This window comes from Anguilla anguilla, chromosome 18 (genome assembly GCF_013347855.1).
Source record: "Anguilla anguilla isolate fAngAng1 chromosome 18, fAngAng1.pri, whole genome shotgun sequence".
In the NCBI taxonomy this organism is placed as follows: Eukaryota; Metazoa; Chordata; class Actinopteri; order Anguilliformes; family Anguillidae; genus Anguilla; species Anguilla anguilla.
Window position 1 is genome coordinate 31,038,018 of NC_049218.1, and position 72,089 is coordinate 31,110,106.

Here is a 72,089-nt window from a genome sequence, read left to right on the forward strand (position 1 = left end):
AATAGCTGATAGACCAGTTCAGTTACACACCGACATGCAGCATTCTGTTGTATACGCACACAGTTTGTGATACAGAGTAGTTATGCATTTGTACGTTTAACAAAGTGATCTCAATCTCCTGGATATGTTCTTGTAAACAGATTGGAATGTTATTTAGGAGGGTCCCACAGTGCTCTATAAACATCAAGAAAAAAAACAAATTGGAGGAGTTTACTCCTTAATATTGTAGAAAGAAAAAAAAAAAGAGTTTTAGTATTTTCCTCATCTAACACACATGTAAACACAATATTTCAGTCGCAAATAAACAGTCCCCTTGGATTCTTTGCATCAACATTTCTTTTTTCTTTGTTGCCATTTTGTATTCATTAACAACATCCATCCATCCATCATCTATACCCACTTATCCTGAGAAGGGTCGCCCAATGCATGCTGGAGCCTATCCCAGGAATACCCTGGACAGGTCGACAATCTATCGCAGGGCACACACACCATTCACTCACACACTCATACCTATGGGCAATTTAGAGTCTACAATCAGCCTACCTGCATGTCTTTGGACTGTGGGAGGAAACTGGAGTACCCGGAGGAAACCCACGCGGACACGGGGAGAACATGCAGACTCCACACAGAAAGGCCCCAAGCCGAGATTCGAACCAACAACCTTCTTGCTGTGAGCCGTCAGTGCTACCCACTGCACCACCTTCATTAACAACGTAACAATGCTAATATGCAGTCTGCCTTATGAGGCTTGCACTACAGTGCAGTGTCATAAGTCAGGTATGAATCAAGGCTAAAGGGAAATATACTTCAGGTCATCTGGCAGGATTGCCCTTCGTGTGGCATTCACATTCCGCTTCTCATCCACTGGCTCATGCAGTCAAAATACTTATGTAAAAGAGTAAAAATAGTTCAGAAAACATCCAAGATGAATGATTAACTGCACTGTTCACCGAGCCCACCAACAAATCAATCTCTGAAAACAAAACTTTAACAACAATACATCACATATACATTCATTTGCATTTTACTTTTGAGCTTAAATAACAGCCTACTGCAATCCACTACAGCACAGTTTGAATCTACTGAGCAAGTTAGCCCGTTTAATAAATAATTCTAATATCAGAAATACAAGCGTTCTCACGCATTCCATTTGTAGATACAGTCAATTTATTATAGCAGATGCAATTGAGTGTCAATCAATCATTTATGGAAGATCACCGAAAAAGCGACAGTAAGTGGAATGTAAACGTGGGTACGGCAAATGCACGGGCTGCATTTCAGGCTAAAAATATGTGACGTGCAATTCCTTACATATCTGCAAATTTACCAAATTATCTGTCTGAGCCGGGTAATAGATTTTCTCCGGATCTATTAACGGTACAGTATAGAGTCACTGTGTTTCTTCCATGAACATGAAGGCCCATATTATTATCAATGTTAAATATCAACAATATAGATTTGTCAGGTTAATGAAGGCTTTTTAAAATGCAATCCTTCTCCGAGAAGAGAGCATTGGAACTCTCCTTTATACACCTTATCCCCCTCACAAATAGCACTTTCTCAGCTGCCATTTGCTTTCATAGTCCTGCAACAATCGGCTTTATCACAGCATAGTTTTTAAACAGGGTGAATGCATTTCTTTTTTTTTTTTTTGGCAGTGTGAGATATTCTTAGCCGAACCAGCAAAGCCAACTTCACTCGGATAACAAGCTCGGTTCCTACAGCATCGCAAAGCGATCTCCTCCAAATAAACAGAGCCCTATGCGAGAGCAAATGAGCCTTGTTATTCTTAATGCTCTTGTAACATTTCTTTATCTCAGCAATGTGGCGAGGCAGTTTCCACGGAGATGGATAATGCGGTGGGGAGGGTAGAAGGAGAAGGATTGGCGAAAGTTTTTAACGAAACTCGCGTCTGACAGTTTTATGACATCCCATCAATCCGGGCTCACTCACTGAGGTTGATGGATGCGTTGCTGATGCAGCTCGCTGGTGTTGGAAGAATGATAATTTATACACTTATACGGGACATTGCAGGTGCCTTCTATAACTACGCCATTTATATCAATATAAAACAATGCCTATTGTGCAAAGCAGAAAGAGAGGAAGTATGGCAGCATTTGTAACACTTCAAAAAAAGCACACATGTAAAAAAAAAGTACACATCTGTGCACTTTCTAAAAAGTTAAGGGAAATACTTTATGGCAAGGATAAATCTGTACCGAGCGGAAAATGAAGATTTAGAGTTTCTGCATTTGGCATTTCCATTTCCCTGTTCTTGCATGTTTGTATCGAATGCGCCTGATTTTTGACTATGGGGTGGTAGTGTAGTGTAATGGGTATGGAGCTGATCTTGTAACCTGAAGGTTGCAGGTTCCTTTCCCAGGTTGGACACTGTTGTTGTACACTTGAGCGAGGTACTTAACCTGCATTGTTTCAGTATATACCCAGCTGTATAAATGGATGCAATGTAAATGCTATGTAAAAAGTTTTGTTAGTCACTCTGGATAAGAGTGTCTGCTAAATGCCTGTAATGTAATGTAAAAAATATGGTAAGAATACAAAGATTATGAAATTACACAAAGCATGCAGGGTACTGTTCAGCTGAAGTCTCAACGGTTAATCAAGAGAATGCACATTATCTCTTTTTTTAAAATATTGCCTTCAGCAGCCCAAAATAAACTATAATATAAACTAGAAATACCGCCTCGCGGTTGTATGTCTCTGCCTTTGACCACCAAAATCTAATCAGTTCATCCTTGAGTCCAAGTGGATGTTTGTGCCAAATTTGAAGAAATTTCCTCAAGGCGTTCCTGAGATATCGCGTTATCACGAGAATGGGACGGACGTGAGGTCACAGTGACCTTGACCTTTGACCTCCAAAATCTAATCAGTTCATCCTAGGGGCGACATAGCTCAGGAGGTAAGACCGATTGTCTGGCAGTCGGAGGGTTGCCGGTTCAAACCCCGCCCTGGGCATGTCGAAGTGTCCTTGAGCAAGACACCTAACCCCTAACTGCTCTGGCGAATGAGAGGCATCAATTGTAAAGCGCTTTGGATAAAAGCGCTATATAAATGCAGTCCATTTACCATTTACCATCCTTGAGTCCAAGTGGACGTGAGTGCCAAATCTGAAGAAATTCCCTCAAGGCAAAAATGTGTTTTGTATTCCCTCAAGGCAAAAACGTGTTTTGTGAGGTCACAGTGACCTTGACCTTTGACCACCAAAATCTAATCAGTTCATCCTTGAGACCAAGTGGACGTTTGTGCCGAATTTGAAGAAATTCCCTGAAAGGGGTTCCTGAGACATCGCGTTCACAAGAATCGGGATTGGTGATCGGACGGACAACCCGAAAACATAATGCCTCCGGCCACGGCTGTGCCATCGCGGAGGCATAAAGAAGTTTTTTTTTTTTTTTAGTATGGAATACAGAATAAAAATAACAAAACAGGAACTATTATAAAACCAGTCAGACGCTGATTGAAATTGCAAACTAACTCAAATTAAAATATAATTGTCATAAAACAATCAAAATGTGCTTTCCTAAGATCAGTAAATTCAAGTGAAAAAAGGACCATGCGTAAATATTTTGAGAAACCGTGATCTTAAAGCATCAGGATCTCTTCTAGTGAGAAGAAACATACGTTTTTAATGTAGTTTGCTCATAAAAAAAAATTTATATTACAACTGCGGTTTAAGCTTCTGGGCACAGTGATGGAAGCTCACGTGCACTGCAATTCAAGCTCATGTGCACTGTGATTGAAGCTCACATGCATTGTGGCTGAAGCTCATGTGCACTGCAGTTCAAGCTCACGTGTACTGCGGTTGAAGCTCACGTGCATTGTGGCTGAAGCTCACGTGCACTGCAGTTCAAGCTCACGTGCACTGTGGTTGAAGCTCACATGCACTGTGGCTGAAGCTCATGTGCACAGTGGTTGAAGCTCACGTGCACTGTGGCTGAAGCTCTCGTGCACTGTAGCTGAAGCTCATGTGCACTGTGGTTGAAGCTCACATGCACTGTAGCTGAAGCTCATGTGCACTGTGGTTGAAGCTCACGTGCACTGTGGTTGAAGCTCACGTGCACTGTGGCTGAAGCTCACGTGCACTGTGGTTAAAGCTAACAGTAAGTGTGCCACAGCTGAATCTAATATTAGTTAATTAAAGGATCAAATGTGCAAAGTATCAAAATATTGCATTCCAATATGCTGAAGTGCCAGTTGACTGTGTTGACTGTTTATGAACATTAATGATGCAGGACCTCATAGACTGGAAATGGTGTCATTTCCAATGGCTCTTTATACGTTTGTTTCATATAAATAAACAACATAAAAATATAATAGTGCTCCAGATTAGAAAGCAGAAGAAAAAAAGACACAATATTTTGTATCTCCAAGGGGTAGGCAATCGATCTAACTTTAAACCGTGACAGCACGTAAGACCAAAATGGATGTTTGCATCCAAGGGTATCCCAACCAATAAACAAGGTCTTCATTATAGGAGTATAATTAGGCCAACTGGGGCCTCAGATTCTCTGCAGAGACCAGGGCTGCAGGCTGACCCATGGAGTGTGCAGAAAAGCGGGGAGATGGGGGGGGGGGGCTTATTTTGTGTCACGCATCTCTCTCCTGGGGTTTCAGCTGTGATTGGGAGCTTTCTTCTCTCCTTGGAAAACCCAACAGCTTGAATTTCAAAAACACAACAGCCGCAAAAAAACAACATATAAAAAAGCATAAAGTGTTATTCAATATTGAGCAATATGCGCAATGATTCACAAATTAATAAATGAAAAAAAAATAAATTGAAATTGAAAAGAATATAATCTGGAGTACTACTAAGAAAACAAATGTGGGCACAGGGGTTTTCCCCCTTTCATGTATGTGCGCATCGAAAAAACATTTTTATTATTATTTATTTTACTTTTAAAAAGTAAAGTCAATAAAGGCGAGGATCAGATGAATATCTGCGGTCCCCTGACTGAAATTTATTTTGTGTTTGCTGGGACCGCTGGATTAGGAAAATTTGAACTGTAAGTAGAAGTAGATTTATGACAGTCTTCTGCATTCTGGTTGTAGGTCCAAGGTTACTAGATGCCACGCCCAGTAAATTATATGTGTTTGTTAAATATGAATTTCAAAAGTAAGGCATTATGCATTACTTTCTTCCTGGTGAAATGAAAGGTTAAAAATTAAACAAGGTACAGGGCACAAGGTCAATTTAAGTTTATCCTATTTAATGACCAAGAATGGACAAAATAAAAATAAGAACATCACAATATATGAAAATATGGGTTATTGCCCACAGTGTATATATATAGCATATATGCAAATCAAAATGAGCCTTAACTGCAACACAGATAATAAGTAATTAATATATAAAGAATTAAATGGTAAACACTACGTTAGTATAAATGGTTCTTGCATTACAATGTGAAATTTGCAGTCGCAACTGGGAAAAATATGCATTTAATTTAATTAATTCATGTCCACCTATACAGAATAATTACACATCTTTCTCAAAAATAGATTTTGAATGGGGAGCCTCTTCAATGGATATTGTTTCTTTGAGTGTTAAGCAGAAGATCTTCAAAACTTTAGCCTGACGCGTTGGTAATAAACTTAGTTTGGCCTCTACTGGACATTTAGGACAAGAAGGTACGCTCACACGACTGCTTAAACACAGTCAAAGCCCAGCCTCACCTCCTGTCTCTTTTAACACTGCGTGTCATGTTTAATGTGGAATTAAGCCCTCAAACAGTATTTTCAGGGGTCAAATAGTGTAATCCTGCACAGAAGGCACTGGTTGAATAGTTTCCAACAGACTGACTAGTATCTCCCAGGTCACATAAAAAAAGTAAAAAAAAAACAAACTACTACCACACTGTTACAATTGATGCTGATCCTTCTCTCAGCATGTGCCAATTGTTTATTCTTGTAAGCTGCAGAGGGTGTCTAAAGGCCAGTTCAGATCAATGATTCGCTACGGGACGAAGCGGTTTCAGAATGTTGCAGAGAAAATTGCAGCGGTGTGAACTGGTTAGTTGCAGAGCGTCTGAAGCCGTTGCCTGGGGTCTCAGAAGACCCACCTTGTCAAATCGCCAAGTGCAGTTTTAGAACGTTTACAATCGGACGTCTTGGAATTTTGCAAGTTGCGTCCAGTCTCGTTGGGAATCATTGATCTGAACGGGCCTTAAGTGCAATAAAATAGGGTTTTAATCAAAGTGCTGAAGTGCTTCTTGTTCTATGGCAATTAAGAGCTGTTGATGAAAAGAGCACTCAGCTCACTATCTGATGAGCATTAGTCTTGTGAATCCCTGCTGTAGGCCAAGAACAGCACAGGCGCCATGTCACTCACAGAAGAGACGCACATAACACAGGAATCTGCCTCTACAAGCTGTCTGGCCCCACTTTGGACCAGCTGTAGGGTATGGGCCCCATCGTTTGGTATCTGTTAAAGCTCTGTTCCAGTGTGCGGATGAGCCCCATGGTCTGGTACCTGTTAAGGCTCTGTTCCAGACAATGACACAACCAGACCGATGACTCTCAGCAATACCCTGATTGTGCATCCAGTAAGCGCCTGCAAGTGAAGAAGGGAACCAGAAGTGCAGTAATGCTTATACAAGCACTACTGTAGGCAACAAAGTACAGAAATCTTCTGCTTTTGTGTAGCGTGAGAAGTATATTTGAAAATATAGTTATGGAAGTCAGAGGAAGCAGAGTACTTAATTACTTTAATGGCAATAGACAGACACATTTAAATACAGTTCTAACCAGACTGCTCTGTTAACATTATTCGTACCATAGCCCATGAACCGAAAATTGACAGCGTGTGCCAAGCCAGGGACAGTGGTTCTGATTGGTTGTTTTTATAATTACACTTTTCATTCTGAACAGAGGTGGGCCGTAAGAGAGAGTGGGGTGGCAGAACACAGTTGTTATGATGCTCAGTGTGGACAAATACAAAGTGAGACATCTCAGTACTGTTTGGTGTGTTGACTTTGCCTCTCAAACAAGATAATTTTTCTCCTTCTCTTCAGGATTTCTATCGTGCGGGATACAACGGTGCAATGATCTATTGCTGTATATAAAAAAAAAAAAACTGTGTGAGTCACTCGGGTTAAGAGTGTCTGCTAAATGCCTTTAATGTAACGTAGTATTTATATTTACAGATACATACACATATATATTTACACACATGTATGCCCTGCTCTCTGCTGAACAAACTTGTGACTGTGGGGAAAAAAAACATCCAACATCTCATGGATTTGGAGTTGAGGAAGCATTACATTACATTACAGGCATTTAGCAGACGCTCTTATCCAGAGCGACTTACACAACTTTTACATAGCATTTTTTATTTATTTATTTATTTTTTTACATTGTATCCATTTATACAGCTGGATACATACTTAAGCAATGCATGTTAAGTACCTTGCTCAAGGGTACAACGGCAGTGCCCTATGCAGGAATTGAACCCTTGACCTTCAGGTTACAAGCGCAGTTCCTTACCCACTGTGCTACACTGCCGCCTACAGTAGCAGGGTGAATCCTGCCGCCATTATTCCATGCAAGCCACAGGAGCAGACAAAGGGATTTATTAACAATGTTTACACTGATTTTGGGCTTTCACTATCCTTTTAATTTCCTGTTCAGCCCTATACGCTGCAGGTACCATTCCTAAATATTAAATAAATCTACTAAAATTAGAGCAAATGGGGTGGAAATGATAACATGAATTTAAAAACATACTGTGCAATTATCACCTGCGTGAAGAGAGCATCGTTCTGACGGAAAAAAAAAAAAAACGAATCTGAGCCCGTCTCCTGGAAGAGCAAGGGCGAAAAACAATTAAAGTGCAGCAATTTGTGGAACGGCTGCCATCTGTGTCTAACTGCCCGCACGCTCGGCGTTATGTGAGGGATAAATCAGGACAAAGAGAGACGGAGAGGGGGAGAGAGGAGGGCGAGAAGGAAGAGGCGAGAGCAAGGGAAAGGGTGTCAGAGGAGAGTGAGGAACTGAGGGAGAACAGAAAGGAGAAAAGAAACATAATTCTGCTGTTACATCCTGAGAGGCAGGGTATGCCATAATAATAACAATAATAATATCATCCATTGTTATTTTGACATTTTCTTAAAATCTGGTAAAACTCTTTATAGTATTGTTCTTGATGCTATGGTTACATATTCCAATTGCTCATGAATGGTTAATTCCTTACAGAAAGCTATGTGCATTCTTTACACTCATTTGTTTGGTATTAGATACCCGATTACATATCAGACTGTGGAGCCCATCCAGAGTCAGGGGCCTGTTTCACAAAGCAGGGGGGTGTTTCAAGGGGCAGGGTTACTGAATTAGCTGGATAACTGCACTGAGTATGACCCGGAACCCTCCCAAATCTGGAACATCTGGAAAAGAGTTGTTCTGGGTTTTACTCGGCACAGTTATCCAGCTAACTGTAATCCTGCTTCGTGATTCAGACCCCTGGTTTCTAATCCCCTATTATTTATTTATTTGGTTATTTATTAATCTATCTATGTTTTTGAGTGATCGTTTTTGGTATGGTCTAACTGCATTTCATGAGACAGAGCTGTAAGGGGAAGTTTTTGTTCCTGGCACAGTGTCCTCTCTAGTTTTGCTGATTCCTGATTCCTGATTTACACATTGTCAATATCTGCTTCCGCTTTCACTCCAAGGTTTATGGCAGCCATAGGCCAATGTTCTATCAGTAGGCTTGAATATGTATAATCTTTTCTCAGAGTATGCCTGCATACTGTTACACAGCATAGGCTCGTACAGTCAGCACCAAAGTAACATTCTGGGGTCTGAATGATGTCAGAACACTGAACTCTGACGTGGTAGAACAAGTCATAAAGAGTGATGTCAATCAGGTCCACAGTGGCAACATATTCTTAAAAACAAGCACGAAACCGTCCATACCCACGGCGCACCTGTACAAAGTGCCATGAGTAAAACTTGGCTAACTATATAGTAGCTAGCTATGGCATGTCCTCACTTCTGTAATGTTATTTGTTGTCCTCTGTGTGTCCATACATCTGTATTGGTGGTATGTGTTAACTAGGCTAACTAAAGTAGGCGAAACGTTAATATGTTAGCATTAGGTAAAGTAAGGTTAGGCGACAGTTCCTACGCGCCGTGGGAAAAAAGACTGGACATCAAATATATATGAACACTTATGCAATGAAATTTGAAAATGACAGAAGTCTATGCAGTATTAATAACCCACACAGCTGGACGTCATTGCTTTATTCTACATATGAACTTAAAGTTTAATGTGTTGAGAGAGAAGAGTCTCCAAGTGCGCATGAAGAAGTGAACATCTCCTACCAAAGGTGACATCAGCCCCATGTATGAGGAAAATATAATCAGTTGGTCACGCTGTGGTCTTTAGCTTAATGAGGAAACTCGTTGTCCCGTGCAGAGCTGCAGTTTGAGTCGAGCAAACACGCAGTGGGAAATCGGTATTCCTGCAATTCACTGCATGTTGTCGTCTACAAGTACTGCACATGCAATCCAAAAACTGTTAGAGGTTTCAAATCTTGTTTTTCTAAAACATTACCTAAATATATTATGACCACAGAGCAGCTGTTTGTGTTCAAAAGAAATTAAAAAAGAAGAAGGGAAACTAAATTTCTCTGTAGAGCGATGAGCACAGGTGTGCTGATCGCTTTTGGCCGGGTCCCTAGGAGTGAGAAGATGCAATCTGAGAATGTGTGTGCTCGGAAGCTTCTGGAACTGATGGGAAAATTAACTGACAAAATCAGAGGAGAAATGAGACCGTTGATAGTGCGTGCTCCGCAGGGACCCAATCAGCTGTGCTCCTGCCTGTTTGTTCGTCCAATGAGGAGTCGCGACCGTCTTTATTGTCTCATTTCTTACGGTCCTCTCCGAGGAGCACGCAAGCTCCAAGGGCCTGGCCCGAAACAATGAATCTGAGAAGGACATCCCACAGACACGGCTACCCACATAAAAACGCTCGCTTTGACTGCAGGGGGGTTATTGAGAGCTACCTTAAAAACCAGTTCAGCTCCAAGGAATCACCTTTACATCCTTCCATACTGGGATGCTTACGTTTTTGTTGTTTTGGCTCTGTACTCGAGAACATTGGAATTGATATAAAACAATGAACACGAGGCTAATGTGCAGACAGTCAGTTTCTAGGGTATTCAGGGTATCCACGTCCATATTGGGTGATCTGTGTAGGAATTACAGACCTTTTTACACACAGTTCCCCATTTCAATGTTATATAAATGAAAGTGTGGTAGTTATGCTTAGTAATTTATTGTCACCAGGTGCTGAGTACCTTCTCTGGTGATGCTCTGCCAGGCCTGTACTGCAGCCATCTTCAGCTCCTGCTTGGCTGGTGGGGTTAAGTTTTTTATTCAGCGTGTGAAACACGTGTTAAGCTGGATTCAGACTGGGTGAATGACTTGGCCAGTCAAGAATTTTCCCGTTTTTGGCTTTGAAAAGCTCCTTTTCTGCTTTAGCAGTATGTTTGGGATCATTGCCTTGCAGTAGTATCAAGCACACCCAATGGATGCATGTGCTTGAACATGAGCAGATGTTTCTGTACACTTCTGGATTAATTCTCCTGCTGTCATCAGCGGTTATATCATCACTGAAGAAAAGTGAGCCAGCACCTATGGCAGCCATGCATGCCCAAACCATAACATAACACTATGTTTCACAGATGAGGGAGAGTGCTTTGCATCTTGGGTAGTTCCTATTGGCCTCCACACTTTGCTCACGCCATCACGCTGATACAAATAAATCTTGGTCTCATCTGTCCACAACACTTTTTCTTATGTAAATCTAACTTTGTAGAATACTGGACCAAATGAAGAAAAAATGTCTTTGTCCCAAATGTAGAGAGAGAGAGCGGGAGAGAGAGAGAGAGATCGAAAGAGTAAAAGAGAGAGAGAGCGAGAGGCAGTGGTTGAGTTGCTTGTCTGTATCTGCTCCACAGGAAGTGAGTCCCACAGTGCGAGGAACAAAAGGATGAGGATTAAAGCGCGCCAGACGAGCGAACCCTTCTGCGAAGCCGAGCGCGCGCAGAGCACGGACGCCGCCGCGGCAGGAGACGGTAAACAGAGATGTCACATGCGTGCGGCGCGAAGCCACACACGGCGACAGCCAGGGCACCAGAGCCTTCTCATCCTCCATGCCGCGTTTCCCCCCACAGCTTCACGAAGGATCGGATTACAAAATGAGTCTCTCGGCTAAAATGGTAAAAAGCTCGGCTGTAATTCACTTGAAAAGTACTCCTGCGGAACACAAAAGCTCTCCAGTCTTAAGAAATAACTGTGATTTTCAGTCATTGGAATAATGCGTACTTACTTTCAGCAAGTGAATACAAACGTCTATTCTTCATGCAAACAGAATTTCAAGTAGACACCTAGCAGAACTGACTTCTAAATAATACAGTTACATATTAAATTATTAACATCTATTAATGTTGGAGTATCCATCTCCTGTTTATGCCTATTTAAATATTGCTGAATTTACTTACAATGCAGCCATTAATGGCTTGTTGAACACATGAAAACAAAATTTCAACAACAAGATACTATCCAAAAAGATTTTTTTCTGTCTTATTTATTTATTTTTTTGATGTCTCTGATAATTTAATGCACTTGTATTGATTAAGTAAATTGTCATTTAAACACCATTTATAATGTACATACCTAATATAACTCTGACCACTGTACTGTATAGAGACGCTTTGCCACATGTATTGGCAACACAAGCAGTCACTGAAGAGAGGCAAGGCAGGAAGAACATTATGGATGTGCCTACTCTGTACACTCTATTGAGAACGTGCAGTCACATGACATGCCGCAATTCCGGACGGTAAAAAAGCAGAGTGCGGCAATATATTAAAGTGTGGGGACAGAAATGCTACTGTTGGATGTTTTAGAGAAATGAGCAGTCCTAGTTTGTATGCAGGGATTTCTAAGTAAGTAGACCATTTAGACAATGAATAAACGGCATGATATGTCACAAAAGGTTCAGTTGTTGGAGTGCAGGATCCGTATAATTTGATACGCTTCAGCCGATACGGAATTGTCAGGCAGGCAACTTCCTGACATAGCGTAGCACGACTTGTACAACTACTTGATTAATGGGCAGTCATATTTCACTGGGAAATCTCTAAAGGCATTTAAAGGTTTCAGAGCTTATAAATACTTTGTAGCCGGGATTGAGCTGTGAAAGGTGGCCAACAAGTCCTAGTTTTTGATCAGGTCCAAAGTGAGTCGTACTTTAGCTAGCTAGCTACATTTCGCTAGCCTAGGCGGGATCCATCCCCCTGAGTCACCCACTTTTCCCCTGTAACTGTTATACTATAGTTCAGTTAAGGTGATTGCAGATTGAATCATAAACAGGGTTCCACATTAAGGAGTGGCTGCTGGCCCACCGCTATGAGATTGGTTCGGGCCAGTCGATTGACATCTCACTTTCCCAATTGGACCAGTACCCTAAATAAGCATCTTATCTGGGTTGAAGTGAAAGAGTTGTTTTTACCATAGAGCATAATGGGAAACTAGACTGAAACTTGATTATTTCTTCACTGATGCGTGCTTATCAATAATGTATAATATCTTTCTGTTACATAACTGAATATACAGCCTTCCTTTCTCTACTGAAACTTACTTATTAATACCTAATGTTACAGCTTGATCATTCATTAGTATTTTTACAGAATAACATCTCAATCAGTTTGACGTACTTCTAAGATAAAACGGCTATTTACTGAAGTAACATTAAAACGATAATGGTAGCTATCCCTCTATCCAACTCATCTTTATTAATTGCTAGCAAGCTACTGAACTAAATAGATATTAGCTGATATTGCTACAGTATAGGCCAATTGTTCTATCCTCCGTTAGATGGCAAGCATCTCACCTCAAAAGTCAAAATCCCCAGGCAAAGCAGATGTCATCCATGATTTCCAACATTTTGCATCTGCAGTTGGCTGGAGGCACCACAAAACATGGAGCTTGTCCATAATTTTATGGCCGGTGATTGGCAGATTTTCATTTTTAATAAAGAACACCATGTTTTTAACCAAAACAATAGATTGGCGGTTTGACACTTTTTAATACAAATAGTCTGTAATATCCATTAAAAAGTGGTTTATTTTGGCAGCTGGGCCGGTAGAAATGTAGGCTACCTGGGGCAAGTATAACACTGCCCTAATGTCGAGCCCTGACATACTTGTAGAACTTGGAAAAGGGCAGAAGTGTGTGATTCAATGAGCTGGATCAGTGCTTACATTTAGCTAACGCTTAGCTAACAGTTAGCCCCTTCCAGCTTTCGCTAATCACAGAGAGAATGTGGCATACAACTGCTGTGTGCATTTTTGTTTTTCAACAGGATTAATGCTAACCCTGGACTACCTCACTGGGAAACAAAATTTATCATAATAACATTACATCCAAATGCAGAACACAAAATCACCACGATGCACAAGAAGTTGCATTATTAATTTGTGGCCTTTTATTATTTTCTTTACTTCATTGCTCAACACTGTCCACAACAAACCTCCCAAAAATATCATTTTATGCCACCCACAAGCAGACATAGCTTGTTCAAAAATGCCACGTGTACGCTCTCAGTACACAAAAAAAGAGAAAATAAACATGGAAATTGGATTCCCCCCTACACTCTGTGGATGTCATATGCACTGTGTAGCTACACTTTGTGGGAGTTATACTATACACGGTTTGCCTCCAGACTGTGGATTTCATACGTACTGCACAGCTACATTCCATCAGGTACATTCTGGTCAAGTACATGCTGCCTCTCCCAGTATCCATGCCTGTAAGGCCAGGTGCAGGCATGTTCAGCTGGGTGCAGTGGCACAGGGTGGCCCCTCAGGGGAAACAATTAATCCTCAATACGGCTGTAGCCATGCTAATGGCGTTCATTAGCCCTTGACAAACAGACCAGGACTAACAGTACATATATAGTTACTGTAAAACAGAAAAAGGATACAGAGGAACACTAACGGACACACATGCACACTGTTATACCCCTCCAGTCTTCCCTCTTCGCTGTCCCATTTCTATTTAGTCAGTCACAAGCCCTGGCCATCACAGCATGCACACACACACGTAGGTACTCCCAGTCAGTCTGTACCATCTTTATGAGAATAATAACCATCTCTGTAAGGACATGAAGCGCACGACATCATCTGTGCACGCGGCGTTCTTAACATTCGTCACTCAACACCGGTGTGAAGATTCCTTTCCCACCCACCAGGTGAATAAAAGCGAGTTTTTTCTCTCTCTCTCTCCCTGCCTGTTCACCCAAAGTGATATTGTCCTTTGTGTTCCCACATACTGTGCAACTCACATAAGCCTACCTCAAGTTCTCACAACTCTGTGGAACTCTAGTTCCAAGGCTTGCAGAACGCCTAAGATTACTGCTGCCAGCAACTTACCTAAACACACAGATAAAGTCACTGTACGCTGTAACCAGGTTCTGCCAGCCTAGCTTGTCTGTGGCAACTAGGCATGATCCATCCAGCATAGAAACCAGCATACACTCGGTGCTGTGTCAGCTAACCCGGCTTGCACTCCCATGCATGGAAGCCTCGATAAATTCGCCATGGACCCGACAGCGACCACCGTAGACGACAAAGTGCGTGGAATGATCTCAGTAACAGGTTGTAGTGACAGTTTATCTTAGTCTTTGCTGAGATTAAATAGAAACATTGTGTTTCTATTTGTCCTCTTGAATGAGTTGTGCTGGCGAATTACCCATAGAGTACGACCACACACATGGTGTCTCTCTCTCTCTTTTCCCTGACTATCTTTCCAACTCTAATGATTCCACACTCAGTACAGTCGGTAGTGGGCGAATAACTAGCTTGGTTGTATGTATTGCTTAAGAGCTGAAGCCCTCCGGCACCACCGGGAGCGATACTCCTTCGTAGCTTAGCCAAGTGATTCAGTCACGCCGGTTACACTATACATATTCATGCACACACCAAACGTGACCAACCCGCCATTTGCCCTTCCCCCTTTTTTCCACAAAACATACACACACACGTGCGCACACACACCCTGGCTTGATTAGTTTCTGCATGCTCTGTGTTTGTATGTTTGTTTAATAAATTATTTTATTAAACCCGTTGCCAGAATGTGAGAATTTGAGTCAAAATATCCTATCCAAGAACTATATCCTTCAGGTTATCTATGAAATCTTAATTATTTGATCATTAATATTTGTCATTTTTAATATTAAACAAAGTTCCAAATTTATGGTCAGATAATCTAGATAACCATCATTTTATGAGACTGATTTTTAATTGTGCTATGACTACATAAGTGGTGCCCAATGTGAAATATAAAAGTGTATTTCCTTACATAAGTGGTGCCCCATGTAAGGCTATAGAGTCATTTCCCCAACACATATATACAGTAAATGCAAACACGTATGGGTCTTCTGTACATACACATATGCACATACACACAAACACGTACATATCCCTTCTGTACATACACATATACACTCAAACATATACATATCCTTTCTGTACAAACACATATGTATATACATGCAAACATGTACATATGCCGTCTGTTTGGACACATTTGACCAGGCACAAATGCAAACACAGGTGCACAAACACACACACACACACCTACGTGCACGTACAGCATAAACATCAGTGCACGTGCACGTAAAACATACACATCAGTACGTGCATGCACACATGCATGCACAGACAGATAATTGCCCAAACACACATACACTCAAATTCATGCGCACGTTCACGCTGTCTGCAAGCACACAGACACACACATAGGGTATCATTTGCCAAAACGGCATGGTCAGAGCACGTCCAATTCATAGCACAATGCCTGTCATCTCCGAGCTTCCCTTTCATGCATTCCAGTCCAGCAGCTTACATAACACCTCTCTGCCAATGGGATCAGCCGGGATTGCGGCTCAGCTGACCAGATAAGGAGCTCTTTACTGTTGATGCATGAGCTCGCCAGCTGTAGGAATGTCTGACTTTCCCTCTACCAGCCTTCCGTCCCTCTACCCCCACCTCTCTCTCTCTCTCTCCCATCCCACTCCTCCTCCTCCTCTCTCTCTCTCTCGCTCTCCACCTCTTGCTCCCTCCCTCTGTCACACACAAACACAGACTGCAGCGGCAGAGGATGGAGATCTCCCGTAACTGCTCCCGTCGCCAGTGAGTGCCTGCCCTGCGCTGTGCGTGTGTGTGTGTGTGTGTGTGTGTGTGTGTGCGCTCGTGAGCGTGTGTGTGTGTGCGTGCATCTCTCCAGCCGGGACGGGAGCCAGGCACGCGCATGTGCAGGTGCACGCGTGTGTGTGCATGCGTGCGTGAGTGTGTGTGCACCTCTGCTTCTCGCTGACTCTTGAAGGGAACCTGTACCTGATTCTGGCTGGGGACTTTTGAGCCATTTTTGCTTACACCGAAGCTGGGGGGGTGGGGGTGGGGGGGCTGGGGACCTGCAGAGATGTTAGCAGCGCTGCTGTAGCCCTTCCTCATGCCTGGACCATGGAGGAGGACCCCAGCGCGAGAGCCTCTCTCCCCCTGTAAAGCACAGGACACTCACTGGGAGAACCGGGATCTCTCCCGCTCCACCCGCTCAGCCGGCAATTCGCCTTGTGAGGTGAGTCACTTTCCTTTCACCTTTTAGCTCAAAAATGAAAGAAGTTAGTTGATTTCCCCAGGGAGGTGGGGGTGAATGGGAGGGGGAAGGTTACACTTTTGGCGTTGTTTCAGATATCATCTTCTGCAGAGCGCAGAACTGCTTTGCTGGTTTTCTGGTGTGAAACATCTGCGAACGGACAGTGTTGTCATGTTTTGTTTTCGGTAAGAACCAAAAGGAAAAATCATTCACAGCAAAACTGCCCAAGCACTCTAGTGCGGAAAAATATGACAAGACAGATGTTTTCAGTCTGAAAAGCATAATTGTTCTTGCCTACTTTTATTGCCTACCAAATGCTAAACAACCTTAGACACACAGTAAATAAAGTTGATGAACAATGTAAATGTCTGTAGGACATGAACTACAAATGAAATTTTACAATTCTGTTGTAATAACACAGCTTTGTAATTCAGGACTACAATTAAAATTGCCAAGGCAGGATGATGACATTTGCATTAGTTAATTTGTTTTGTATTCAGTTTGCCCGAGTGAGTAGCAGTCTCCAGTCATCTGGAACAATGCAGAATTTCTCAGTAGCATGTCTCCAATGTGCACGCATGCGTTGGGCTGGCATATTTCAAGAACAAATTGCGGCATTGATTTTAGAGGTGGAAAAAAAAAGTATTGGAGTTTGTGAAATTACGGTCAGCCGCTGCTCGCCGTATGGAGAGCAGCATAAGGAATCAGCACGGAGGAGCAGCCAGGGTACAGGCTGCTCCGCGGCAGGGAACGCTGAGGTGTAATGAAAGATAAGCGTATCGGCGACGCGGGACAGCTGACTGGGATGCCGGCTTCAACCAAGGGGGGTAGTCATGAGCGGGGGGGACATGCGTGATACTGCCCGTGACAGAGCTACGGGGCATCGCACCACAGAGGCAGAGAGAGGGAGAGAGAGAGAGAGAGAGAAAGGAGGAGATGGATGAGAGATTAGAGAGAGAGATATATTATTATATTCCTTGTCTGCGCCCCCCACTCCCCCCACGGTCTGGGACTACTATGCCCCCCACTCCCCCCACGGTCTGGGACTACTATGCCCCCCCCCACCCATTGCCTTAGCGCTAAACTTATTTTTAGTTATGAATATATTTCCTGCTATTTTTTGATGTCTCGATCTAGGGATTCCTAACTCTCACCCATGACCTGTGTGGCTGCTCTGTAGTCCTGTAGTCATCTGTCACACTGTCCTGAGGTCAGCACCTGTATCTCAGAGGCTGTGTCCACCCCACCCCATATAAGGCTAAGGTCAGGGTTAGTGCTAGCAGGGGACATTCCACTAGAGTGTGAGTTTTGTTTTTGTTTTTTTTTGGGGGGGAGGAGGGTCCATGTTCCAGATATGTAAGCCTGCGAGCGTGTAACTGCTTCTGTGTTCTTTACCAGATGTTACCTAGCATGCGCTGTAGGGCTAATTCCCTGGAAACCGAAACCCACAGCTTGCTTGCGTGTAAACGTGACGAGCTGCGTGTCGTGATAACAGAGTCAGGTCCATAATCAGGTGGTCACATTCCTGACTCTCTGCTTGGCTAGTACCTCGTACCAGGAATTCACCTGGAATTGCTGCAGTAAATGTGCAGCTATGTATCCGAATAACATACGCAGAGACTTATGCACGTTACCCTGGGCAAAGGAGACTGCAAAGAAAATAAGCCATTATCTGCTGAGCCTGATAAAACCAGACTTCACCACAACGTAATAAAAAACGCACATCTGATGCTGACTGGCCACAGAACTGCAGTGGAGCTTCGCTACGGCTGCTACAGAACCTCAGCATCTGCAGTTGTACTGTAGACCAGGGGGCAATGCGCTTGCAACTTCGGCTTCTCATCTGTAAACCGTGCGTGCGCAGGAAAGACGCATATGCCACTGTCCCTGCGGATCTGGGATTTATAAAAACAAACGTGACGTCAAAACACGCGCATGTTTAAACGCATAAACTGTGGCCCCTGCGTACGCACGTTTCGGAGACTGTGGCCCCTGTGTACGCACGTTTCTGTGGGACCTGGCAAAGTTGTGAAATACACATAAATGTCCTAGGGGCCCATTTTCATTTAGTGTCTTTGACTTTATATCAAAGTACACAGCCTTCTAATATGTTCTATCCATTGTCAGAGGAACATCTAGGCCTAAGTAGTTTCTGTGTTTCTTGAAACGGTGCCACTGTAAGATGCGAGATAAATTTCTGTGTAATCAGACAATAAAGTATTGTCTGATTACACGTATGTATCATTTCATATCGTACTTTGAATAATGTCTCATCACGGGCTGATAACTGCCGTGACTCAATTAATCGCAACAATGATTATTAATTCCTGGGTAGGGTAGCCCAACCTTATTAAATATGGGTGGGGAAGGGGGGGCGATGCACATATGCCTATTTTGGGGGCATAGCCCCCCAATAACACCAGGAACGCAGGCATTTACGCTGCGATGCGCATGCAACGCACATCTTTGCATGTATTCTAATGTCCGCCCACTTCTTTTAAATTTCCAAAATGGTCTGGCTGCTGTGACATTCTGCCACTCTGTTTGTTTATGGCAGAACTATTACCACTAAACAATACAGCCTCTCTGACTTCTTCCTTCGTAACGAGCGTCTCCGTTTCACGCATTCTTCTTCTTCGTTTTGCGGTCTGACTTCTCCATTCTCCCCGTCTATTCGTTAGAATGACAGGCTGACTCACTTCTCTTCTTTTGTGCGTACGTAACATTTTAGCGTACAGCCTCCGCAAAATTTTAGAAACAAGGCCCCAGGTCCTTTGGCGTTTTTTGTTTTTTTACTTTTAAAATATTAAATCAGAAACCGTCTATGCCAAGAACATACTTGTTTTGAGCTGTATATAGATCCAGTAGTGTGCCCTAACAAAGCAGTAGTTGGCATAGCCTGGATTCAATCAACATTTGTCCTTAACTTGTAGTTAAATGCAAACGTTTCTTTGTCAATGCAAATACAGATTAGTAAGTACATGTTTGTCATTGTTGACACCTAAATTCATTTTTAACTGTGAAAATTAAAGACAAATGTTTGTTGAATCCAGACAGAATCACTGATGTTAATTTAAATTGTTACAAAGATTCTTGTCAACTTGCCATGGAAAGACACGAGCTTAGTCTTTAGACTAAGATGACCATATATTTGGATTTCTTTCTTAAAAGGAGGCAGGGGTGGACAGTATTATGAAGATAAAATATTTTTTTATATTATTATTTTTAGAGAACTATATTTTGTTTGTTAACAAATGGTCTGTGGAACAAGCAAAACCAAATTGGACATTTTAGGAATTCAGAAATCCCACCTGGATGGATATTTTCGGTCCCCAAAACAAGAAATGTCAGGGGAAAAAGATTTTGACCCGGTTTAGACCTCTGATCGGTTCTCCACGCATGGGCGGGACACGAACAGCCGGGGGGGGAGACGTCTCTCTCCTTAGCAACCTGCCCGTGACGTTCAGACGGCTGCCGCGCGAGGTGCGGCACGGACCCGGTCTCGTGCCTCCCGGGGCGAGAGGAACCGGGCTGGTCTATATTTAAGCGCCGCGGTTCGTGGTACGTTTCAACACCCGCCAGAGCAGCCAATGGGGCGGAGCGGCGCTGCGAGAATAAGCCGTGTCTGAGCACAATCCAGCAGGGGACGGCCTGCGGCTCCATCCCTGCTTTATGAAAGCGTTCCGGCCTGCTGGAGCTCTCCTCCTGGGCAATTCAAATGTAAGCCCCTCTCTCTCTTTGTGTCCGTGCGCCCAAGGGGGATTTGATATGCGATAGCAGGGCACTGATCTCACATCCTTCTGCCGAAAGAACAAAATCCAGTACACAAGGCCAGTGAATTGGGAGTAAAAAAAACCTTTGACATGGTCACTCGTTCGGAGACAAGGCAATAAAAGAGTATAACTGCTCCTTTGTGGTATTAAATTCCCAGTGCTGGCAACCCTGGGTGTTGCTTTGCAGTGAAAATCCTCTCTAACCGCTTCAACTAACCGTGGAACTACAGCGAAAATGCAGACCTAAATAAATAAACACGCAAACAAATAGATGAAATGGTGTTGCAGAAAGACATCATTTGTTTATCAACTCAACAGGTTAATTTTTTGTTGAAATTGGAAGACGTTGCTGCTGCAGAGCCTCGTTTGAGATTTGCTGTATCGAAACCCGGGCATAATTTTCATTTTAAAGGCGATGGACGCAATGATTCTAATGGAAACACGATGTCGGTGGAGGGAAAGAGAATCTGTTTCCGCAGCGCAGAGTAAAATGAGGCTGGAATGCAGATGCACATGTGGAATAAGATTATCCACTTTGCCCACGAAAACGAAACTTGGCAGACATGACGTGGCCTCGCTTCGCTTTCCTCACACACACAACCCACTTCAAAGCAAGAAAGATAATCTCAGATACGCAAACATGCAGATAAACAGGATTTTCAGACAAAAACTGCAGGAACATGTAAGAGAAAGACATATTTATATCGCTCCATTTTTCGGAGACCCGTGAGCTAAAAACAGCAGCATTCATTAGTGTTGGAATCTTTATTTATTTTTTTATTTAAATTGAATGAGCCCTTTGGTGACAAAAATGCAGTAATAAACAGTCCATGAAGCTTGAATAAAGTTTAAGTCCCATGAAGTGACTTTATATACCATGAGCACCATAATGTTTGAGACATTATAACATATTTTAAGACATTTTTGTTGTTGTTGTTGATTTGGCTCTGTACTCCGCAATTTTAGATTTGTAAAGTGCACATTATCAGCACTTTATCAAAGGATATACATTTTGGCTTCACCAGGTAGAAATCATAGCACATTTTATAAATAACCACTCAGAGATAACCCCCCCTCAGGTCACCTTTACTTTCGGGACATATTAATGTCACGTAAATGAAAGTAGTGATGTTTTGTACACTGTCACATATCCTTTGCATGCAATGACTGCTAGAAGTCTGTGATCCATAGACATCATCAGGTGCTGAGTATCTTCTGGTGATGCTCTGCCAGGCCTGTACTGCAACCATCTTCAGTTCTTGCTTGTTTTGGGGGCTAGTTACCATTCATTCAACCTTCATTTAAATCTCAGAGATGCATTGAGGGACAGACTCTCATTTACAATGCCTAACAACCTCACCTAAAACAAGTACAGGGAAATACATTTCAAGTTACAATCAAGTTCTGGAATTGTTTTAAATGACAGCAATGCGACGGCAATCTTTAGTGTATTTTTGTGAGATGTTCCATGTGTATAGGGCACTGAAGTAGAATTCAGATCGCCCCAGATTGGAGTTAACAGTGGGAACTCAGCCAGTCCTGAGAATGTGTATGATGACATGTGGTATTATTCCAGACCAGAAGTGAGGATAAATAAGAAGGTGGTAGCAGTCAGAGCGAGGCTTTATAAATAAAAACATACCAGTGACGGCGACATCTTTTTGACAGAGGGGACCAGCCAGCCTTATTATACAGGATACAGTGATGGGTCCTGTAGCTGTCACCTGTTATAAAACCAAGAGCAGTGTGATAGACAGCCTCTAATGGCTTAAGGGTAGTAGCAGTTGCATGCCTGAGCAATATGTCACCATAGTCTGAATCTGGTAGAAGAAACTGCTTCGAATAGCCTCGTTCTCCATGACATGGGAAAGCAAGTTTTGTGTCTTTGATTGCAGCTTCCTTGTTAAATTATCAATATGAAATATTTTGAAAGTGAGTTTGTCCTCTATCCAAATAACAAGTTATCTGTCGTGAGGGACCCTTTCAATGAGCATTCCAGTTACTGAGCAGATATGAAGGTTTTTGTAATTCAACTGGCCTAGCTCTGAAGAACAGAATGTACTTTTTAGTTTTCTGAATTCAAGACAAATTTAAGCCTAATATACTTTCTTTTTTTCTGAACAATGTTAAAAGAATGTTGCAGAGTATTAGACAGAAGACTGTAGAATCAGAACAGCAGTACAATACAGCATCTGCAAACAGATGATAATTACAGGTGTTCAGGGATGCAGCAATATTGTTGATATAAACAGTTAAAACTGGCACCAGGACCGAACCTTGGGGAACACCTTTAGTTATATGTAAAAGCTGTGATCGGATCTCACCTACCTTTCCACACTGATACCTAACAGAGAGGTGATTCTGAAAAACTAAAAAGTCATAGGAACCAAACCAATACTGGATAAGTTCTGTAACACAAGTGGATGATCAACTGTGTCAAAGGCTTTGGATTCACAGTCCACAAAGAGGGCAGTAGAGTGCTTTGTACTATCAAGAGCAGACACTATTTGCGCGAACTTGAGCAGATAAGATGCTTCTGTACGCTTCAAAATTCTTTCCACTGCTGCAATCAGCAGTTACATCATCGTTGAAAATAAGTAAGCCAGGACCTGTGGCAGCCATGCATGCCCAAACCACAACGCCCCCACCACCATTTTTCACAGATGGCAGGGGGGGTTCCTTTGGATCTTGTCCAGTTCCATCACGTTGATACAAGTGAATCTTCGTTTCATGTGTCCATAAGACCATTTTCCAGAAATATACAGGCTCATCTTAGCAAACTATAATCTGGCTATCTTGCTTTTCACGACTAACTAGTGGTTTGCATCCTGTAGTTTAGCCTCTGTAGTTCTGTTAGAGTTCTTTAAGTCTCCTACGAACTGCAGTCACTGACGCATCCACACATGCCTCGTGAAGAGACCGTGGGGGGCTATGCATAAAAATGATGTGAAGTTCTGTAACTTCTACATAGTGAAACCAAAATGTTTAAAAATACCCTTTGATAAAAGCTGAAAATCTGCACTTTAATCACATGATTTATTTTATTACAAATCTAAAATTGTGGAGTACAGAGCTAAAGCAAGAAAAAAAAAAGTCTGTTCCTGTGTCCCAAACATTGTAAAGCTCACCATATATCATTATTTACACAGGGGAAAAAATATGTATTTTGTGTAAAACACCAATTGTAACCTTTTTCATGACTCTCTCTCTGAATTCTTATTATTACTCAGACTGCACATAAAGATTCTGCTCATTCAAAATGGTATCTTCCATTCTGTGCATTATTCAAGTCTACTAATACTGAGTACATACCTAGTGCATGAAAAGATGAGCAAACTAAAAAGGCATTAGCTCTATAATAGTTATATTCTCATTAAACACGGTAACATGCATTAGCACAAATGCAGCTCATGATTTAAAGCTGCTTTGTAGTTGGCAGTGAGCGGAGTGCAGTAGTCACTGAAAAGTGTGTCTTTAACCTGGGTTGAACCCCAGTCAGATACACAAAGAACCCAGCAGTGCAAATTTCCCTGCAGAAAAAACTGCCAGTTACTCAGGAGAGAGAGAGAGGTGACCGCAGCTGCAGCAACTAAGAAAATAAGCATGGAAACCATCCAAGGAGCTCCAAATTAAAAAATGGGAAATTTCCAGTAGGATAGTGGTTTGTGAACTTGCCAGAAAGCGCAACATCAAGATAGTTGCCAGGAATGCTTAATTTAAAGAGTCTAGCTATGCAATCGGTTAATGTTTGGAAATGCGACATGCTGGGAGAATCTTGAGTGGGCCTAACGAGTGGATATCACAGGGCTGAGCCTGGGCTACGCCTGTCGCTAACGGGCTATGAACTAAACACAGCGGCTGGGCTATGCATGTCGCTAATGGGCTATGACCTAAACACAGCGGCTGGGCTATGCCTGTCACTAACGAGCTATGACCCAAACACAGCGGCTGGGCCATGCCTGTCGCTAACGGGCTATGACCCAAACACAGTGGCTGGGCTATGCCTGTCGCTAACAGGCTATGACCCAAACACAGCGGCTGGGCTATGCCTGTTGCTAACAGGCTATGACCCAAACACAGCAGCAGGGCTATGCCTGTTGCTAACGGGCTATGACCCAAACACAGTGGCTGGGCTATGCCTGTCGCTAACAGGCTATGACCCAAACACAGCGGCTGGGCTATGCCTGTTGCTAACAGGCTATGACCCAAACACAGCAGCAGGGCTATGCCTGTTGCTAACGGGCTATGACCCAAACACAGTGGCTGGGCTATGCCTGTCGCTAACAGGCTATGACCCAAACACAGCAGCTGGGCCATGCCTGTTGCTATGACCCAAACACAGCAGCTGGGCCATGCCTGTCGCTAACGGGCTAGGACCCAAACACAGCAGCTGGGCCATGCCTATCGCTAACGGGCTAGGACCCAAACACAGCGCACTCTATCTGAGCAGCGGTCCTCCAGAGCTCCCCAGGTTTTCTCTGCATTAGGAGGCCCCGGCAGTGTGTGATGTGCTAATATCTGCTGCATTAGCCTTACATGCAGCAGCATGGTGCTCAGTGGTACAAACGCATTCAGGTTTACCATTCACTTTACTTTATATACAGTGTTGAATTTCAGTGATGTTTCATTGAACAAAGCACATTTCAAGAGAAAAGACCTGTCACTGAGATTCAGTGTAAAGCATAATCATGGCAAATTGTTCAATATTTTCATGTCAAAGGGACTACATCTCTTCAGCTTAAGTGTACATTAACTGGGGGGGGGAGCTTGGAGCTCCTGCTGTCATACCGGTGACTCATCATTTTTACACAACGGCTGCGGAACAAGTCAGCCGTTCTTTAAGAATCTTTCAGACAAGATCTTGCGTGCTGTCACTGTATGTTTATGCACGTACATGTGAGTGCGCACTAAAACACACACGTGTGTAAGGCATGCATAGAATAAATCATAGTGTACATGTTTATTTTGTATTTTTCATAGCCGGTTTATCTTTGACTACAGTTTTTATATATATAGGCTAATCAAGGACTGGTGATGCATGGAAGTTTATATTTTTAATTGAATGCGATGACATTTTAAAATTGTATTTTCAAATATTATTTCTGCTTATCTGCTATCAATTTTACAGCCCTTGCATGCCGTATATATGTATGTGTGTGTGTGTGTGTGTGTTGAAATTACGTGTTGAGTTGCACTTCATACTATGCTGATATACTGAAGGGATATATTTCAGTGCATATGGCAGTTCCTCTGAAAACACAGAGACAAATGAGATAAATAGCTCTTCTCAGCTAGGGAAGAAGAAATAAAATGTGGTACATTTTTAAACACAAAACTCTATTTTTTTTTTTTTTTTTTACTTAACTATACCCAAGAGAGTGAAGTACAAGGATGACTGTTTAAAGGGTACCTCTTGGAATATAAATTAAAATGGAAGACACATACTGGGTATTTTGCTACACACTCTGACTGGAACTAGCATTGAAATTCACAGGAATTAAATGAAACCGCCAAGAGTAAATTGCTTTCAGTTCTTTGTGATGCCTTCGGTTTTTAATCTCCAGAATTCTAAACATATTTTTTTTTAAATCCCAGGAGAGAAAATGATTAATCATTTTAATCATTATGATTTGTTCTCAGCAATACAGCGACTGACTTTTCGCAAGCATTACCCAAGCTAAAACATCAAAGGGAAGAAAATCCATGATGTTTATGAGGAAGGATTTTGGCCTTGTTTAAATCAACATTTGTCCTTAACATTCTCCAGATTAATCCATAAATGCAAGCAATTGGTTAATGCTGGTCATTGCTTAGCTCATCTAACTGTGTTTGAAAAAATAAAATGCATTAAGATGTAATGGAGACATTTTGGGTTAATGGTGATTGAATGTGATCCTTTCTCAGCCTTTTATGGTGAGCACTGTCAACAACCAGAGCCATAAAATGACCATATAGTTTAATGCAAATCGGCAGTGTGCATTAGTGTTATTCACATTGTTTTGTCAGATTTACAGTGGGAATGTCAAACTATTATCTATATATCTCACCCAGTGGCTGCTCTTATTTTTAGTGCTTAAATGTATTGCTGTAAATGATCTATTTATTTACTTATGTATTTTGCTGAAGAGTCCATCTTGAGTTTTCAATTGTTTGCCATATAATAGGACAGTTGAACAAACACACATCTGTATAAAGTGTTGAGCACACTGTATACAGTGAACTCCATAACATTTGGGACATATTCTTTCTTTAATTGACTCTGTACTCCACAATTTCAGATTTAATACCCTTCGTATGCAGAGGACAGGGTCAATAAAAAAAGCCTTTGTCCAATATATTATGGAGCTCACTGCACGTACACACACACACACACACACACACACACACACACACACATACAACATCATCCGCTAAAGTACATGGAGTAAGTAGATTGAGGAGGATTACTTTTAAATTATTATTATTTATTTATTTTATTTTTTTTTACAATTTTAGAGTCAATAATGCATTAGTCATAATCCCTGGTGGATGAAGTACCTCTGGTTATTAGAAGAAAGGGTGGTTATTGGAAACGGAGAAATTGGTGAGAGACTTTAGTTCTGGCTGTGAAGCAGACACTGTATGAATAGGACAGACACTTCAATTCAGCTGTAAATCTACTGTATTTGTGGTTTTGTTTGTAATAATGAAAGGCTTTAAGGTTTTTATAATCACTTCAGAGTATGACATGAGTATGACAGGAAAAGGGGTTTTAAACTGAAAAAAGTAGTTGCCTCACAGCAAGAAGTTTCTTGGTTTGAAACCCGGCTGGGGCCTTTCTGTGTGGAGTTTGTATGTTCTCCCCATGTCCGCATGGGTTCCTCCAGGTACTTTGGTTTCCTCCCACAGTCCAATGACATGCAGGTTAGGCTAACTGGAGAGTCAAAATGGGTATGAGTGTGTGAGTGAATGGTGTGTCTGCCCTATGCTGGACCAGGGTGTATTGCCTCTTGCCAAGTGCATGCTGGGATAGGCTCCAGACCCCCCATTTGCAATGCTTCTGACTGAGTCAAGAGTGCCTATGAGTTGGAATAAAGGAGACAGAAGTCTTACTTTTTTTACTTACTCTTATCTCCATCTTAAATGAATTCCATCTTCATCTTAATTAAGTGAAGTGAATGGAATTTTTACAGTTTGTTTAAACTAAAGTAAATCACAGTAGGAATGAATGCTAAGATCAAAAGACGATAGCAAAAACTTCAAAGGTTTTTAAGCTTTTAAAATGAAGAATCTGCTCAGAGAAGGTAAGCAGATCTTTAGATCCTCAATACCCATATGAACGCAATAACAAAGAGTACATTGACTGTGCAATCTTTTCCCTGTTTTGTATTGTCAAAACAACACTTCAACAAAATATCAGTGTTGGAATGAGGTACTCAGTAAACAAAATGCTTGATGCGCAGGTTGACTATACTAATTCATTTAGCCATCACACACATGATGGGGCTAATTAAATGATTAAGAGCAGAGGTTGGCATCAAATCCAGAAATAGATTCAACCCTCCTTTCTGAACCCCTACCTTCTATGGCATGTATGTGGGTTGCTCCACAGTCTTAAGCCAAACAGAACTGCAGTAGCAAGTAAAAATGATTAATTAGTAGGGCTGCTACAATGACCAAATAACTGCTAATTATTTTTAAAATACCTCACCTTCTTATCTGAGATTTCATACAGCAGGGTGGGTGGTCTACCCTGTTCCTGGAAATCTGTCGTCCTGTAGGTTTTCAGTCAAGCCCTAACAAAGCACAGCTCATTGCACAGCTAGAGATCTCTTGGAGCTGCTAGGTAGCACAATCTGGTCTACCAAATTAAAAGTTAAAATGAAGACCTACAGGATGGTAGATCTCCAGGAGGTGAAAGAGGAACAGTGAAGTAAAGTTTTAAACAGCCACAAGTAATGCTCTAAACCATAATAAAAAAACTTACAGGAGAAATGATCACTCCAAGAAATGCCTTGGGACTGAGAAAGATATCTGGGACGAAAAGCAGGGTTGGAAAAAATATTAAATAATAAAAAGAATAATGATAGAAAAACACCTTATGCTTGTTGCTAGGATACCATGCATCTAAAATATGCTGTATTGAATGTGTAAGTGTACAGTAGATCTCTGGATGATGACCCCAGGCCTAGCTTCTTAATTAGACCTGGCTGTTTTTGTTTTGTTAAGACTATTATTAAAGCTACTGCACAGTACTGTCTTTTAAGAGGTTTTATTTAAGTTTTTTTTTTTTTGCTTGTATCACGTTTCAGTGGAGAAAAAAACCCCACAAAACTTCACAAAAGCGAAACCATTAATGATTACAGAAAGATTTTGGAAATTAAACCACACTTCAGTGACCGCACATTACTCATTATCGCCATGTCCTGCTTATGTTTAGCTGAACTTTCTGCGATTATTTCGTTTCCTTGTCCATTGGAGAGTTTACTGTACTGTGACTGAGCTGAAGGAAGCACCAGGAGAAAGGACTAAAGTGAGTTAATGTGTTGAGGTCCTGGTGCTGAAATGCAATGCGGATTTGGTGCGGTACTACTGCACCCCAGGATGTTGTTAATAACGTCTGTAGATCAGATTGATAAGATTGTGGCTCAGACCGAGGATGATATAAAGATCTCTGCTGGCTACTAGCTTTTGTCGTGACTCCGGGGCTAAATTAAGTGGATGATATACTGTGAATAATCTGATATCAGAAGATTCTTGTCACTTTGAGTACCTCGGAAGGGAGGTAAATCTTTGTTGAGTGCGTACCTGCTCTGGTTCTCTGTGCCAGACTGAAATTCTTACCGTGGGCAGATCAGCTGTAGGTGCAGCACTCGCATTTCAATTTGTTTGCATTTAAAGTTTTCCGGCACAAAAATAATTCATAACGATTTGACTTTTGATGTTGCAAGTTTAAAAAACAATAAATGCAGTGTATTTTCAGAAAGCAAAGCATAGATCGTAACTTGGTTATGGATGTGCGTGCGTGCATGTGTGTGTTTGCATGTAGCCATGCAGACCTTATCACAGCTTTCTTTACACACACACACACACACTCTCACTCTCAATCTCGCACACACACTCACAATCTCTCTCTCTCTCTCTCTCTCTCTCTCACACACACACACACGCACACACACCCCCAGGGTACTCTCTGTTCTTAAGCCAACCATTAAAGATATGCTTCCATCGTGAACTTGGGCTAAATCACAAAGGCTGTCCCAGCCGGTGAGTTTTCCTGTCCGAGATGATGGGTGGGTGGGGGGTGGCTGGGGACTCACAAATCCACAGGACATTTAGGGTTATGGGATGTTTTAATAAATTAATCTTGCACAACAGCAAAGCTGTCATAGACACACTCTTCTCCAAATCCAATTACGAATTCAATGGAGACAGGAATGAGTGTGTGTTATGAATGTATAAGTAATGTCAGCATTGAATTCGTTGTGCTAATACTGTTAATATTTTGGAGCTCAACAAATGACAGGGTCGACACCCTTAGAAGATGCAGCACATTCACCACAGCATGTCGTTTACTCAATAATAAGACAAATGAATTGTGGAGGTAAATATTATGAGCAAAAAATAGCAGGTCATGGCTCTCTCAGTATATTTAAAAAATAATTTGCTTATGCATGACTGTGTGTGAAAAGCTCGCATAAGCAAAATGCCCATCTCCAGGTATATATTCCGTGTTTGTGTTTTGGTTGGTCAAGAGGTATCCGCAGTTTGTGGTGAATTTTCTTGTTAGTTTTCATTGCTGTGCCAGTCTAGTGTTTGAGTTAGTAATGCAATATATTCTGCACAGTATTATATTTTTTCAAAAATAAAATTAAGGATATTGTGTATATAGTCACAGCTAAAGGGTGTTGTTAGGCACGACGCGAAGACACAGAAGGTTAAATACATGGAATCGTTTGTTCATAAAAAATACAATAGCATTCTTTAGCCAAGCAATATAGTTCTGTAACATTACTGTGTGGATGATGAGCAACACAAAAACAAAATGGAAATATAGACGCAAGTGAACTAGCATTCACTGCCTAACCGTGCATTTTAGTGGGACAGTGATTGGAGTAGCTATGTTGCTAATTTTGTGAAGCTATGTTAGATGTTTGGACTGCTTTCTGCGTAGTTAACTGAAGCTTATTGAAAACATTTTAACATGAGTCCTGGACGCGGAGCCTAACATTATCTGTTGTGTGGTGATTTAAATTAGAGGGCATTTTGGAAGTAGCCTGTGTTTTGATATCACCCACAGACTAATTAATGATCTCATCTTCTGTTGCCCTTAATATTAGGTGAAATATCATGGGTGCTTATACAATGGGGCTGCTCCAGTGCCCCAGCAGCACCCCACCTTCTTTTTACTATTATTCATGTTATTACCACCTTTAATGTTAATTCCTCTGCATTAATAAGAACTGACGTAAAAAAGTGAGGCAACCGGAAATTTCTGTATTATGGTTCTTTCACTCAGAACCAATCCTTTTGTCAATCTAAGCACAGCCGACCATCCAGCAGGGGAATGCTAGTATTTCTGTGGGAGTGAACGGTGGGGAATTGACATGTACATTCTAATAACCTGAAAGGCTTGTAATTCAATGGACTGCACAGTTATCTGGGGACGATGAAGCAAGTAATTAATTTAGTAGAAATGCAACGACTCTGAGACGTCTCAAGTCCTCCATCTCTGCTGAATTCACCACCGGATTCAACTGATCTCGTACCATAATGAATTAATAACATACAGTCCCTGGAGACTGTGAGCTTCATGTTCGGGGTGCAAGTCCTTAAAGACAGGATCCCAAACGGAATATAAAACATTACAGAATTCATTAGTTGCATTTTATGTTCAGAATTATGGAAAAGACTCAGTAGCATAACTCAGTAGCATAAGGCAGTTGTTCCACAATGAGAAGCCTTTACAAAAAGATATATTTCTAAATAAAAAGACAGCAATGCATTTAATCGTACTCCCAATGATTTTTTCCTAAAAATGGACACAGTGACGATGATTTACAATTGAATAATATTGTGTGCTGTAAAAAACATTGTTTACATTTTATTACATTTATAATTAAATAATCATTGGATAATTATACAGTTTCTGTGTTACATATCATGACAGTCATCCATGCCAGAAAACTAGATGCTCATTCCAGTAGCTTATTTTATCCGAACTTGTTATCCAAACCTTTCCTTGTGTCCTTTCCTAGTATCGAAGACCAAAATGTATTCAGGTCTGGGGTCAAGCATTGTCAGTGTGTTGTCTACATGTTGTTTTTGTGTTCTCATCACGTGATTCCAGACATCAATTTCATGCATTTTTTGACTCATTTGGCCTTCCATACTAGTAAAGGAGACAAGGAAAGGAAGCGAGGATGGATAAAATAAGGCTAATTTGCCTAATCTTCGCGGGGCTTTAGACCGCGGTGGAAACGCAGACAACAGTGGGCTGAAGGAACCTTTTAGCTCTTTGAAAAGTAGTTCCTGGGACTAAAAGTTCCGGGTACTTTTGGTGGAAACGCGGCTTAAGAGACTGGAATGAATTCTTAGTCATCTGTAACAACAGTTTCCTTCCTGTGACAGTAACTCGCCGTTTCCTCACTTTCAGGAACCATGGTGAGCAGGGAGGCTGGCAAATGCACGCTCACCAACTCGGAGTCCGACTCAGAAGCGGCGCCCTCTCTGGCCCTGGAGGAGAAGTACAGCCTGGACCCCAGCAGGCAGGTGCGCAAGCGGAACAAGGCCCTGCAGGTGCGCTTCAAGGACATCTGCGAGGCGCAGAACGAGCAGCGGGAGGCCGCCAAGCAGGCGGGCGGGAAGGGCGCCAGGCCCGTGTCCTACAAAATGGCGTACCGCAAGTACATGACCGTGCCCGCTCGCCGCTCCATCCCCAACGTCACGCGGAGCACGGGCGTGCAGACGTCCCCGGACCTTAAAACGCGCTACCAGACCTTCCCCTTCGAGCGCAAGAAGGGACACACCTTCAAGCACTCCGCCGCGGTGGAGAGCTTCCAGGGTCAGGACAACGGCTTCCCGACGGACGCGGCGGGGCCGAAGGACGCCGAGAGCCTGGGGGGCTCCGCCCGGTGCGTGGCCAAGGTCAGCCACCAGACGCGGGCGCTCTTCCACGCCATGGACTGCGCCGACGCGGCCGAGGACCTCCCCGCCACCAACTGCGCGGACGGGGCCGCGTGCCCGGAGTCCTCGCTGGTCAGCTGCTCCGAGGACTCCCGCCGCTTCCCCAGCACCTCGGACTCCAGCGCCGACGCCGACTTCCTGGCGTACGGCGACGGGCCCGAAGGCCGCAGGGGCCCGCTCCGGGCGGAAGGGGGCCCGGACCCCTCGACCGGACGCCAGCTCCGGACCTTCAGGGAGGCCTCGTCCAGGTCTTTGGAGGACGCGGGTTCGAAGGTGACGGAGCCCTTGGCCTGGAACTCGCTGACGCAGGTGGAGTGCCTGGACAGCCCGACGCTGCGCAGCCGGCGCAGGCAGGCCCTGGAGCTGAACGGCCTGCAGCTGCAGTCGCAGGCCCTGCTGCACGCCGGCTGCTCCGCCCAGCCACAGTGCCACCCCCGGCCTCTGGGGGCACCAGAGGACGCCGGGGCGTGTCCCGGGGGCGCGGCCGTGGCGGCCGCGGGCCAGGCCTGCAAGCAGATAGTGGCCGTCGCTCAGGACGGGGACCTCAAAGTGCAGCTTCAGGCGATGGAGAACCTGATCAGCTCCAGTCAGGAGACCATCAAGGTCCTGCTGGGAGTCATTCAGGAGCTGGAGAAGGGAGAGGCTCACAGAGAAGGGTAGGAGTCCTGTCATATCAATCAATACGCATGCTTTATTGTTCTCATGGTAAAATACTATGCAAACCTTAATAAGTGCTTTATCAATAAATGTATTATTATTATTATTATTATTATTATAACAGTCTGTTATATCCTTACGCTCAGCATAATTGGTTCCAGAGCAAGCCTGGTTCACAAAAATTTATTCTGGAAAGTAAGGGAAGAATGTTTCTGACATAAAAGTGTTGAATGAAAGATTCATGCCTTCCCCCCTCTCCACTGTGCCGGTGGCATCGCGGGTCTCTAACGCGGAGCAGCGCTCGCGACGGTCCATTTAAACCGGAAAATATTCACCGTCCTTTTTCTGAGACACTAATCCGGCGGCGCTTTAAAAGGCGGCGGTTCCCCCGGTCCGGTACGGGGCGGTCCGCGTTTTGCGTGGAACGATATGAAAGCGGGGATAGTGCCTTTTAATAGCGGGTTGCTAAGCTGCGAGAGAGAAGCGGTGCGGGGGGGAGGGGGGGGGTTAGGGGGGGGTTAGGGGGGGGTAGCCGGCGCATTGCACCCCGTCCGTCACTTGGTGTTTCGCTTCGCGTGCGATTGGACGCATTAACGCCGCCCGTATCGCTTCTCGTGCTCAGCGTGCGCTCAAAGCCAAAAAGGAGGCTTCAGCCACTTTCTTTTTGATGCTTCCCTTCTAAAGTCTACAGACATAAAAAAGAATCATGCCTCTCAACATTAAAGCTAAAATTTTTACATCAAGTGACGCTTAAGATTTATTTCACTGTTCACTTATTGCACAATGTAATGGCAAAGATTAGTTTAAATCTCTCTCCCTCTCTCTCTCTATATACATATATATATATATATATATATATATTTTTTTTTTTCAGTGAGCTCTATAATGTTTGGAACAAAGACATACTTGTTTTGATATGGGTCTGTATTCCACAGTTTTAGATTTAGATTTTCTCTTCAGCATATGAAATGCATATTAAATTGGATTCAGATCGGGTGACTGACTTGGCCAGTAAAGAATTTTTCAGTTCTTTGGTTTTGGGAAAACTCGTGCTTTAGCAGTATGTTTGGGATCATCTTGCTGTGGGATGAGGCGCCTTACAAAGAGTTTGGAGGTATTTGCTTGAACTTAAATTCATTCTGCTGCTACCATCAGCAGTTGTATCATCGATGAAGAGAAGTGAGTCAGTACCTGTAGCAGCCAGACATGCCCAGACCATAACACCCCCACCACCGTGTTTCACAGATGAGGGGGAGTGCTTTTGGTCTCAGACAGGTCCTTTTTGCCTCCACACATTGCTTTTTCCATCACTGTGATACAAGTGAATCTTGGTCTTGTCTGTCCACAAGACCTTTTTCCAGAACACTGCAGGCTCTTTTAGGTTCTTCTTAGTAAACTGTAAACTAGCCATTCTGTTTTTGTGGCTAAATAGTGGTTTGCATCTTGCAGTGTATCCTCTGTAGTTATGGTAGTGAGGTCTTTGGTGGACAGTAGTTACTGTCACATCCACACGTGCCTCCTGAAAAATCTTTCTGATCTGTCAGTCAGGTGCTTGGGGAATTTCTGTAATTATAGTGAAAATTCTTTGGCCATCAACTGTAGAGGTCTTTTTTAAAATTTTTTATTATTTAAAAAAAAATCATTTCTCACCCTTATATTGGCTGAGATGCTGGAACCACCACATCTGGTACCAACAATCATATCACGATCAAAGTCACTTAGGTCATACATCTTGACGATTGTAATGTTTGGTTGAACAAAAAACTAAACTTGTTTACCATGTGTGCATGCTTGTTGAGTTGCAGCCACATGATTCACTGTTTGGGGAACAGGCTACTTGCGTTATGAGCAGGTGTACGTAATTAAGTGGTGTGTTACATCACAATTTACTATGTTCTGACTATGAGAAATGATGATTTATATTTTATCGTGGAAATCTTATGATCTCCACATAACAAAAGTTAGCCGTGATCTCAAGATAGCAGGACCAATATAAACAAATAAATAAATTGCATGGCCTCTATGGAGATCTGTCAACTTTAACAGGTGACAATAAATAAAGTGTACTGTACCCAGATGACTGACTTACTTTGACTTATATGACATGAGCTTGTCAGACAAGCGAGGATTGAATAAAAACATGAATTCTGAATACAAGTGGTATTGGGTGCTTGAACTGCTCACTTAACCTCCATATAAAATATATTTTACATTATTTAATTTAATAATTATTACTGAAAATGACAATCATCAATTAAATCACCAAATTCATTCATAGGTTAGTCTACAGTAGCCTGGTGGAATCAACTGACAAGCCAAAACAAACTATGAAGTTGTGAGCCTAAATGATTTAATTTAATAAGGAGTCAATTAAAATTGTGAATTGAAATAATACAATCTTTATTGAATGTACGCTCATTACCTTTAAGACATTGAACAAGTAGGATATTTAATACAGTATAATACATAAAGAGTGAAACCTGATTCGCCGGACCATGCCAAAGTACAGTATTATCCTTTCCCAGCCAAAATAACCATTACCAAAATAAAAAGAAGAAAACTCTCCTCCAGGGCTTCAAAACCAACTGCAGCACAAAACATCTTCCTGTGGCCTTAAATACCTTACCCAGCATGGCTTGAGCATGTTTGCCCCGATTGGGTGATGCCGAGCGAAGGAGCGGAGGGGGTTGTGGGTTGGAGGGTCAGGTTCATTTATGACAAGGACTGGCCTATCTAAAAGCTGACAGTGTACAAATTAATTAAAGTGACCTTATGTTGTTGAAAGTTTGGCTAATCTTTTGATATTGCTATCAAAAGATTCATGTATTTAGTCCCTTTCTAACAAGGCCGTACATTCTATGTGTTAGGATCTATTGAATACCTATAAAAAGCATGGCAGTTTAGTTCTGCTTATAATCACAGAGGTGAAAATTGTAGACAAATAATTGTTGAAACCAGCCATCTGTACTTTCCACCTTCAGTGGAAATTTTTTTCCATGTAACAAAACCACTTGCATCGTGTGGGTTTTTGCTTTAAACTGGAACCTCTCTGAAAAATGCAGATTTCTGGTAGCAGACCTCAGTTATCTATATTGACATCCATATTGTCAGACAGTGATTTCAATTAAATGTCTCAGATTGCATTGGACTTAAGAACAAAAGGGACCAGATCTTTATGCGTCCTGTAGCTAGGCTGGGACTCTGGCCCCATAGATAGCTTTGTCTTCTGGTTTTGTCTTTTCCGAGACAAACTCTGCAGGAGGTGAGACCCATGGATCCCCTGCCTAGATTAGAGTATCAACATGACTTTAAATCACCCAAATCACATTTGCTTTAATGTTTATGGAGGGCAGGGCTTGGCAGCATTCTTAGAAACAATATAATATTCTATCCAGTTTACTATTTCTCTCTCTAAGGCTATTATCTAAACTCTAGATATCTGACAGGCTTTTTCTTATGTTCGGCAGCACTGTATTTGTGCTGGAAAAGACAAATGTACCATGAGTAATTGAGTAAACATTAGTACACGTTTAAGACATAAGTTGATTGAATTTTGGACACCGTGTACATCTTGATTATATTATATAACCATCAAAGTCACAGGCTTGTGGTTGTGTTTTCAGCTATAACAGGTGTACTGTAGTTTTACATGAGTCGCCTGCAGCGTAGTTCTTTTCCAGTTGTTAACACACAATTATGAAAATATTTAGTCTGTCCTTAGTTCTTAAGTTCCCCTGTGAAGAACATTATCAGTGAAACACTAACAGCACAAGAGCCAGTGTGTACCTGCGTAGATGAAGTGGAACAAACTCTACTCATTTTAAGCACCTTCAGTTTCACTGAGCAGAAGATATATGTCCTGAGCTTTTCTGGCAAAATCTCTGAGATTGGGTGGGGTTATATTTCACAACATGGCGCACAAACCATGCTATTTGCTATTCCCTCCTAGCCGGCCGCACCTCGCGGAGCAGTTAGCGTGTTCGTTGGTTTATGAATATCCACAGGCGGCTAGCTGTTGGAAAGCCGAGTCGTTTGCCGGATGAACACTAATGTTGGGAGAGCTGCTCAGCAGCAACCCTTGTAAGGCACAGTCATTTCATCTGTCATTGACCCAGCCAAACACTTTATCAGTGCCTCATTTTCAAACACTATTTCCAGATTGCATACTGTTAGTCTAAAGCTACAAAATGGACGCTTATAGCGAGGCAACAGTGCGGGAATAGCAAGCATCGATTCAGAGAAATACTTAACAAGCAATTGCATTACCCCATGATGTGTTGCCCTGAAATGGACTGGCAACCTCCTGCCCTCTTTGCCCAATGCATGCTGGGATAGGCTTCAAACCACCCCCCCCCCCCACCCCACCTCCAGCGACCCTGACCAGGAATAAGCGGATTAGATGATGGCTGGATGGATGAATGATCTGTGTAAAGTGATGCTTGATAACACTTATTGATGCTTTGCATTTGAATAATATGTCATAAGAACCTCGATTCGATTCGATATTAACATTTTTAAGCCAATTTGTGTGCGTGTGTGCATGTGTGTGTGTTTGTGTGTGTGTGTGCATGAGTGTGTGTGTGTTTATTCAAAATTGTGTGTATGTGTGTGTGTGTGTATGTGCATCATCATTTGAATTTGTGTGTATGTGTGTGTTTATTTGGATTTGTGTGTGTATGTGTGCATGCATGTGTGTATTTGTATTTGTGTGGGTGTGTGTGTTTATTTGGATTTGTGTGTGTATGTGTGCATGCATGTGTGTGTGTGTGTATTTGTATTTGTGTGTGTGTGTGTGTGTTTATTTGGATTTGTGTGTGTTTGTGTGTCAGTGTTTATTTGGATTTGTGTGTGTTTGTGTGTCAGTGTGTGTGCATATGTGTGTGTGTGTTTATTTAGATTTGTGTGTGTGTGTGTGTTTATTTGGATTTGTGTGTGTGCATGTTTGTGTGCGTGTGTTTTGAACTGAATGCCATTTCCTCCTCTGTCATGTAGCATCATCTTAAACAGGATAGCTTCTGCATGTTCTCGGCATGCCATTATACTGCCACTCTGCCGTGACCAGTGCAGTGTTGTCATGTGAGTGTTTGACTGACACTAAACCCGCTGGAGGGTAGGTCTGAAAGCTACCCACTCAGTGCTGATGTCACTTCTGTTACATGTAACTGACTCCCTAAGCCACTGTACTGCCTCTGACAACATTCGGATATGTTCTGTAAGAGCTCTTTTGGCCTTACATTTAAAATGTTGAAAAATGTCAACTGTATTCAGTGTCTTTCATATAAATTGAGTTTAATGGAATGTGGGTGAAGACTCTTTGATAGCATTTGACAAGAAAATGTAAAATCTGTTCAGATTGTAAGCCTTCGTTGAGCAGACTTCTGCAATCGCTTGCTTATTCGCTTCAGTGTTTTGTTATGCCGTGTGCACAGATACTAATGTCTGCTTCAGTGCTAGCGTCCCTACAAAAAAAAAAAAAACCTGCTTCTCCGTTCAGAGATGCCCCTCGTGAGACTGAATCATACCGGCAAAAAATAACACATTTTCACTTGTGTGACAGAGTTCTTGTTTTTTTATTCTTTTTTCTCTTTTTTTTTTCAAGGAGACACACCAGGTCATGTTTTGAGAAATTATTTGTGTTCAACTGTTTGCTTTAAACAGTCAAATGACAGCATGAAATCATCAAGCCCAGGTTACTGATCAGCAATGGAAATTATGTAAGAATGCAAATTCAGAGTTATTCATTTCCTGAATAACTACATTACATTGAAGGGTGATGTGCGTTAGCATTCATACTTTAGGCTTACCCTACAAACACAGTGCATTTACAGTATTTGATAAACATTAAAAACACCTGTCCAGCTTCTAATCATAATGAATTGCTATGAATCAATGTACATTTTTATTTCCAATTATAAAAGCAATGAAGTATTTTTTGTGTGTTCAGCATGCCTGATTTGAAGTCCTGGGCTCTGTCTGAAGCAGAGCCCTATCTGCTGTGTCCTGTGTGATGTGTGCTGTGTTCTAGCATACTGTGCACTGTAAACAGAATGCAGTATGCAAAAAATATCCGCCATACTATTTCCCAACCATAACGTACAAGTGTGGTTAGAAGCCTGACCCTTGTAGTTGGAATTTAAATCTTGCGTGGCTGCCATGCTCATGTTTCGCTGTTATTGTTGTTGTTGTTGAAGGAAAACAGCAGCACATCTGAACCTCATTTTTAAAGCGAAGCTGCAACATTTTTGGGACCAAAATGTTTGTTTACTTTCTGAAAAGTGAGTTCCTTAATGTACTCAGCGAAAATCAGGAAACCTACATACAGTATATGACCAAAAGTCTCTGGACACCCCTTGATTTAGGGCTATTTTTCATGGTTTGGGCTAAGCCCCTTAGTTCCAATGAAGGCAAATCTTAATGCTACAGCATACAATCACATTCTATACAATTCGGTGCTTCCCTGGGCAACTCAGTGAGGTCCATATAGAAATGGTTTTGTTGAGAATGGTGTGGAAGAACTTGATTGACCTGCGCAGAGCCCTGACCTCAACACCATCCAGCACCTTTAGGGTCAATTGGAAAGCCAACTGCGAGCCAGGCCTAATTGCTCAAATAGTGCCTGACCTCAATAATGGTCTTCTGGCTGAATGGAAGCAAATCCCTGCAGCAATGCTCTAACATCTAATATAAAGCTTTCCCAGAAGAGTGGAGGTTGTCATACATTACATTACATTTATTTAGCATCCGTGAATTTTAATGACACTTTATTTAGAGAAAATTTTGCCAACTTAAGAACTTTGCCATCCAGTGTACTCGACAAGCATTGCCAATAGAATGGAATGGCTCTGATTCGGACAGGGCCATAGTCTTTCCACATTCCTGAACATTTTTGTTATCTTCTGAAAAAGCCTTAACTTGGGTGAATTTAATTATTTCAGTACTAACGTCAGGTGCATCATGCATAGCATGTAGTCTCCGGAAGAAACTTGACGGTTTTTAGGCTAGGCTGCCCGGTTAAATGCGAAGCTAAGTACAAAAATCACATTAACGCACATCTTCTGAACAGCGCAGATCCATCAGTGTAAAAACCCTACTTGCGAACGCCTTGCGCAAGTTTTACCGCAATGTCTTTGCATATGTGCAATTCATAGATCCCCAGAAATGCTGCCTCTAATTGGCCGACATGACTGAGTCATCATCATTGACCTGTCAAGCAGAGAACAGCCTTGTTTGTGAATGACTGAATCATACTGCAATTGGGCATTGTAATGATCCCACGAGGAGAAGACAGGAAGATGAATGATGGATGTCAGAGTGGCTCGTTGCTCTTCTCCACTCAACGGATCAGGAACAGGGGTTTCATGGAGGACCCCTGGCCTGGTTTTACAGAGAGGGGCCATGTTTCATTGACCCACTGATGTAATTAGAAGCTTGCTATTGTCCACAGTTGATCGATAGAGTGGCTGCATAGTGGCAGCAGCCAGTCTAAATGTGGGGGGATGGGGGGGTGGGGAAAAGGGGGGGGCAGGATGTGGCCTGTCTTTGAAGAGAGCTGGTAGCATTACATAACATAATGAGAAGAACAGGCTATTCAGCCTGGCGGTATTCGCTGTTTTCCTGACTAGATTGGACCTAGAGCTCTGATTACCTATAGACTAGATAGTATCTAACACTGTATCAAGCCTGGTCTCGAAAATCCCCAGAGATCTGCCTCTACTACGTGAGCTGGCAGGCTTTTTCACACATTGGCTTACTCCCTGCATGAAAAAATGCTCCTTAACCCCCTAGCACACATGCCAAATCTTGCCAATCCTTGCCCATTTCGGGGGTACCCTATTTATAGCTTTATAACTCCAGGTGTGAACATCACAGAGACTTGAAAAATGGCAAGACATTTGTACAATTTACAATACTAACACAGATTAGTTTATATTCATAATTTTGGAAGAAATAAAGTGCCACAAATGCAATTGTCTAGACAAAAAAATCTAAAATGAATTTGCACTCTTTAGTTTGCAATGAAATACTGAGAGATTGCATATATACAGCAGGTTGAACTACACAATCAAAAACTTATTGACCACAAGTTCATAAAATCTAAGGGCGGATATTTAAAACTACTATAGATGTATGAAGCAAAAACTAAGCAGTGTACCCAGCATCTCCAAATCTATCCAAAATGTCTAAATTATGCATTGCTGTGAATCACAACATATTCACATATTTCACTACAAATCAACTGTTTTGACTCAAGAAAATCACTGTTGCATCATTTTCAAGTCAGAATTACAAGCGTTCAGTCCGTACAGTGGTCTAAAATATCTAGGGATCCAGAAACATATCCAAAATCTCTCCAAAATTAAATAAAATGTTTTTTGTTCATTATAAAGCATATAAATGAGCCCCTTTTGAAGGTTTAAGATGAAACATTGCTATCAGATTTAAAAAATAATGCAAAAATATTGTCACACAATGCGGTACAGTACCTAAATGTGTAATAATGAACTCTTGTATGTATTTCTATACTCTGTACTCTCCTATGTTTTCTTGTATGGGGATGGGACGACATGAAAACAATTTTCAACCGTCCACCACGTTTTGGCAATGTTCCAACTCTCACGTCATCACTGTTGCATGCTTCACAAAAACTATTACACTACCATCCAACGCTTACATTACAGTGTGAAATATCCACATTATATAACACCACTAACCTATTTAAAGACACTCAATTTCAAAAACAACATTTATAACCGAAATATTTTGAGCAGTAATACTTACATAGCAATGATGAAATCTCATCTATGTTCAGTAGATGGGGACAGAGACAGGGTCAATGATACTGTTCTATTCGCTTCTGTTTTGCTCCAGAAAACGATGTCAGCTAGGTCTATCAGCAAACATATGGCTTAGCTATGTCCAGACGTCCTCAATAATAATAGTATTTTCCAATACTATTGGAAAATACTACAAAAAATAAAAGTGTCTCCTCTCTCTCCAAAGGGACATCTCTGCGTAAAGCCAATGGTAAGGTTGTATATTTATTCAATATTTAGTCGCAGATATTGACTGTAGAATGATATGGCATCATTGGCAAACTTTTCTCGTTTATTTTGTTATTCAGTGAGCAGCGTTTTCACTGCTGTATAGGCATATCTTAGGGCTATTGTCGGGTTTATCTTGTTGCTATGACGGAATACGATTTTTTAGTGGTGCAAGAATATTTTTATGAATGCCAAGATAGACAATATTGTCCATTATGTCAAGGGTGGGGGGTGTTTTCTAGATGAGACTGCAGGGAGGGGGTGCATGTTAAATGAACAACCAGAGCGAAAATGGTGGCACTGCGAAACTCTGAATTCGGCATAGTTGTCGTGTATGGTCTACTTATGATACTGATACTTATGAAACTCATACTTTGGTTGCAGTAGCACTGAATGTCTGAGTTCAGTAATCTCGGCACGCCGGCGTGCCCACCACTAGGGCTTTGCGCTAAGAGGTTAATGTCTGTACGGAATTTACCTTTTGCTCATTTCCATTTATGTTCCCTCGTTCTACTAATGATGTATGTGAGTCCTGCAGGGGTCAGTGCCAAATGAACAGGACGGAGCAGAGCCCTCCCCAGAAAAGGACAGCATTGTAGACCTGAAGTACCATACTCTCCATTCCAATACTCTCCATCCAAACCTGCTCCCCTATGCAGTTCAGCCCTATGCTAAACCGGCAATTCTCACCTCTAGATTATGATCTGATTTTTTGACCAAGCTAACCGTTAAACTTCCTGTTAATCTAGGTCCGATATAGAATCTGTGCATTTGTCAATTTTTTAAATCGATAGCTTAAATACATTTTATTGATTGTGAGAGCAGCTTGGATGGATTGCTATTATAATTTCATTTGGCCTTCAAATATATCCCATGCTTGTTCGATGCGTGCTTTACAGCACATGAGTTTTCTTCACCCTTTTTTTCGATTTCTGACAAGACAGGGAGATGCAGAAAAGGAGTTCCTGCCCGGACACGTTCTCAATCACACGTGGCGTTCGCAGAGGTGAAAGAGGACCCCGAACCCGGTCACCCCATTAGGGTTATTGATCCCCGGCGCCGGGATGCGCGGCAGTGAGGTCACCCCTAACGACCGCGTGAAATTTGGGTTCACCTCACCCCCGCTGTCGTCCGTCAGGCAGCGGGTGGCGGGCGGTAATTACGAGCGGCGTCGGGACGCTCGGGTGCCTTCTGCTCTCATGAGCCGACCGGCAGGGTAACAACGCCGTCGGTGTAAAGCCGGTGAACGCAAGTGACAGCGGCGTCCGATTCCGATGGGGAAATAGCTTTGAACACGTGATTTTATTGGTCAGTCACGGGGAAGGATCATGCAGAGGTCAGCTCACAGAACATGGAGTCGTGAGCTTCACCGAAACAAAGTTAATAGCACAGGCAAAAGGAAAATAAATGAGAAAGATGGTATATTGCTTCTGTATGGTGGAGTCTCCAAGTGAATTTAACCCCACTGTGAACCAGAGGGTGGCAGGTGAGTGAGTTCCCCCACTGTGACATCATCTTAAAGAGATGGCTTTTAAAAGAAACTGTCATTCTGTTTTCTCTGTTAATTAACCCTGTCACAATGCGAATGTGAGCGGTCAGTTGGCAGTAAACCCACTGGAGCGTAATGCTGCAATTGTTTGGTTACATGGCATAGACCCGGCTCACCAACTATTTGAAAAGAAATAGAGAATATTGGGACAGCAAAATATATATATGGGTTCAAAATATATGTCAATTTTTCGTGTGTATGTGGCATTTTGATTGGCTGGTGTAGCTAAATGTCCAATTGGGAGACATATTGTTTGTGGGCCTGGAGCACTAGTGATGATGTAATGGGCAGGGTAAAGAAAAAGAAGAAAACAAAATGTTCGGCTTTATTGCGTGGACGTGTGAAGCTGTTTGTGAATTCTGTCTGTTGACCTGAGGTCAGAAGGTACAGAAATTAATGTTTTTTAAGGGCTGAGTGTCTGTGGTCATTGTGGTTATTTCTGTTGGGAATCCTGAAAAGTAGCCAAATGTCAGTGCTGTATAGGTATGGGGCATGCCGCCCCACCAAGGCGTAACTTGGCGGGATCTGCCACCACAACGAGAGAGAGAGAGAGAGAGCAATTTTTTCCTTCAGCTGGGTCAATACTCAATGTTCTCTGCAGCAAAGTAGAAATGAAAATTAAACACTGCAGATTCGCAGAAGCAGACAGAGCGATTATAGGAACCTTTTCTCCTGTTAACTTTGAGATTACAAGTCAAGGTCAACCGATGCAAATGGGGTCAATCATTTGAACCCTCTTAATGTTTAAAATGATTTAAGGCTTCATTTAAAATACTTTTTTTTTTTTTTTTACCATCAGCCCTTTTATGTACTTTAATGGTTTTAATTATAAAGGTGATACATTTAACAGCTGTTTGATGAAGCCTGAAATATTGTGTGTGTCACTGGTATGCTTCAGGTAATATCTGATCAGCTCCCTATAGTGAATCAAGCACTTTAAATAAGGCCTCTGGTTAATTCCATTAATCAGAAACAGAAAAAAAAGAAAAATGTCGTGCTTCTGACAGTTCCTGTGGCTGTAAATTCTATAGCTCTTTTCTCTGCATGAATTGATCTTGTACTGTTCTTGAATTCAGAATGGCTCTAGGAGGTTAGGAGGGTGGGTGAGCCTGTGAAAATGGCAACAGTTTAGCCAATAAAACCGTGTTCCAGTAGATGTATTAATATTAATATGCTGAATCATATGCTGTTATTTGTGATGGCAGCAACATCAGTGAATACTGCTGTATTATAACTTAATATCAGTTTGCCTTTCTGCAAGATGCCAACCAATCAATAGTTCTAAAAGCATTCACACTATTTATCTATCTGTAATCACTCATTCACTCTATATATCTGTCTGTAATCCCTCATTCACACTCAATCTGTCTGTGATCACTCATTCACACTATGTATCTGTCTGTAATAGAGTCATTCACACTATTTACCTGTCTGTAATCACCAATTCATACTCTTTATCTGTCTGTAATCATTCATTAACACTATATCTGTCTTTGATCACTCATTCACACTGTATCTGTCTGTAATCACTCGTTCATATTTTATCTGGCTGTAATCACTCATTCACACTGTTTATTTGTCTGTAATCACTCATTCACTCTCTTTATCTGTCTGTAATCACTCATTCACACTGTATCTGTCTGTAATCACTCATTCACACTGTTTATTTGTCTATAATCACTCATTCACACTGTATCTGTCTGTAATCCCTCATTCACACTGTTTATCTGTCTGTAATCACTCGTTCACACTCTCTTTTGTCTTTCCAGGCTCTCCTACCGAACAGGACAGGACACGGACAACTGCGACACGTGTCGGAACAGCGCCTGCATCATTTACAGGTTGGTGAGGGGAAATGTGTGTGAGGGGAAGTGTGTGTGAGGGGAAGTGTGTGTGAGGGGAAATGTGTGTGAGGGGAAGTGTGTGTGAGGGGAAATGTGTGTGAGGGGAAGTGTGTGCGAGGGGAAATGTGTGCGAGGGGAAATGTGTGCGAGGGGAAGTGTGTGTGAGGGGAAGTGTGTGTGAGGGGAAGTGTGTGCGCGTCGGAGGCAGACTGTGCGTCTCGAGTGCAAGCTGTGCTGCCGCACAAGCCTGAACAGGCCTCTGCGCCTCTGCGCCTCTGCGCCGATGGCGTAGCAGCCCTAATAACGTAGCGGGGAATTGGGAAACCCAGGGAGAGGGCCGCGACCGTGAGCCCTCAAGCACCGGAGCAGTTCTCAACAGTGCTTCCTTCAGCGTTTTTTGGGGAGGTCTGGCATAAGAACGATTTGGGGAGGAGAGGGAGTCGGGGGGGTGTTGGGATGAACATGTGGGGGGAAGTAAAAACAGAGCGGACCCCAGACAGCGGGGCTGGTCTCTGAGAGAAGGGATAAGCGTTATGAGAACTGCAGTGTCACGGAAAGGCTGGTCCTCAGAGCTCGGAAGCTAGCGGGACGGTACCCGGCTCCGCCCCTCCAGCTCACTGCGTTCAGCGTTCCGTATCTGCAGCGGGCCGCAAAGGTGATTTCAGGTGTAGTTGCCTTCTAAAGCTTGTCACCCGAGACTCATTCTTGCAGTGTCAAGCTTCGCATCAAGGGGCACTATAGCAGGCAACGACACGATGAAACAGTCTTCTTCGACTCGAGCTTTCTTCCACTCAGTCTTTCACAGCTGTCCTGGATCACCTCTGTGAGGTGTCGGGTTTATTAGCGACACAGGGACATAAGAACGCACGTTGACTGTGTACAACCAGGACGTGCGTTTGCAGAGCGGCGTCCCAGCGCTGTCGTTTACGTTCACGTACCGTAGGGTATGTTTCTGGCCTTCAAGCCTCTCTGCGTAATCTAAAACCTGTAGTCGGTCGACCTGTATGCACTTCCTTTATTTGGTCTTCTAACGCTGTCAGTTGTAGAGCATCGTACTGGATTTCACTTGTGCATTTAAGCTGTCTGAATGTAGCTAGTTAAAGACTGGAGTTCAAGGTTACCTGCCGCTGACTAAGGGGTATATTAATGGGGGCTGTTTGTTTGCTGGGGCTACAGGGCTAGCTTCTTATGAAAGACGTGTATCAGATAGAAGTGATCCAGCTAGCATTTGTGTTGCTCTCAGGTGAATTCTGGTTGACTAATGTTAATGTATGTTGCAAATGAATGAAACCGGGTCAGAGCCAATGATCGATTTAAAGGGAGGTCTTCTGCCCCTTCTGTTTTCAGCTCAACAACCACCATTGAATTTAATCCATCAAGAAAAAGAAAAAGAAATTAGTGAAATGGAAGCACCATATTTTCCTTAGAAGAATTAGCAACTTTTTGGCATAGCTCTCGCATGCTCTGCTTAAGGTTCACACTCTCAGTCTTTGCAATTGCTGTAAAATGTCATGTTCCCTTACCAGCAATCTGTTGTATTTTTAACATACATCCTTTCACCCCATCCACCTCCCCCCTTAATAGTTCTAAAGAGATAGTACCCTCCTTGCAATTTATGATGTGGGAGGTTAAAAAGAAAATATATTTTATAAATACATATGAATTCTGAATCTAAAGACAGGCACACCATCCAGTCGGTCCCCTGTTCTGCTTTATATCGGCAGTGAAAGGAGCCCGGCGTGGGCTGTTTTAAATCCCGTTCCCCCGCGTTTCCATGGCTTCAGTCTCGGGAAGCGCGGCAGGACGCAGACAGGGCCTGTGCGTGCGTCAGCGCGTATTTACATCGCCGGATTAAGAATGCTATCGGACTCAAAGCGCATTGTGTACTCAAGCTTAATTTCCCTGGGACAGCCATTTGTGCTTTTTCTAGTACACTGAGTGTCAAGGCAACCTGCTTTTTTCTTCTTCTTCTTCTTTTTTTCTAAAGGGAGATTACTTCGTTCAGAGTTGAGGTGTGGAATTCTTCGGATATTTGCACAGACTTGAATTTTCTAGCTTCTTCAATGTGGCATACCGTGAGGGGGGAGGTAGAAAAAGGTAGTAGAGAAAACAGTAGTTCTGCTAGCCAAACCATCACCTTCAAATTACCATACTACAGCTTAAGAGCATCCAGATTCACTGACCATCTGATCATCATGTCATATGTTGTATACCATTAAGATATGGCCCAGTTTAACTGGCTCTTAACATCTATATCCAACTTTCAGCATGCTGTAAAAAGCATGCTGTAAAAAGAGAAAAAAGCCCCCGTTTAATATTAATCATATTTACCTTTTGATCAAAGCCTCATCTAATATTATGTATGTTGTTTGCAGTTCATCGATAGGGCAGCTTATATCGACTTAAGCAAATGTATAAATAATGACTCGATTGGTCGATCAGACATAAAAATAGAAATACACTGATCACAGGGACCTACTGTATTTCCTGGTAACCCTGGAGATCGTGATGCCAGGAGGTTGTGACACTGCCTAACCCTGCTCACTTCTATGGTAATGGCTGTGGCTCATTGCAGACCATGGCAGCTGCTGCCCGTTGCCTAATCAAAGGGTTTTGCAAAGGCCCAGCTCTCAAACCGTGGGAGAAACGGCTCACTGCGTGGTCTCTCTCTCTCTCTCTCTCTCTCTCTCTCTCTCTCTCTCTCTCTCTCCCTTTATCTTTCTTTTGTGGCTTTTTTAGTGCCTTTTGTTTTGGTTTTAAATGTGTTCTTTGGTGGTTATATTCTTTGTTTTGTGCTCCTTGCACCCGGTGAATTCAAGGCAGCATTCGCTGTGTCTGTCGGTTCACCTCCTGACATGGGGGCTGCCCCAAACACAGCATTACAACTGGAGGGAGTTTCCCATTGGCAGGGGCCCCAATATCCACAACAAACAACTGGGGCCCCATGCAGTGTCATGCGCCGCGGGAAGGACAACACATAATAAATAAATAAGTAAACGAATGCGGTGGATTGAGATGATTAATGTAATTATATTCCCATCTTGTGATCTGTAAACTTGGAAAGCTAATGTGACTCAGAGCATTCGCCGCGGTCTAATTAAAGTCCTCCACGACACGAGCGGGGACGGGAAATAACTCAATATATGTTAATGCCACTTCCTTTCTTCTCACTTCTTTGTGTCCTTCGTCTGGCAGCGTCTGTAATCTAATCATCTAATTCCACGCGGCCGCGGCCTAATGAGCTGATTGTACGGGGAGATATCTTTAAAAGGGTCTGACGCGTCGCTTTTGGCAATATTCTCAGCCTTTCCTATTCCTATTCTGTATGAAAATAGGGACGCTCAACAGCATCGATGCGTAATTCACTCACATGGCCTTATACACCCAGATAATAAAACACAGATAATAAAACTACAGATTTTTTGTACAGACTGCAGCTTGTTCAGATATTTATTATTGTTTCTTAGTAAGTTTTCATTCCCCCTTCTGTAATAGTCTGCGCTTGTAATAGTGTCACTTTGTACTGTCAGAAATGCAATCGCTAAAACTCAGGCGAAGGATGAAGAGCAGAGGGGAGACATTGTCTAATTAACAGCTTATAGCATGAGTGTGCTGTACACTGGTAGTCTTCCTCAGTGGGACTCATTTATATCAGGGTAGATCTGATGAGCAGCGGACTTCATTCACGGGAGAGTCTCTGAGGGTTGGGGGGAGGGAGGAGGGGTCCGCTCGGAGCTTGCGACTCAGTAAGAAAGCTGTCCTCTCTACGCGTGTACACAGGGTACTTTCTGTTGAGTGTGAGATAGGATATCTGCTTTTCTGTTAGCCTGACAGCTGGTTGTCATAGGTACAGCGGGTATTCCAGCGGGAGCGTTGGAAGTCTGGGAGCAGGCGGCGGAGTGTTCTCCGTACGGATTCGCGCGACAGGGCGCGTGGGCGGAACGGAAAAGAGAGGGGGGAAATATTGACTCTTCGTGTAAGGATTCTCGCTCTGCTCCTCTCACGGTGAGGACAGAAAGGAGGTCAGCGAAGGCCGCGGATCCAAAGCGCGCTCAAAAGTCGCTCTGCGCCAGCGGTTCGGTCGGGGAGTTCGCGGCGAGGAGCGCAGATAGGCGCGAGCCGCGACGGCTAACCGCGTCCCGCGCGGAACAGCGGCCCCCCGACGGTCCGGCGATGCCGATAAGCCGGCGGCGCGGAGAATAATGAACCCTTCATTAAAGCGCTTTTGAATATTTCTCAAAGAGGAGATGATTATCTCCTCACAATGTCCGAGATTAATGAGGCCGGGGCTGGAAACGGAGCCAGCTCGCGTGCGTTTCAGTGCTCCCAGCCCCGGGATGACTGGCTCTGTGCCGATTCTGACGCTCCTGAAGGGGAAAGGGACAGTATTCGGCCGAATAGAATACTGGTTATTTAATGAGTAGAGCTGCAGAAAAAAAATGTATATATAAGCTTATTGTAAATGCTTGTATATGTCAGTCAGATTGAATAATCATGATCAAATAATCAAGATCAAATGATTCCTATAGACATCCGACTAGTGAATATGCATAACAGCTGTTTGTCTGTTCTACATCCAGAGCACATTGGTTTAATGTTCATCTGTCTTCCTTCCCTCTTCAAATTCAAGCCAAAATTTCAGACGTGAGCACGGTTTCCACTTTTACATGTACATTGCGAATGCATTAAAGCCTCCCATTATCAACCTGCAGCCTCTTGAGTTCTAAAAGCATGCTAATATATATATCTATATTATTTTACCATTTTAGTATGTCATTGATTTTTTCTTTCCCACGAAGGGGTGCCGGGCTTTCTCTGTTTTTAATACTTTTTCAAATACATTTTTTTCTTCCCTTAGAAAGCTACTTAAATGTTCCACACACACACACACACACACACACACTTCGAAATGCGAAAAGCTTTCCGGTGAAAAATCCTAATTACAATAAGGTAGCATGAAAATGGATGAGCTTTCATCTATGAGAGGATCAGAACACACTCAGACAAGAAGAATCACGATAGTCATTTTTTGCCATTTCTTTCTTGGGTGACAGGGAGATTTTATCAGGTCTAATGACATTAGAATCCGTTTTGAGTTTGAAACTTTGATGGAGAAGCAACAATAAAGGGTGATAATCTTTCTCAGTTTCTGCCCCTGGGTATTGACTGAGCTGAATTGCACAGGTTAGTCTTAGATCAGGGCCAGTTATGTGTATGTGGGGGGGGGGGGGGGGGGGGGGGCACAGCGGGGTAGGTGCCCCCCACCACCTACCCCATTTACCCGAAGGTTGGAGATCCTGCTTTTCTTCATCATAAAATAATCTCTGAGCCCACCCACCTGCAGTGATGCACACAACAGGACAGTATGCACCACAGCCAACACTTATAGGGCACTGAGGGGATGGGCGAGGGAGGAATGGAAGTTAGAGAGAGAGAGAGAGAGAATCCCTTGGAGGAGTCTGGAAGTGGAGGTGGACAGGCACCCTGGGGCGGCAATATAGTATAATGGGTAAGGAACTGGTCTGGTAACCTAAAGGTGAGAGGTTCAGTTCCCCGGTAGGACACTGCCGTTGTACCCTTGAGCAAGGTACCTAACCTGCAATGCTTCAGTATATATCCAGCTGTATAAATGGATACAATGTAAATGCTGTGTAAAAAGTTGTGTAAGTCGCTCTGGATAAGAGTGTCTGCTAAATGCCTGTATCCATTTGTACATGTGTTTCCACACTGAGGCGGTACGAGTTAAGTAGGCTACCTTGCTCAACGGTACAATGGATGGGGCCCAATCTGAGGATTGAACCTGCATGTCCTGTTCCCTGACCTTTACGGCATTACATTACTCTGTATTGCCACACCTGTGTGGTCGGGACACTGTCTAGGTTACCATAGTGATTTCAGGGAAACAATGCCTCAGGTAACAAAGCTGGACCGTGCCAGTGCTGTCTGTGGCCAGCAACCCCACACTGCGAGCATCCACCAATCACCATGTCTCACCGCTCATCAGCGACCCCTGCTGGTCAATCAGACACTCACAGTCAGCCAAAACAGCACATGAAGTGTCACCAAGGAGAGGATTGTTGTTGTGTAAGTCATGCTGGATAACAGCATCTGCAGAATGCTAGTTATCATTATGTAATGTAAATCAGTTTGGTACGGTAATGGATTCCGAAGGTCCAGATTCTGATTGCCCTCCAGTCAGTGGTGTGGGTGGAATTTATGTGTGTGATGACTGCCCTTGTGTCGGATATCAGAGCATGTTTGCACATGCTAATACAAGTTGTGAAGTGGATAAAAACTGTGATTTTAAAGTGCGTACTTCAAATGGAAAAATGCGTCTTAATGTGAATTGGTATATACTGGTAACGTGAGCCCATTAGTGAATCAATCATTGGATAACAAAACAATTAGTAAATAGAGCCCTGCTGAACACTGTGAACATCCTGAATTATGCACAACATATCTGTTATTATTATTATTATTAATAATAATAATAATAATAATAATAATAATAATAATAATAATAATAAAATGGGACTGAGCAGGTGGTGCATGTGGAGATCATTATAACACAGAGCAGTCTAGCATGTAATTGAGCTTTGCCAATGGTCAGTTAAATTTAATGGTAACATTGGCAGCAGTAGGTTGAACATTCAAATTTAACTTCCATTATAAATCATTTTAAAAAGATTAAAATCAATAGCTGTTATGTTGTACCGGCATAAACAACAGAAAGTCATGGCACTTTTTTTCATAAATTGATTTTATTTGTCAAACTGTGTCAAATTTGTCAAGCATGCTGGAGACTAGAGTTTCAGGGAATGTGCAGTGGGATTGTGGGGCAAAGCAATGTTCAGACCTGTCACCTGGCTCCACATTGGCCATGCAATCCCAATAAACTAACAGACCATAATCACCATAACATCACTATCCGAACTCCAACACACAATAAACCCAATAAAATGACCAAGTAAAACTCACACACTTTAATCCCAACAACACGATTACCTGGACACCAGTGCAACTTCAAACGCACATTTAACATGAATGGAAGTCTGCTGATGTACTCCTATGCCTTAATGCACAAAGACATTTAAACCACTCAGAACCACATAGAAGCGCGCACACTCGCTGCAGCAGAAGTTTCGTTTCACTGCAGTAAGAAGTCCCACCAGCGCAGGGTAAGTAAGCATAAATGTGCAGTAGGCTTGAGTATTTTCACCCCCGAAATGTACCGATTTGAGCACAGAGGGCGTTATTAAGATTGTGCTGGATATAAGATGTGCCTCCTTGCGTTTAATATGGTTCCCTCTGGTGCCACCTCATGCTGGCTTTTCCCCATAACCAGATTGGATTGATTACAGCTTAATTGCACGCTTCTGTGGGGGTGATTATTGCTTAATAAGAGCCTGCCCGGTGCACTCTGCTGCTGCTGTGCAAGGACACCCCTGGAAATGCAGAGAAGCCAGCTCAGGAAAGACTGCACTATGTGGCCGTGTAGTATAATAGGTGAGGAACTGGTCTCTTAACCTAAAGGTCACGGGTTCGATTCCCTGGTTAGACGCTGCCGTTGTACCCTTGAGCAAGGTATTTAACCTGCATTGCTTCAGTATAAATCCTGCTGTATGGGTGAAAATTAAATGGTATATTAAAAAAAGAAGTGTTAGTCACTCTTGATAAGAGTGTCTGCTAACATTCAGTTTCAGAATTCAGCTTGTGTTATACCTACAAAATCGTACCTTTTAGTCAAGTATGGAAATATATAGTACAGTTGCACATGGCTAGGTATTCCAAGTTAAAGTAGTTTTTAAATAAAAACATGCATTTTTTTATATGAAATTATGTTAATATGTACACAGAGAATCAAAAGTCAAATTTTTATGGTTTCCCTTTATACATATTTTTTAAAAGATAGTGCTTCAAATTGCTGCTAGAGTTATTTGCCAATTTCTCTTCAATTTTCAGAAAATAATGGTAAATTATTGACAATTTCCCTACAAATTAAGGTTTTAGATGTTGGCTTCCTGATTTTACTGATGCAACTGTAGGGTACAGCTTTGTTCTCCAAAAACAACTGAATATGTCATGAACAACTGAATATATAAACTGAATAACGTGTGTTTCTGTGGCTGAATGAGCACACACGTGTGTGTTTCTGTGGCTGAGTGAGCTCACAGGTGTGTGCTCACAGGTGTGTGTTTCTGGCTGAATGAGCTCACAGGTGTGTGTTTCTGGCTGGATGAGCTCACAGATGTGTGTTTCTGTGGCTGAACAGGCTCACAGGTGTGTGCTCACAGGTGTGTGTTTCTGTGGCTGAATGAGCTCACAGGTGTGTGTTTCTGGCTGAATAGGCTCACGGTGTGTGTTTCTGGCTGAATGAGCTCACAGGTGTGTGTTTCTGGCTGAATGAGGTCACAGGTGTGTGTTTCTGGCTGGATGAGCTCACAGATGTGTGTTTCTGTGGCTGAACAGGCTCACGGGTGTGTGCTCACAGGTGTGTGTTTCTGTGGCTGAATGAGCTCACAGGTTTGTGTTTCTGGCTAAATGAGCTCACAGGTGTGTGTTTCTAGCTAAATGAGCTCACAGGTGTGTGTTTCTGAGGCTAAACAGGCTCACAGGTGTGTGTTTCTGTGGCTAAACAGGCTCACAAGTGTGTGTTTCTGAGGCTAAACAGGCTCACAGGTGTGTGTTTCTGTGTTGCAGTGTGGAGCTGGACTTCAAGCAGCAGGAAGATAAACTTCAGCCGCTAATGAAGAGACTGTGCCCTACTGACGACCTGCCCTTCCCCTCCCTGCCCTACCCTCAAGAGGCGTTCACCTCCACCCCAAAACGCAAGTCCAAAACAGAGTCAAAGAAGCACGCCCGCTGGAAACTCTGGTTTCTATGAAAGTCTGGATTTTTTTTTTTGGATATGGGGAGGAGCTCTTTCAAGAGGTACTTGATTCCTATTTGTCAATCTCTCTGCCCCAGGAGATGGATACCAGTGACCTTGGATACCACCACAAAGGAAAAGTTACAAACCTATGGTTTGGTTTAAAAATAAATAAATAAATAAATAAATAAATAAATAAATAAATGTTTACCAAGAAATGGAAAAAAAAAAGATTTCAACTTTTAACTAATTTCTGGAAGTGGGCTATGGAATAACACCATGGCAAATCAGCTCGCTGGGGAAAAAACATTGGATTTACTTTTTCCTTTTTTTGAAAACAACTTTTTCGGGTTAAAAATGTTTTACACAGTGTGACAATGCAACGGTGTCACTTTTTATTCACTTTGGCACTTGAATTTTTGTCTTTTTCTGCCTGCCTTTTGTCTTTTTTTTTGTCTTTTTTCCTTTTCCAAATGATGGCCATGGTGTGGAATAATCTTTCTGGAATAGAGGAAGAACCAGGAACTGTGTGGAACACATATTTCACTATGAATTACTATAACAGCATATCAACATATAGGCAAAGCACAAACAGCTTTATTTAACGGCTGATTCATAAGCGTATAAACACAGAGTATAAATGTATAAGCATACACATATACACAAAACCCATACACTATAATGCTATAATTATGTGAAATTATAAGAGACATAAAAAACCAGGACATATCCCAGCTCTTTTGGCCCTATCTGAAAGTGATCATAAAAATAGAAATAGTGAAAAGTGATTATTACAGGGCTAAGACAGGCAGTGGCATAGCTGCTGATTGGATACAAGCTGGAACTAAACAGCTCTGTTTCCATAGCTACAGTAACGGTTTCCTGTTTGGCTGCTGCAGACACAGTAGATATGCCACAGTTTGGCTTAACTCTATTTTAATAACTATGATTTGAACTGGGAAGTATTGTAGCTCTACGCATACTGAATTTACAGTTACCAACTGTAATATACAAAAGAATGAATAAAAAAGTGCTATTTTTCTATAGATATTTATTATATTACGCAACTCATTGTAATTTTCTAAAAATAAAAAAGTATGTGAAAAGAGATGAATAACTAAAGATAAATCACTTAAAGGTCCTTCGGTTTATCAGGCTGTTGTAAAACGGTTGACTGTTTGTAAATTGCACAGTATTCTTTTATTTTTTCCTGAGAGCTTTTCATAACAAGCTTTGAGGTTGAAAACAAGCATATGAAACTAAAAAATAAGCTTTATTGTCACACTTCTTGAAAAAGGCTCTTTTTTTTCCCAAACCTGTCTTTGTCTCTCATGCACATGCAGACTGAAGCCAAGCTATCACAGCTAACACACAGCTAGTCTAAAGCCAAGCAAACCTGCTTACCTCCAACAAAAAAAGTGCCCAGAAAAGACGTAGATGAGTTTTAATCTCTACTTTATTTCTTTTTCTGGAAGAAGATAACAGTTTTTAGCATCCGGGGACAGCCTATCCTGTGAGTGTTTTTGCTTATCGCACCCATCAGAGTAATTAAACAGTAAGAGGCTGCTACTTTAGCACTGCTGCTACATTATGAGCTCCCCCAAACAGCCTATTCATACATGCATCTCAGCTCCTTACAATCCCGGACATCCTAATCAAATTCATACCAGTGCCCTCTGTTTTAGTAAACATGGCTTCAAAATAAATGTACAATTTATAATTTAGTCAACTAGCTGACGCTTTTAGCCAAAGCGTGTTACAAAAATTCTTTTCATATGGTGGGTAAATAGACTACCTCCTCCTCCTTCCAAAAATAAATAAATAAAAAAAATTAAAAGACATAAATAATTTTTAAAAAGCTGTCATGTTTCCAGTCAGTATTTGCATGAAGATCTGCTTAGAGGGCTAAGCTAGCGATGGCAGAAGGTCTCACAAAACTACAAAAATGGAGGAACATATGCTGTTAGTCACTAACCACCTTGATCCAATCGTTGGGTTTTTCTGTGGAGAACAATATTTTCAGTGATTGGCTCCACCAATTGTAGCTCCACCTACTAATACAGGGTTTGAGATACCTCAATCTCCACACTAAAATAATTTTTGGAGTGCTCACTGCCTATGTTTTAGAGTGAGTACTGATGAGAACTGAAAAACTTCCCAGAAATGATATCGCTGCTAACACATTTTAAAAACACAGCGCCATGTTAAGGTATGATAGAATGGCAACTGAGCAATGTAATTACATTACAAACTGGTTTATATGCCAACATGTAGATACACAGTGGTTACTCTAGCTAATAATAACATGATCACTGGGTGGTATTGAAGGTCAGTCACCCACGTAGTGTGAATGAAGGCAGGAAATGCATTCACAGAAGGCATTCCTTCTCAAATGCTAACACATCGCTTCATTACTTCCCTTTCAGTTCAGCTGAACAATGCAGGTGGGTTATGAACTGTGCACACAAATACCATGCCCAAAGTTTTTATTTATTTCTGTTTTTACATTAACCACTCACACAGCTCTACATAATGGGGTTCTGAATCTCCAACATTTCTACTGTAGCAGACTGAGAGGAATAGATGTGTATCTATACCTTAAGGAAGTGCAATTTATTTATTATGTGCAATATGATGTATTTTATACTGTTTTTAAGGCAAAGAAAAAAACATTTATGATATAAAATTAAATGTTGGAAACTATCTTGGGTCCATTTTTATCATTGAAGCTCTTCAGTATTGATTTACACTCAGTGGCCACTTCACTACGTGCTCCTGCTCATTAATGCAAATAGCCTGCTCCTCCAAACAGCGAATCGTGTGGCCGCAACTCAATGTGCAAAGCATGCAGACAGGGTGAAGAGGATGAGTTGGTGTTCAGCCAAACATTATAAATACGATACATGTTCGGCAAGATATGTGACCGACTTAACTTTGGCCATGTTATAGGTGATGATTGAAGATGTTGCCTGTTCTAAAAAATTGTGATTTCGGCTGCAACATGCAGATGGTATGGTGAGAATCCGGTGTAAACAGAATGAATCCGTGGATCCATTCTGCCTTGTGTCAACAGTCCAGGCTGGTGGCGATGGTGCAATAGTTCGGGGAATGTTTTCTTGACACACATTAGTCCCTTTAATACCAACTGAGCATCATTTGAATGCCACAGTCTACCCTTTTTCAAATGGATACTTCCAGCAGGATAGTGCACCATGTCACAAAGCACACATCATCTCAAGCTGGTTCCACAAACATGACAGTGACTTCAGTTTACACCAATGGCCTGCGCAGATCTCAATCCAATAGGGCGCCTTTGGGATGAGGTGCAACGGCAGGTTCGCAGCATCAATGTTTGGCCGAAAAATCTGCAGGAACTGCGTGATGCCACCGGTAATCTTTTTAGCGTCTTGTTGAATCTAGAGCGTGAAGATATCAGGCTATAAACAGTTTCACGCATGCTGTATAACGACCATTTTAACGACTGGTTTCAGAGAGCGGTACTGGTACAGCCTGTAGTCTGCTTCACTCGTGCGTTAGACGAGACTCAGGTTTCCGAAAGCCCTCAGCTCGGTCGTCCGCCGCGTCAATGTGATTGCGGGAAATCGGGCCAAGTCTCGTCAAAGCTCTCAAAATTTGATTAGATTAAGGCCTGGCAGGAGCAGAGGCGGCGTGCATTGGCACGGCCAGTGTGCGCTGTCTGCTGCTGTCCCAGTCCCTCTTTACGGCCTACCGGCCATCCGCGCCAACTCGCCGACCTCAGACGCCCCCCTGGCTTGGGCACGGCCCTGGCACCACCCCCGCAGAACCGTCGGTAGACGTCCACGGGATCTTTAGAAAATCCTTTTTCATAATGATGAAAGTCCCTTCAGCAGCACAGTCATGTATTTCCTGACTCACTTGTCATACCGTGGGGATCCATGCCCTGCTCTAGAGAGGAAAGGAATAAATGCTGAGAAATGTTCTCACCTTTAACTGTTCCAGTCTCCTCCCACAGGTTGATGGCGACTCACTTTTTAAAAAAAATGAAATAAAAAATAAAATAAGGGCACGGTTTTACTGCCCTCATCAAAGCGTCCACCTCTGTAATCATTTTTCAGACGTTTAACGAGCTTTGCTTGGAGCCGTGCGGCTAGGGTCGCCTCGAAGCCGTATATCAGTTGGGGAAACGGGGCACAGAACGTTCAGAAACAGGCCCGGCTTCAGATCCACAAAGCCCCGCTAATGAGGGGGTCTGGAGGAGACAGGAGGCTGGCGGCGGCCGTGACGGGCGGGCCGCCGTGCCAGCTCGAGCCGCCAAAGCCAAACCGCGAGGGGACGAGGTCGTCTCTCTCCGTCTGAGTAGGCCCGGCGGGGGGCGGGGGGGGGGGGGGTTGCAGCCCCAGGGCAGCTACAGGAGGGGGTATTCCTGGCGTTCTGGCACACGGTCCGGACAGCCACGCCGCTGATTGCTAATGATTAGCGCGTCTGGTCGCGTCTGGTCTTGCAGGAGCTCTGTTCCCCATGAGCGGGACCTCGATTCAGGGCGATGATGGGTTTTCTGTGTCACGTCGCGTCAGGGATGATGAACTCTCCCGAGCCCCTCCCTCTCCCTCGGCCAGGACGCCCTCACAGGCTGCTGTCCCGCCATCTGCCCGTGTCGTGTCTCAGGAGGGCGCTGCTGCTAAATTTACACAGAGGCCTCAGCGTTAGCGTTAGCCTAGCGTGCTACCCGTGTTTTCAGACGCGCATTCGACTTGCAGCGGTCAATACTGAACGGTCACAGGCTAACCCCGTGGTCACATGGGGCGACACAAGAGAGAGACAGGCGACCGGCGACCGTTCATTTTCAATGAGAGTTGGCGATTTACAGCGACAAGAGACAAGCGGCCGTTGCAAAGCGAAGTAGGCGGGGCGAAAATAGACTAGAGGTCTATTTTATGCAAATACTGAGCGATGCGACACGGCGACTACCAATGGGAGTGAAGGCAGCGTGACAGACGTTGCTGAAACAAATGTGCAATCGTGTCTAGCCTACTTGTTTAGTTCTGTAACCTGGCAACCACAAGCCAGGAACTCCCATAAGCGACAAGCAACAACGGTTTATCTCATTCCTGTGTCGCCCTGTGTTTTTATTTATTTTTATTTAACCATTATTTAACCAGGAAAACCCCACTGAGATTGATATCTCTGTGTGACCGTAGGGTAAAGGTTTGGTTTTGTCAGTGACGTTGTTTTGATCCAGATGGACTGGACAATGAGAAGGAGGGGGATTACCCTACAGATTGTTATTAAAGGTCAGAAAAATTATCTTTTCAATATCCATTATAACAGTCGAATGATTGTGGAATTATTTGTTCTCTTAGAGTGTTCCCATTTGGCAGCTGTTTTTCCTGGCTGCATGCTACCCTTTCAGACTGTTAGCTAATGCTTTGGAAATTATCCCGAGTCCATTATAATCATTCAAGCGATTCAGTCTAGATATATTGTCATTGTTATTATGTCTGTTATTTTTTAAGTTTGACCAAAACAAAAATGTGATTCTTTTTCAATGATAAAGAGTAAATAGTTTTTAAGTACATCCTGTATAAATTCCTTTTTAAAGACTAGTTGCAGAGATTGGTACTATTGCCAGCTGCAGTCTGCTTCTCTTCTGGGGTTGATGAAACTCCGGTTTCCAAAAGCTCATTGATCATCCGTCCACCGCACCACTGTGATCGTAAGAAAGTGGGCCAGGTTTTGCCAAAGCTTGTAAACTTTGATTAGATTAGGGTTAGCCAGGAGTGTAAGCGATGCTAGGCGAATGTTAGCCGTGTTGCACGTGCGTTGTACGTGTGTTTCCTTGCGCTCACGTCAGCCAGTAATTATACTCCTCAAGTCATGGTTGGTCGGTTGGTCAGATAATGACTCATACAGACACGTAGAAACTTTCCAGGGGTTTTTTTTCTATCATAAAACCCACAAGTTACCTTTTAAACAAACGGTAGGCTACAGCGATGGCTACCCAGGTTTCAGCGTTGGATACAGGCTGGGCTTCAGGCATTTGAAGGGATGGCCGAGATTTTGCAGCTCTCTGGCATTCCTCGATTCTGGGATCAGCTGCCATATCACAGCGTCATACAAAATGTGATGATGGAGAGCAAAGAACAAAGCGTATGACTCCCAAAAATTCAAAAAGCAATAAAAATGTCCGACACGCAACAGGAAAAGTACGTTATGTACGGCTTTCGAAGAGGTTACACTGGCTCAGAAAAACACTGAAGAAGATCCTCATATGAATTCTGTGTACATCCCCAGGGAGGCAGAAGAGACAAAGTTAATGCATAAATCTAAATCCTAGACTTATCCCCCAAGAACAAGGTCAACGGCTCTAAGCACTGGTTCTTCTGCTGTCCTGAAACCAAAAAATCCTTATCAGGTCTGGAATAGTGAGATTTTGCCGGGACGGAGCTGAATTTAACTGAGTGGGAACTGCTTAAAATTCTGGCCAACCTTAGAGTTCGTGCAAAAATAATGCACAGCGTCAAGTACAATCCTTAAAAGTGAGACCCTGCATTTGTGGATAGTATAGAACATGAGTGGCTTGCCTAACTGTAAGCACGTCAACAATGACTCATATTGATTTCTGTAGATGGGATTTGATGAGCAGCAAACCGGTAGCTATCAGTGCTTAAATGTGCTTATTCAAAGGCTTACAGTACTTCACCATCAAAGCCCTTTATTGCATTGGAAGTAACTAGTGCAGTCAGAGACAGCCGTCTTTGCATAGAACTAAGGGCCAATGACTGGAATCAGTAGGTAAGAACACTACATGCTGGAAACAGGGCTGCTGGATGAATCAGTAATCCACTGGAATCTGCCTGTGAAATGCACATATGGGAAAGAGAGAGAGAGAGCAAGCGAGATCAAGAGAGAGCGTGTTAGAGCAAGGGAGAGAGAGCAAGAGAGAATGAGTGAGCAAGGGAGCAAGAGCGAGTTAGACAGAGAGAGAGAGAGAAAGAGAGAGAGAGAGGCTGAAAGGTACTTTCAGAGGTTACATAAACCCAGGTCCTTCTGGTGTATAGAGCATCCGTCAGCTAAAGACCAGTAACAGAGCCTGGTGTTCATAAATTCCCATCCAAAGACAGGATATACAAGCTGGCCGACTTAAAGAAGCAATCAGAAGCTCCTACAGTGCCCGCTGGGACGGCCTAATATTACAGGCGGGTGCTGGAATGAAAGAAGGGAAAAGGGAGGGGAGGGAGAGCTCAGAGAAGGGGGCTAAAAGATTAAATCGGTCCTTCAGCAAGGCTCTGAAACACTGTGTTCAGTCCTGGTCTGTGTTTTGGCTGCAGCGGCGGACGCTGGCTGTTTTCAGCAGAGAGCCGGGCTGAGCTGTTAATCAGAGAGAGAGAGAGCCGCTCTCCCGCGGGCACGCTCCTGACTGGTCACATGACATGATGACGCTTCACGGAATTCAGTGATCCGGTCATTTCGGAGGGAAAGCCATCTGTCATCGTCAGTGGGCGTTGAGTGACAGCTGCTGGCATTCAGAGGGGAGGGGGGGGGCATGTGGGGGTGCGTGGGTAGAGCATAGGGCACTAAGAAAAAAGCAATCCTCCGTCAGCAAACTGATGTCACAGTACAGAGACAAGCTGCACGACGACCAGGGTTCAACTACTCTGCATAAAGGTCTCCTCTCAGAGCTCAACAGCACGTCACAAATGGTGAACACCTAATTTCAGCCTAGCGCCTGGCAACTCAAAAATTTTACAGCCTCAGCCAACATTACAGCCTGAGAAATCGGCCATTTTTCCAAGAGATAAGCTAAAAACACAGTGTGAGGTACCATCAAACTTTTGGTGCAAAAACCACACCAACAGTTTGAATATTTATAGATTGGCAAGTGTTTACAAATATGACGAGAGCTCTGCGGTTTGCATTGCACTATGGGACAGAAAGACCAGACCATATGATGCAAACTATGGAAACCAAGCCGGGTATTTCCAGACACACAGCGTCACTCACTCAGGTGAAACTTTGTGATGTCTGACAGAAACCTCGGCTGCCATTTTCACCGACGCGCTTCTTTAAAATCCGGTAAAGCTGTGGTTCAGAAGTAGAGATGGCTCAGTTGATATGCCGCAGACAGACGCGTTACTGTCTTCAACATCAGTTTATTTTTAGGAGACCTCACTTAAACAGAAGAGCTCTTGGAATCAATTCCATGCCTCATGAAAACCATATTGGCAATACTGATGTAACTTAGCCAAACAAATAAATAAATAAATATACATAAATAGATAAATAAGTAATGATATGGATTTTTTTTACCTTTGAAAGAGGTCAATGGTCACATGTTAAACATGTCACTGATGGGGGTACATAGGAGAAAGGGGATTATGTATCACACTCCACAACACATAGATTCAATGATTAAATGTGCATAGCTGGTGTTTACATACACCCTGGATCTATGGTTACTGTTTTTTTTAGGTCTATCTGAATATCACAGCACAGATGTGGTGGAGATGAGAGGGGAATGCAAATTCCCTTCAGTTAGAGGATTTACAGTAATGTTGAATTTTGGCGTCTCCTACCTCTTCTCTAGTAACAGTGACGCCATTCAAAAGATTTTTAAGGACAAAGTTGTGTAAAGAGGAGAGAGGCAGTTTTTTTAATTGCAATGGTACAATGTGTAAACTCGTAATGGGTGACATTAGCTGAAATGAATTCAAAGAAAACAGAAAAATGTTTCCACCTTTACACAGGTCTGCAGCAGACACCCCCCCCCCCCAAACCCCCCACTCCCCCGGCTGCACTAACACCTCATCCCGAGTTTGGCTGCATTTCTACTCCGGATGTATGCTCGGGGGGTAGACCTGCTGCACGTTTCCAATCACAACCCTTGCCTGCCAGCCAAGGGTCCTAGCTAGATCCTGAGGGAACTAATCACACTCTTATTGGTTCTCCAGGGGGTGATGTCACAGTCGGCACTGGGCCTTGCAGGACCCTGCAGTCACCTCAGTTGACAGTTGAAAGGCACCGATCATATAATCTGACACGCCAGCACCGCTGTTACCGGGGCGAGTCTGCAGGAGGTTTCAAACCACAGCCTTCTGAACAACAAGAGTCATGATTGGCCCGCTGAGCGAAAGCCTCCAGCTAAAGGAGCCAATCGCGCTCCTTGCTTGATCTCTCATCTCCGCTACACTGATTGGCAATCCACCAGTGAGGCCTTGCAAACCCAACAAACACGGAATCACGTCCACAGGGCCTGCACTGTGCGACATTATAGCGCTGTCCATTCAGTGTTAGTATCTATCAGTATGACAGCTGATATTCTCTCTCTCATTCAGCCTTATGAAAATGCATGAACTCAAACAAATTCAGACTGACAGGAAATATATGGAGGGACCGATAAGTACAATAATTGATAAGGAATTCCAATTAAATAGTTTTAGTGTACACGAAAAGAGTGAGATATGATTTGTATCTGAGATTCTGTGGCACCGATGACATTAAAAATTGGGCAACAGACCTTAAACAGATAAAAAGCCCTTCAATAAGAATTAAGATACAGGGACACAACAGATAAAGTGAACCGTCAGAGCAAGGTTCTGCCAGTGAGGTAGATTTAAACATGACTCTGATTGCTTTTCCACCGCAAGGGATTTGAAATGTTTCCACAGCCAAATTACTAGTGTTTAATCAACTCTTGCAGTGTAACCACCTCTCTAACAGTTCAATTGGGACAATAATTAATCTGTTACAGTTAGAAGTACTCTATCAGTGCTGATTTTACACTGAACACTTTTCTGTGTGTGATTCATGTTTTCTGAAGTTGACACTCAGTGGCACTTCAGGCAAGTTGGGATTTTTTGGGCCCTCTGTTCACCTTCCGCTGATTTGCTATAACGATCTGGATTTGCCTCACAGGCATAGTTTATCACAGAGACAGGCAGGCAGAGATAGAACAGAAAATAATTCAAATACACTGCTGCTGAATATAGCTTCGTCTTGCATATTGTTAAATATTTTAACAAAGAAGAAAACATTCACACAGAGGGGAAGATAAATCTCACATTCTTATATATAGGTATCAGAGTAAACTCGACAGGGTATAGGTAACAAAAAAACTATAATAAAATACCTCACTTTGCATCTTTACAATTTTTCTTGGGAATAAATCTTTCCAGAAGCAAAAGTTTTATACGAAAATGCAGTGCCATTTCATGTACAATTTATTGCATGGGGTGGAATATAAATTTACGGGCGAGGCAGGTTACGGTCTCTTTCCCTTTTCGACCATTTGCTCAGGATAAAGCTGAACAGTGAGGGAACCCGGATGAGTTATAATAATAATAATAATAATAATAATAATAAACTTTATTTGTATAGCATACAAGATACATGAAATGCAGCCCAAAGTGCTTCACATTGTAGCAGATCAAAATTAAAAACAGATAAATTAAGACAGTAGAAGACAAGAAGTATTATAGAAGACAAAATTCAGGTGGTACGAACAGGCCTGTTCCCTCTCGACTCAGCATTGCCGCAAAGCACCGAAGGTTCTCAACTGGCCACGCCCCCAGTGAAGGAGAACATTTGTATCAACTCTCCCTGCAGAAGGACATCATTTCTGAAGCCTTCAATAATTCATCCCTCCTGTGCCAGAACTTTCGCTGCAATCGTTCCCATTCCTCATATTTCCCCCACTAACTGTTTACAGTGCTGACAGCAGAGAGATTGACAGCCTCTCTGTGAGGCTGGCTAGGCGCAGCTAGGACGCCTCGTTTTTGTAAAAGCGAATCTGTGAAATTTCGGTCGGGACTCCTTCGTTTGGATGTGGCTGAGGGACACAGTGGCGCAGACGGGCGTCGCTGAATGACTGGACATTGCAGTGATTACGTTTCAGTAACTGTGCTTTAAATACTGCATATTCTCTAATATCGCATACACGCTATGTCTGCGGCTAGACTGAACAGCTCCGTACACAAACAGTGAACCTATAACAGCAAGAATAGACATTGAACACACTAGCTTTGTGATGCGTGGACTGCCACACAATGAATACAATGCTTGAATGATACTGCATAGCTATGCTATGTCAATCAGGGCTATCCACAACCATGTTATTTGAGGCAGTAATTACAGAATATGCCCATTACTCACTGGGGTTGTTTGTACATGCTTTGACATATGCCTAGGATGGAAGGGATCCATTTGCATGTCTATGAATTGAAGTCTTCGATATTTGAGCAGCCTATAGATAAATTAAATACAGCCAGGGAAGGATTCCACGTCCTCACTGCCCCCATCAATTTCAGCATCATTGAGTTCTCAGTTGATCACTTACTGCCTGCTCTGGTAAACAACTAACAACTGATACATAAAACTATGACTACAATGCAGTGCATCAATTAGTGTGACTCTTCTCATTACAAAAGCACTATGTCGAAGTGCTATGGTTGCTTAAGTTTGGTAAAAGGGGGGTTCTTTAAACTGAATTAAATGCATACAAAGCATAAAAGCAATATTTGACCAAAATATTTTCAGGGAGCCAAAATGTCAAGTATGTCTGAAAATCCTCCTGTTTTTTGTCTCTTCTCTCTTGATTATCGCTGTTCTCAGTAACAGCACTCACACGCTTTCTGTGTGTGAAAAAAAGTATACTATATTCATTAAGAGAAATAAAAACAAATCATGGTAAAATATATTTTGATAATATAATGACATGATTGCTATTTTCTAGCATAATCATGGCTGAAAAAACATTAATAAAAACAGTAAATGGAATATATGATGGAAAAGAAAGTATTTGACTTGCATTTGTAATCTGTAAATGTAATATGGCAGTCTGTCATTCACTTAGAATTAACACACATCGTTTTCTCTGTAAAATGAACTCATAAAAATGAACTAATAAATATTTTAACGATATAAAGCTAGTTTTTTTAAGCTATAAAGCTCTAGTACATACTGTGCCTGCCTCCCTCTCTCTCTCTCTCTCTCTCTCTCTTTCTCTCTCCCCCTCTCCTCTCTCTCTCTCTTTCTCTCTCTCTCTCTCTCTCTCTCCCCCTCTCTCTCTCTCTCTTCCCCCTCCCCCTCTCCTCTCTCTCTCTCTCTCTCTCTCACAGAGATCCCAGCTAGGGGGCCACTCATACTGCGTGGTACAGCGTAAGTCTTCTAGCCCGTGATCCCACAGCGCTGCTCTAATTGCATTCCCCTGTAGCCCGTAGGTTTAATCCAGTGCATCGTTTCGCTCCACACACACTTCCCCTGATCCACGTGCGATCAAATTACAATCAAAAGCCCTCAGTCACATGTATTTTTAATTTTTAATTTTTTTTTTTTCTGACCCATTTCCAGTCGCAGTCCAAAACAGCAACCATCACTAGCTAAACCTATTCAGGCTTTCTACTGCATGAGACATGAAACTGGATGCTTTTTTTGCAACGTGGGGTTTCTGCTGAAACAAACTCATAAAGAATAAATGCATTTCAGTTTGAACGGCCAGTTCCCTAGCTGCACAGATAGAACACACAAGAGCATGTGACGGGAGTGTAAAGTGTGAACGCACGGCCGTTGTAGAAAGGAAAGGGTGAAGGCTTTTAGACGTGAAGGCTTGTTAATTCCGTCCGAGCGTAACCGCTGCCGCGGCCTCATCAAGCGGAAACACAGACATGCTCTAATGAGAAGCCGTGCGCTCGACACGTTTTTTTTTCTTCTTCGTTTTTTTCTCTCCGTTTTTACTGACCTGGTGAATTATTCCGTTTGTGTTCGACAGCTCCCCAGATCGTGCGCAAGTCGAGAGACCGAATTTTAAAAAACTCCGCTTGTGACGGGGGGGGGATCATTCCTTCTGTGGCGCGGCTTTGCCCTGGCTCGAAAAGAGAACTCGCCCGTCTGAACTTCCGATTTGCCTCTGGCCCAACCTCCGCCTCGCCTGACAATCACGTCGTCTCTCCGAACGCACCGCACGCGCCACAGACTTCAGCACCGGCGTCGCTGTCAAAACAACCTGTGAGTCCCAAAAAGAGCCTTAAAAAAATGTTTAACTGTGACAGCAGTGAAATAAAATAGAACAAAACACACTGAGATGATTAATATGTCATGGGTGGAGAAATTAAAAATGTCACTGATTGCCTTGTTACACTGATATGTAAAATGCAAGAACTTCTGGTAGATGGTTAAGAAGTGAGTGCTGTAGGAAGGAAAGAAGTCTAAATAAATAATTTGTTTACTTGTTCACTTGTTTATTGGAGCACAACATTTGCCCACACTTAGCAAGCGCTGGAGAATGTTTTGGATTGAAATATTCAATGTCAGTTGGCAGTTTTTATTTGATTTTATTTGGTCTAGGCTCACAGGAAAATAACAATGTCACATGATATCTAATCACTCCTCTAAATAGTACAAAAAAGATCTAAAATGACAGCTCAGAAAATTCCCGCAATAATCAAATCTATTGAACAAGTGACTTCAAGAACCCACCTAACCTTCCATGGTGTGATAAAGTAATAATAAAGATGGCATATGTAACATGACTCTATTTAAGGTTATGTTCATTTGTCCAATTACTTTTAGTCCCCTAAAATGGTGGAACTAAGAAATTAGTGCAGAAAGTAAGCATGAAATGGGAAATCAAACAAAGGTAGTTTGTTGTGTGTGCATTTTAATGAAATTTGCAGAACATTCACAGATGCATTCTTTAAATAACAGTGGAAGACGAACGGACACAACCCCCTACCTCGCTTGAGTAGACAGTTTGTCGGCACCCATCCAATTTCTGAATGCGAATATGTGTATAAATGGGTATTTGAAAAGGGTATTATTTTTTCCCCTGTGAAAGCTTTGGTGACTTATTAAACTCCTATTAAAAGTAAAAGAAAGCAGTATAAGAACACAGGACTGATTTCCATATCAAACAGTCGCTCTTCAAGCCCTGGGTCTTCTTGCAACTCCATAGGTGTGTTCCCAACTGAAAAAAGGGAAAAAAGTATTATAGCTGTCAAAAATTATAGTGGCACACCAAACAGAAGAACTTAAAAGACCACTTAAAACTCAAGGAACAACAGACACACTGGTAACAGACAGAACTCTTTCTTAACCCAATGCAAGAGCCTTCTAAAGCTCTAAGCTCTAAAGCTCAAGGTTTAGCCAAGATTACAGACAGAACCTTCAGATGGGCAAATCCATTTACCATTTCTAACAATGTCGACTGATTAATTGTCTGTGAGCAGAAAATTAGTAAAAATAAAAGTTCGAGTAAATGACTAGCCCTGATTATAGATTCACCGTGTGAAGAGAACAAACCAATCCCCTCCAGTTTCAGATCGACAGGATTGGTCTAGAGAGAGGCAGCTCTGTGTCGGGGGTCACAGTCTGTGTTTTGTTATTTAGTTTCTTTCTTCAGTAAGCAGGAGTGCACTGAACCAGAGAGGGTTCGAGCCATTCCTGCCTTGACTCCAAGTGGGAGACGAACTGGAACTATCAGGGTCGGCCAGTGTTGAACCCCCTCCCCTACAGAGCAAATAGATTCAAACGGCACAATACAAATACGATCCTCACATAGACCACAACAGCTCTTCAGCCGTCTCTGTTCTGGTCCAGCAGATCCGCTTTTCATGCTTAGCAATATTTCATCTGAAGGGCAACACACATTGAGATTTATTTATTTATTTAAATAGTTATTTATGTTTGCTTGTGCTGTTCAAGCTTTGTGCACAGTTCACATTAGAGGCCCTGGCACACAGTAAAATTCGCAAACATGAAATGCCCAGGTTCATGTTCGGTGGTGTGGATGAGGTCATGAGAAAGATCTCTCACCTGGCTTGTCTGGGCAAATGTCAGATTTTAAAAAAAATATGGGCTACAGTATGTGCTACAGCAAGTGACTGTGGAATGTGGGTGAAAGCTACGGACAATCTAACAGACATTAGGACAGCTCTATAAAAGGACAAGCTGAGAGTTTGGAGGATAGTTAAATCAACTCAGTCAGGGTGAAACTGATTCCGTTTGGACTCGTATAAACTTTCATTCAGTTTTACTGACCCTGAACATTTTACCACATAATAAGAAATTGAACATTGAGATTTACTGACATGAAGCAGTGGTAGTTATACTCAAATTCGGGAACACCAGACAACAGTAAATAGCAAATGCCTCATAATTAAATTATATTCAGTTTTTTTTTTGTAGAAACTGAATGTATTGTGGTGCATACAAAAACGGAATCAGTGTCTAGTTTTGTTGGCGAGAAAAAAGTTGTTTATGCATATTACTGTATATTAAAGTGGTACACTGCTGAATACCAAACTTGCATAATTATAACATAAACAAGAGCAGCACCACTGTTTTTAGGGATTTGGCACCACATTGGAAAAACTATTTATAACTTAAAGGAACATTTCCTCTTTTTCAGCTTGGGTCTTATTTTTGTAGTATTTTTCATCATTCCTATTGGTTCTGATAGTATTTTATGCACCTGCTTCATTGTAGTGGTTTTTGGAGATGGGCAGTCCATGTCACTAGCTTCACAATGGCATTGATGGCATATCAAGATAAAGGTCCAGTTTACCTCAAACATGTCCAGTTTATCTACGGTAAACCTTATTTGGAACTGGGAAAAAAATGAAAGTTAAAATTTATTCCCTGAAATTAAAAGTAAAAATATTCAATTGTATGCTGTTACAACATGCAGAATTAACCTACCGTAATTACCTATTTTGAGCAGGCAGAAATTAGTGGTCTGTGGCTCACCTAGTATACAAGCAACCATGACTAGACTACCTTCATTCTACAGGCACTTATCTGCATCTTGTTCTCATAATTACGAGATCTTTTTTCTCAAAATTATGAGATATTTTCTTACTGTTACAAAATCTTTGTCTCAAAGAAGACGATTATGTTATGACATAGCAAGATTCGGAATGAGCAAGGTTTCTGCATGAGGCACTTTGGGCTTCAAACCAGCATGTTGAGAGTGACATAGCACGCAAACAAGTGTAAGAAAGTATGCTCATTGTGAAATTGAACTCAAATGAGTCTGTGTCACACTCGGCCATGACACTCAGTTGAGCTGTCCTTCAGCTGACGCCCAAGGTCAAACGCATTGGACGAGCCAAGCAGGAATACACTCAAAATCACTGCTCTGCTCAGTATCCACGGAAGGAACACACCGCCGCGCTAATCAGTTTGACGGCTGCCGCTGCTAATGTGTATTTTTTTGAACGTGATATAATTGTTTACTGGTTTAAATGTCATCACTGTTGAGTGTGGTCTGGGTGCGAGCGAGCGCGCGATGCAGAAGTGCGCGGCTGTTTCACCCGGAATCGCTGCCTCGGTGAAACGGCTCCCTCTAATTCATCCTAACGGCTCCCAGCGGCACCCTTCTCTCTCCAGCCACCCCTCCCCGCAGGGTCGTAAAAATGCCAAAATAATTCATCCGTCTTTATTTTACGCAATTGCAGCCTCTTGTGAAAAAGCAAAGCGGGACTATGCGTGGAGTCCGCTGCCTGGATGAAATTCACATTTGTCCATAACTCACATTAAATACAAGTCTGTGAAATAGTTTTTCCTTTATTTAACCCGGTAGGTCAAGAGGGAAATCAATTCTGTTTTGCGACGACAAACTGTGGAATCAATGTGGGTAGAGATTGCAAGGAAGCGTGTAACCAACCAAACACGGGGGCCGATTAGGTTGCCAGATAGAATAAGCCAGTCTTGGTTGGAATTTGATCAAAACACCAGACTTATAATCCTCTACTCTTTGAAAAGTGTTGGGATCCTCAATGACCACAGTGAGTCAGGACCTCGGTTGAACATCTCATCTGAAGTACATCCCCTCCCTCACCGCGCTGGGGCACTGGGTTTCTGTGTTGGCCCAGAGGGAAGAGTGTGTCCTACTGCCTCCAAGCCTCAATTGAAGTCTCCCATCTAAGAACCAGCCAACGCAAACCTGCTTAGTCTGAGAAGTTTGACAGGGGAAAGGTACAGGGTGTTACAGCTTACATTTGTACATTTTTATACTCACGAACGCGGCTCAGAAACTTTAGCGATCGCCAGGACGACTGCTTCCAGCGGCGATGAAAGGCCGCCGCCCACAGCAGGTGAAGCCCCGCCCACAGCGGCCGAGCTGGCGGCAGACGGGCGGTCTCTCCGACCCGCTTCCCCCCTGCAGTTGTATCCCAGCATGCCTCTGCCCGATAATAAGGGTTCTCCAGGGGGCTGGGGACAGCCGGCAGTCTGCGCCAGTGAGAGCAAGACACCGCGCGTGTCTTCGCCGCCCGCACAGCTGGCTCGCAGGGGCTCATGGGAAACATAAACATCCGCCGTATCCCTGGAGACCAGGCAGGAAATGAATTCATTTTTTTCAGGGTAATTTTTGGCCCCATAATTTATTCCTGAGAGCTTCATCCTCTTTCTTTTCTTTTCTTTTTTCCCCAAAGGCACTGGCCATTGAAATACCACAAATATGAAACAACCTGATATTTACAACTAAATGCTTAGGGGTATGTAATACAGTTTTGGAAAATGATTTATTTGGTCTTC

At 42.7% G+C, this 72,089-nt stretch overlaps 1 protein-coding gene across 1 annotated transcript; it reads left to right on the plus strand.

Moving 5' to 3' along the window:
• The first annotated feature begins 16,005 nt into the window (after positions 1 to 16,005).
• Positions 16,006 to 57,281, plus strand: LOC118217668 (inhibitory synaptic factor 2A-like). The gene is made up of 4 exons (XM_035399616.1): positions 16,006 to 16,662; positions 32,089 to 33,274; positions 45,635 to 45,706; positions 54,410 to 57,281. The coding sequence occupies exons 2-4, from the start codon at positions 32,094 to 32,096 to the stop codon at positions 54,591 to 54,593; spliced, it is 1,437 nt and encodes a 478-aa protein (XP_035255507.1). The 5' UTR covers positions 16,006 to 16,662; positions 32,089 to 32,093; the 3' UTR covers positions 54,594 to 57,281.
• The last annotated feature ends 14,808 nt before the right edge of the window (positions 57,282 to 72,089 follow it).

What these genes read in the sequence shown, in the direction of transcription:
- LOC118217668 (XM_035399616.1), top strand. Translation starts at nt 32,094, where the DNA reads ATGGTGAGCAGGGAGGCTGGCAAATGCACGCTCACCAACTCGGAGTCC. An exon ending in GGAGAGGCTCACAGAGAAGG is followed by an intron (nt 33,275 to 45,634) that starts GTAGGAGTCCTG and finishes TTGTCTTTCCAG; the next exon opens with GCTCTCCTACCGAACAGGAC. An exon ending in AGCGCCTGCATCATTTACAG is followed by an intron (nt 45,707 to 54,409) that starts GTTGGTGAGGGG and finishes TCTGTGTTGCAG; the next exon opens with TGTGGAGCTGGACTTCAAGC.